We start from the raw sequence: 72,089 nt of genomic DNA on the forward strand, positions 1-72,089 counted from the left end.
GTCTGCTCCATTTATGGATCTAATCTTGATGAGGCAGCAGTCCTGGAGTATTTGAATGTTGAATTGGCAACCTGGCCCACTCCTGTAATTCTCTGTGGTGATTTGAATATTAATCTTCATCCTGGAACATTAGGTAGTGATCAATATAGTTATGTAGGCAGGAAACCAAAGGTATATAAGGCACTAAGCTCATTGGTGAAAGTACATGGACTAACCGATGCTTGGGCTCATCTCAGGAAGACTGAGCCCGGCTATACTTTTTTCTCGGCCCCTCACCAAAAATTATTTCGCCTTGACTACTTCCTAGTTACACATAAACTGCTTCATGACGCACAAATACAGGTTTATCCCCGAGCTGCGTCTGATCACGGGCCTGTAGTATTGTCCATCCGGGCTTTACTTCCACCCTGCAAACCCAGTGATTTCTCTTTTGATCGCAAGTTGCTGCTGGATGTTAAATTTCAAGAAAATATGAGCAAGTGGATTTGTGAGTTTTTCAATTTAAATAGTGCAGGAGTTGGGGTAGTCTGGGATACGTTTAAAGCAACTTTTAGGGGGGAGGTGTTTAGTTATGGATTATATGCTCAAAAACAGATCCGAAAAAAGCTGCAGGAGCTTTATCAGAACTTAGGTAAGGCTGAGGAGCTGTTGACTCAAGATATTGCTTATAATAGGGATACCTATTGTCAGGCGCTGATCCAGAGCGCCTACCGCACGTTCCGCCATGATAGAACTACGAGGCCCAGAATCCTCGGCGGCACATAGGCGGGGCGGGAACCAGTGAAATACGCGACTCAGGAGCCAATCGAGGCGCGTAATACTGTATCGAGAAGCACGCTGGTTATTGCGGACCGTTACCGAGCCAAGAAGACGCAAGAGCTCGCGTCTGCGGCTTCGGAGGAAAAGCGGGATCTGTTCGTGCTGCTAAGACCGCCAAAAGACTCCCGAGCAGGAGTGTTCGGTTCCGACTCTCGGAACTTCCCCGCGGGACGCTGCGTTAAGCGTCGCCGCGTTCTAAGACCACCGGACTCACCCAGGACGTGGTGAGAACTGCAAAATACCCCGAGCTGGGAGGACTGCGCTGAGAACACCATTGGAATCCCCAGGGGAGAGAGAGAGAGACTACTCGACTTCCGGCAAGTAGCGCGTTGTCCGAGTGCGAGGGCAAAGACTCCGTATCAGTACCGTAGTGGATGAGGATGCCACGAGCTGTATGAAATGCAATACGAGACTGTTTCGGTAAACTCACGGGGCTGATATATCCGGGACAACGGTGCAAGACATTTGTATTATAGTATCATCCCTAAGGGAAGGGATCTTCCAGGTTCACTGAGGGAGGTGGGTTTTGTGCTAAGGAAGGGCAACGGGAGCAGAAGGAAGTCAATAGAGGGGGTGGACTTGTAGGTGGCGTGTCATCTTAGAGTGTGTTTTTGCTGTGTTTGGAACAGTATGTTTGAGGTGCCACAGTACACTAGCGAGACCTAATGAGAGTAGGCTATTGTTGTGATTAATCTTCCTTTGTTTTTCTCTTTATTACTTTCTCTCTTACATTTCTCTCAGGACTTCATCTTCTATCCTTGTCCCTCGCCTGATTGTTCTGGCACTCTGTGTTACTATAACCAGAGCCGGAAACGTCGGGGGGTGGAACCCTTGAGCCTCACTCGAAGCCCCAGGAACGACGGCGGTCGTGACACCTATAATACATCAGCCGCGGTGACGCGATCCAAGGCCAAGGTTAATAATCATTGGAGTAAGGAAGCAGCAAAGACCTTCGAGGTTAAGAGACAGGTGCTGTATGAATATGGGGAGGCTAGTGGGAGGTGTCTTGCTCAGAGAATGAGGAACAGGGAAACCGCTCAACGAATTAAAAGTATGAAAAATGAGGCTGGGCAATATGAAGAAACTGAGAGTGGAATCTTAGAAGTCTTTAGAAGTTTCTATGCTCGTTTATATGCAGTAGATGAATATGATAGCAATAGAGCTTTATCCTTTCTTGGGCAAAATCTCGGGCCAAAACTGGATCAAGGACTGGCAGACATATTGGAGGCCCCTATAGAGATGTTTGAATTAGAAGCGGATATTAAAGCATTACCAGTAGGTAAGGCTGTGGGCCCTGATAAGCTCCCGCTTGAAGTCTATAAGACTTTTTTTCAAGTATTAAAACGGGATATGTTAGCTACATTCCGAATGGCCCAGCAAGGGGAGTATCCTATAACATGGGGCGAAGCGAGTATAGCAGTGTTTAGAAAAAAGGAAAAACCGGCGGATTTACCAGGCTCATATCGGCCTATTTCATTATTAAATGCAGACGGGAAAGTATACTCTAAGATTTTAGCTACCAGACTTTCAGAAGTGATAACCCCTCTGGTCTCTATTTATCAGCATGGGTTTATCCCAAAGCGTGGTACAACCGATCATGTTAACCGGGTGATCACTTTAATTGATCATGCAACTGTGTCAGGGAATCCACTGAGCCTTATATTATTGGATGCAGAGAAGGCCTTCGATCGTGTATCGTGGGCCTTCTTATGGGACTTGATGAAGTTACAGGGATTTGGGCCTAATTTTATTAAATCAGTACAGGTGCTTTATCAACAACCTAGTGCACGGATCAATGCAATGGGACTTCAATCCGCAGTGGTATTAATTCAACGAGGGACTAGGCAGGGATGTCCATGCTCCCCACTGTTGTTTGCTCTGTATATAGATCCCTTTTTAAAAATGATTGAGATGAGTAGCAGGGTACCTCCAGTTAGGATACAATCACAGCAGTACCGTGTATTGGCGTACGCTGATGATGTTGTAGTGCTCTCACCAAGACCGTCTATGGCTATGCCCGAAAATGAAAATCTTGCAAAGATATACGGAGCGGTATCGGGATATAAATTAAACACTGCTAAGACTCAAATACTTTGTATGAATATCAAGTCTTCTGTTGATCCACGAGTCTTAGATGAGGTTACTTTTTTGGGAGTACAGATATGTGCTGGTGCCTCCACTACGGTAGAGGCTAACTGGCAGATGCTGACGCACGGGGTTCGTAAACAGCTGGATCAGTTAGAATGTTTACATTTGACATTGGTTGGCAGATGCAATATCTTGAAAATGATGGTATTGCCTAAGGTGCTGTATCTTTATAGATGCCTACCATTAGAGATTACTAGTGCACGTATATCACAGCTGCAAGCAATATGTATGAGGTTTATTTGGTCTCAGGGGAAAGAAAGACGGGCTAAGAAATATATGATGCTGCCTAGGGCAGTGGGTGGTTGGGCAGTCCCAGATTTCCTTTTGTACTATTATGTATGTATGCTGCAGCGTATGAATGTTTTATTAACTGGTCAGGGACCTGTGGAGCCAGCACTACAACCTTCTATATATTCTCTGCTTTTAGGGACTGATGCCAGGAACCGCCTCTTTATTGACATAGATTGGAGCTATTACAAGCGTACTAGATTTAAGGTGATAGCCGCTGCATATAAGGTCTGGAAGGTTATAAGGAAACAATATAATATTCGAAAGGTGTCTACCTATACTCCTTTAATTGCACCGGTATTGCACCCCAATATATGCTGGGATTACATAGTTGTCAATTGGCGTTTAAGAGGTTTAACAACAGTGGGAGATTTATATACACCAGACGGGTTAAAATCTTTCTCCCAACTGAAGAAACAATATCTGTTACCCACTTCGCATTTTTTTAAGTATCTTCAGTTGCGTGAGTATTTTGTTAAAATAAATATTGTGAATAAATCTAACCCTCTTATTGAGGCAAATAAAAAGGGCTCTCGTATAGGAGTATTGTACAATATAATTCTTGAGACAATGTCCAACGATCTGGAAACTCATCGAAAGAGATGGAAAGAAAGATTGGGATGCTCTGAAATACCGTTGGAGCTCTCGATGGAATGGGCTAACCGTTTATTTATGTCAGCCAATCTTAAGGCACAACATTACAAGACTATGTTCTATCTTTATCGCACGCCTGATAAAATTGCAAAGTGGGGGGGGGGGGGATCCAGATGGAAAGTGTTTCAGATGTAATATTTTACACGCTGATGTAGCACATATCTTTGCCACCTGTGCTAAATTATCAGAATTGCTCGGACATATAAATAGGTTTTTGTCTGAGATTATTGGTGTTCCTATACAAGTGTCAATTAGTGAGATTCTATTGGGTATAGATGCAGGTGGGGCACGCACGGACTCTAGTAAGGAAGTTAGGTATTTGATATTTATGGCAGCAGCAGTGCTTAGGATGTGTATTGCCTCAGTGTGGCTACAAATTGATGCCCCCCATTTGAGATGTGGAGAACTCGTTTTTTGTTCACGTATAATATGGAATATAACCTATATATTGTTAAGGGGAGGCGGAAAATGGCATTGGGGCAGATGATATGGGGTGCTGTCCGTGCATATATGGATAAGTAGGATGGTCTTGAGTTATTTTTGGTGTACCTATTAAATACCTGGTCTTATTTTTTTTTATTTATTATCTTTGTACTGAATGATATTAGCTATACCGGCTGCTATACAGCCTGAAATTTCCTGAATATGAGAGCAATTTAAATTTTGTGAATTGATCCTGCATTGTATAACAAATTGAATCGTGTGTTATGTTTCTTTTTTTTTTTTTTTGTACCCGTCATCTCTATTCAATAAAGAAATTAAAAAAAAAAAAAAAGAATCTGGCTTTCACGACACACATTGAACTGGAGGCCATCACAACAAATAGGATCCATTAAAAACAATCACCCGTATCACTGTGGTGGAGTCCTTTGTACTGCAGAGTATGGAAGTTCCAAAAAAAACTAGCCTTGTATTTGCATGTCCCAGGGACTGGGCTGTCTTATTCAGAGTTGGACAAGGAGGACATACGATGGGGTAATATGGGGGAAATACCAAAATATGCTGAAAAAGGAAAATATCATACCCTAATTCAAATGAACCAGTCAGCTAGCCAAAAGATTACCCACATGGTAATTGAATTATCATCACAGTTCCAAATTAAGATTAAAAAGACTTTCAAGAACTGATATTTTTTACTTCAGAAAGTAGGTTCTGAGCTGTACAACAAAGCCATCTACTATTAATAAAAAAAAATTGAAGTACAACCATACTCAAATATTATTAAAAAACGTATTTGGCAACACAGTAGATGATGAAGGAGATAAGCATATTATAGTTACAACAGGTTAAAATTTACAAACAGGAGATTTAGAAATCTAAACGGAGTTTAAACACCTAACATCTTATTAAGTGCTTTGGAATCAATTTAATCCTCACCCAAGTAATTAAAAGTCAAGGATTCTATACAAAGATTCTCTATAAAGATGCAGCAATTGTCTTAGTTATATCCCCATCACACATCAGGCCCAGTTAGAGAAGTGGCACATGAGATAAGGAGAAAAATGGTACATGGACTCTGCACATGAGAGTACAGAATAAAAGGCTTTCTCATATTATTGTTGATCATGAACATTGGTATATTATTTTCTAGTGTGGATATTTATATAATGCTTACTACTCTTGAGCTTGCTACTCTGAGAGCCTCACATTAGCGTATAGTCATCATCATCAAGACAACTTTATTTTGGCTCATTTGAACCATAAAAGTGCACAGTGCAGCGCAATATATATAATTAGAACTTTGGAATGTTGGAAGCTCCATTGAAAACAATGGAGTATCTCCGAGCTTATAATGGCTGGTATAAGCCTGGTGCTCCAACATTCCAATGCTTCTTTGTTCACAGCTGTGGCTGCAATACTACAGAGTTTTATTGTACACCGGAATTTTGATTTAGAGAGAAAATAGTTGAGCATGTTTTTTTTGTCTAAGCATATTGTATTATGCTGTAATGTATTGTTGTGGTATTTATACAGCTCTTTTTACACTCATGGACATGCCTGCAGTGCTCTTATGGGTGGTGTGGGTGCATTAGTGTAGGAAAGTGTCTCTTTTGACATGGATAGCCCCTACATTTTGCATAATGTGAGGTGTAATTTCACTCTTTAAGTGCACAGGGTCCCTGCTAACCAGGTTTCCAGTGCCAGATCGCTTCTCCAAAAACTATACTATGAGTGGCACCACTTAAATTACACCTGTAGGTCCCTAATAACTGGTACCGGTGGGACCTATGGCATGGGTGCTGAAAAGGGTCATCTAGGGCTGCAGCTCTGCTTGTGGCACCCCAGGTATCCCTCGCCGAGGCTATGCATAGTCAACATGGTACACAGCGTCCAATACACTTTATGGGATATATGTGTCACTCCTATTGCAGGCCTTTTACTTTAAGGCCGGATGCACTATATCCTATGTGTGGACATATCAGCATGAGCATAAATGCCCCTGCAATGTCCAGTCTATTCTGAGGTGTGGTAAGTGCATCGGAAGCCATAAAGTGTACATGAGCTGGATATTTGTGAACACGAGTTTCCTAGCTCCATCATGGCTTCACCAATTTCTTAGATGTCCCTGTTAAAGGGTCCTCGGAAATCCTAACAAACACTGGTTCGATTAAAGAGTTGTTTTTGCCAGCCTGCCACTACCAGATACAATTCTGACCCCATGGGGTGAGAGCCAGCGCTCTCAGAGGACAGGATGGCCTTTTTGGGAAGGATGCTTCAAAGACAATGCCGCCTTTGATATCCAACCCAAGAACCTCCAGATAGTGTAGGAGGCCAGGGCCCTTTTCCTTCTGAACTTTTGATGAGAGGAAAGGCAGGACAATTAGTTAGATTGAGAGGAAGGTCTCCACTTGGCCTACATCACCCCTAGGCCAGGGCAGGTGAGTTTAACTCCTATCCTGAAATTTCTCCATCTTGGGATGATGAGAAAATCTCCTATCAGGGCTAAGGTAGTGCTCTTCCCGCATGGAATTCATCACTAGTGGGCGAAGACACCCTAAAGGTATGTATCCTATTGGCTTCTATCTGTCTCCTCTTGTAAAACCCCTACATTCAGTATTTAGGTGGTCTCTTGAGACCTGAGCATCAGATTCAATAGACAAGAGAAGACCAGGACAAAGGACACCCACTGCTCAAGAACTGAAGCTGTGCTGCAGAATAAAATGGCACAAAACCCTGCCTGCAACTCCTAGGACTCAACAATCACTGGTACTGCATCTCTAAGAACCCTGAAGCACCTCTAGCCTTTAAGAAATTGCTGTGAAGCTCCCTTGGAGTGAAGTTATAACTCCCTTGCACACCGCAGAAACCGATCATGTTATCTCTGGTTTGTCAAAGTACTGCTCCCTGATAACCTAAACACAGCACCAAAGTAACAAAAGGTATAACAGCTCAGGAGAGCCAGGTATCTTCCCCCAACTTTTGAGACACCAGGACTTACCAGAACCAGGACGTACCAATACCTGGGATGCCCGAACCCACATGGCAAACACCAAGAAGAAGAGTACACTTCGCACATGATAGCACCAGAAGCAAGAACCCATTGAGGAACTTTGAGGCACCCCAGACCCATTTCCTTAGTGGCCCAGCTGTCCTGAGATCATCTCTCTAAGTTTCCTGCTCTCGATAGTGAAGACCTGATGAAGCACGACGCCTGGCTGACCTGTTTGTCCTGCACCTGTGCCTACCGGCCCCAGCACCTACCAACCAGCCCTGTTCCCATGGTCCCTAGCCCCTTGCAACCTCCTCCGTTCAAAGAGACCCAATGGACTTACTTGTAAGTTCCAATGTGCAGTTCTTTGTCAAGTGGCCCCCCTTCGTCTTTGCGCACCTGCTTATAAGACCTCAGCACCTCTGCTCCTGGTCAATCCGAAATGCTCCTGATCTTCTCCTGCTGGAACTTTCGACCTGGTCCTGACATTGACCTAAAACATAAAGGTGATTTTCATGAAAACATTGCCTCAATTTCTATGCATGTTTATGCTTTTTCACCATCTTTTTCACCATTGTTTCTCATGGTGCGTAATTGCACATAGAAGTGATATATTTAACACACTTTGCAAATTCGTGTTACTGAAAGTACTCTCCTTAGAACTGTATCTAAAGTCTTAAATATAATATAAAAATCAACATTATTTTTCACAAATTGATCTTCACCATACACAGTGATTTCATCAAACAACAGCAGGGGAAAAAACAATCAATTAAATTGTGAAAATAAATACTAAATTACCGCCAATCATTATTTCCAATATGTGTCAATATGTTTGCCTATCTACATTTTCTAAATTATGTCCAACTTGTACAATAAATGTTTTATTACTCTCAAGTACATTTGCTAAAATGTACACTCTGATTTACATTTGGTACAATATAGACAACAAATATATAAACTATTGCTTTTAAACACAATTTTCCAGATGCAATATCAATTAGCAAATATAATAACCCAAACAGTAATTAGAAATAGTAATTGTTTCAATCCTGTCCACTTTCTGTTCACATATTCCCAATAGTTTGAATAATGTATGGAAAACCTTTGCTTCGTTAAATTCCAACATAAGTTTGTTAATTTGTGTTCACATCTTCCCAATAGGTCAAATAATGTTTTCCAAACATTTGCTTCGAAAGAATCCCCCAAAAATGTGTTAATTCATGTTCATATCTTCAATATATCCAATCGGCCAAATAATGTATTCAAAACTTTGGCTTAAAAAAAGTCAATTATGAATTTAGTAATTCGAAAGGCAACATACATTTGAATTGCAAGTGGGCATCATTGCAATGTGTCCATCTTTTATTAGACTTTAAATACACAGTATAGTGTCCAGATGTTGTAGTAGATCCATCATGGAAAATAATAGCCAATGCAATAAACGTTCTTCCTGAAATAGATATTTGACTTGCAACAAAAAAAATCTTTTTGTTTTCAATTTACTTTAATTTGCTCTACAAGGTTAAAACATTAAAATGAGATATTTTCCAAATCTTTCTATATGTAATGTAGGCAACATCTCTGATTTACAATGCGAACATTTCATATTGTGATTGACTCTTTTTACTAATTCATTAAAAGTTACCTATTTTGCAATCTGGTATTGTCAAGTATATGAATCGTTTTGTGTGTCATGGAAGTAAAGGAACACTCTTCACATTAATGATACTATCTGTAACTTACTCTAAATAAGTTTTCAATCGGTATTGCTTCAGGTTCTAGTACTCCAAGCATAAGCATTAAATTTCTTGTGCATCTTGTTGTACATTAAGAGTAAATGTCAAAGAGCCAGTACATATATCCAAAAGATGTCGCACACCAGAGGCAGTATGGATTTTACTTCTGTCACTTATCAACTGTCGAAATACATGACGCAATAAAGAACAGAATATTTTTTCAAGAGTTCCCATAATTTCAGCTCTTCTAGATAAAACACAACATTCAAAATCGCATTAGCATAGCAGTTGATACCTGAACTGTTTTGCAACTAGTATCCTACAATCTCATCAATAGTTTCCATTTTCATTTTCTCTACACTTTCATGATTCCCTTCATGTGTTTTCTTTTTTTGAACCTCAATTGAATGTTTGTCATATTTCTGTTTGGACACACTACACATTTCTCATGTATGGTATATTCACCTAAATGAGGAGTATAACATCTTCTTAAGCGATTGTACTTCCAATATTTACCAAAGCCCTGTCTATACATAAACCTTGAGATTTATGAATAATCACTGCATATGCTAAAGACAAAGGAAACAGTTTTCTGCGAACCTACAAGTCTTTTACAAACAAAAGACATACAACACAATGCAAAATCTGTCTTACCCCTGATCAAATTTTATCTAAAAAATTCTAATCCATCTTTGGAAAATTTACAAAATCAACAACTTTTTTCCATTTCTCCATTTACTAAACCTTCATCGACATTCAAATTACGCCATAAAATTACCAGTTTATATGTACATGTAAAGTCTTTTCTAAACCTTCAGTCTTTCAGATACAGACTTTTCCAAATAATCCAATTTTGACTGTAGTTTTCTGTGGATGTTCAATTTTATCAATAGCTTCAATTTCCGCTATTTTTTGTTTTTCCAGTATTGAAAGTTCTTGATTATATGTAGAATACTCTTGCAGTGTAGGCATTTGGCAAACTATCAACTTATTTTCTCCAAGCTTATTTTACATTATTTCAGCCACTGTGTTTCCAGTTGTAAACAAGTGCCTTAGTAGCCGACTTTCTAAATCGTGTTTACCATGTTTTGTTAAAACTCCAATTCTTATATCTTGAAGTCTATTTCCATAATGTTCATCACTTGCTTGTCGCATATTCTTAATAAGTTCTTTATATTCAAAATGAGACCAAATGTTCACATTTCAAATACTTCCCAAAGATTTTCTAGAATCTTCATGGAAAAGTGTTTTAAAACAGGTTGCCCTTTTACAGAAGTAAGTTGTAGAAGATCGCCAAATACAATTATATGTTTTCCTCCAAACATCGTAATCTGTTTTTAAATTATGTTGCATTCTCAAGTGTACAAAGGCAAGCATTAAGTTTGAGACCATGCTCACCTCATCAATGATTAGAAGTTTCATTTTATTCAGTACACTTGAGACTTCATAACAAGCTTCTCCAGATAGTGTGTGATATTTTAATTTATTTTCATGTTCAAATGGTAGCATAAGTAATCGATGTGAAGTAATCCATTTAATGGTATGTGCTGCTAATCCAGCAGGATCTGTTACAACACAAAATAAATATGATTCTGTAGTTTTGTACAGATAGCTAGTCAAAACTTTAATTAAGAAACATTTCCCTGTTCTAGTTTGGCCACTGCTGTACATTAGAATGGGTTTAAATGATGAGCATTGGCATTCTTGTTTCATGTTGCAAACCATATTGTATCTGTTCTGTCACTTGTAGATATATTTCCTTTTGTTCAATGTTTAGTTATTCTTCTAACTTTTCCAACCGAATGATATCCTGTTGTGCTTGTTACATTGTAGTTTCTGCTTCATTCATGGCTATTGCTGCTTAATTTCAAATAATTGGTTAACCTAGTGGATCTTGGCTTAGCTCAGCCGAACTTTGACTACCTTGAGAACTGTCTCTGGCTATTTCACCTGCAATAGTAGTTTGTTGTTCAATCTCATCATTTAGCATTACTAGATACATTGGGAAAATTGTGCATTGAATGCTGTCTTTACAGGCATTGAAAGTATCTTCATATCAGTCAAAATCTCCAAGTAATTCTGTTTCACTACGCCAAGACTTGAACAGTTGTGTAAGAGCTAAATAGAAAAATTCCCTCTTATCTGGACTTTCACAACAGAGTTTTCTGTGCTAACTAAGATTCCCTTTGGCATGTTTTACCTAACATCTGTGACATCAAATTGCTGCATAGTTTTCTTCATTTTATATGTTTTGTAACATTTCTTTTAAAGCTGTAACCTTGAAGTATTTCATAGACACATAGGTTTTCCAGATGTGGACTCCTTTTGGGATAGTACGTAACCAACATAATAGTTTTAACAATATCTGTACTTTCTTGTTCCTTCAATGCTAAGTATTTAATTACTTGTAGAAATTTCAATACTCTACTTCGTGTGGCAGAAAGACCTAGACTTACCCAAATGATTTTTGACTTTGAATATAAACTGGCAGAGCTCAACTAATCCGAACATTCATGGGATCCAATCTCTACCATCTTTATAGTTATAACACCTGTGACAATACATGTGCAAGCAGACACATACTTGAGTCATAAGACTACAAAGTCCCTTAACCTTGACAGACTGCACTTTCATTTAGAAGAGACACCTAAACTTATTCAGCGCAAATGAATTGTACATTTCCATAGACCAATACGAGCTAACCTAATCACTAATTCTTCTACCAACAAGACTTAAACCTCACTTGTGTGCTGCAGGTTCACTATTCAGCAACCAGTGAGAGTGCTGGGCCTAGCCAAGTGCAAAGCAGCAAGTTTTTCAAAGTGTCTGTTAAAAGTCTCACTATACTCCTAAAACCATGCATGCATGTGTCTTTACCTTTTCCTAGTGGCATCATATGTAAAAGAAACATACAAATACATGTATACCAGTGTTTTATACCTTTACCATCTTTCTAGGTATAACACTTTTGAGAATACATGTGCAGGCAGATACATACTTAAGTCATAGGACTACAAAGTCCCTTAACCTTGACAGACTGCACTTTCCATTTCCTAGAAACACCTAAAATTATGGGGCGTTTTTGAAGTGTACATTTCCATAGACCTATACAAGCTAACCTAATAACTAATCCTTCTACCAACAAGTCTTAAACCTCACTTGTGTGCTGCAGCTTCACTATTAAGCAACCAGTGAGAGTGCTGGGCCTACCCAAATGCAAAGCAGTACGTTTTCCAAAGTGTCTGGTAAAAGTCTCACTATACTCCTAAAGCATGCATGCATGAAAAGAAACATACAAAAACATGTATACCAGTGTTTTTAACCACTACCATCTTTCTAGCTATAACTCATATGAGATAACATGTACAAGCAGACACATACTTGAGTCATGCGACTACAATGTCCCTTAACCTTGACAGTCTGCACTTTCCATTTCAAAGAGACACCTAAAATTATGCGGCGTATTTGAAGTGTACATTTCCATAGACCATACGAGCTACACATGGGAAAATACAAGTGTGAGTACAAATATACCTCAGTCACTACACCATAATGCACTTTCAATAATTCAGTGTACTACATCTGCACCTTTCCACACCCTCATACAAAGTACCATAATCACTAATCAATCTGCCAATCTACACATGTTACTTTTCACAAACTATTTCAAATATCATTTCATTACAATAAAACAAACTACAATAGACATCAGTACATTTGATAACATACTTAAAAAAAAAACTACAAAGAGAGAAGCATTGTCTCATAATACATAACACACCTTATACATTTCTTACTCACCTGTGAAATCGTTTTGCAGAATATCAAGTATCACAAACTCATTAAAGATTTTCTTTTGCACACAATTAATGTCATGCATCCCTCTCAGCAAGGTGAAACCAGTAATTGCAAACTTTCCCTCTCTCTGCACACAAATAAATGTAAGTAGCAAATCATATTGCTTCCTACGTTATTTCAAATTGTAAAACACATGTCTATTGGTTTGACATATTAACCATTTTTAACTAACTTCAAATAGTGCTCAAACTGGTTCTGTGATTTTCTGAAGTCGCAACTCTACCGTGTTGCTGCAGTGTAGCTTCACGATGCAGCCGCGAACCGTTACATGAGTTTAAAAACCTATTCTTAATAATACTAGTATACTTTTTTAACAACACACTAGTTCTACACATACAAATGACTTAGAAAACCTTAATTTAGGAACATGTCACATATATTTAAAATTTTCTATTTCACATTTTAAATCCACTGTAAAGTTTCAACCCTTCCCCTATTGTGCTGAATCCCAGTGTCCATAGTAACACTTTCTGCAACATTCAACTGTACTGACAGGTCACAAGTTCACCACATTTTCAAGTTCAGTACACAAGCTTACAAATCCAAACAGCAGGTGTGGCTGGCTTTTGCAAAATATTACCTTATCCTATCCACTGTACCTATCAAACATTTTTTAATAACCAATCAGAAACAAGCTTCTTTAGCAAAGTAACATGCATACTTTTTTGAGTGTACAATGTTCATGAACAGCCAATCAGTTATCTGCTTTTTCAAAAACAGCATATTCTCCACCATTTTAGATACCTCTCATTCTACTAACTGACTACCTCAGCTACAGACATCTTTTCATTACTTCCTGACATCCCTTCAAGATGCTTACAGAATGGATTGTAGGGCACAGCTGTGTTGTCTGGTGCAAAAGGTATGCTGAACACAGAGGTATTAACAAACACCTAGGTTTGCAAAATGTGAATATTAAATGGATTCCACAGAGAGGATTAATGTGGCACCAATGGATGCCTTTGGTTAAAACCTTTTTGCATCTCCAACCCACTGACCTCATGATTGTGCACTGTGCTGGCATTGGCCTAGGCACATCGATTGGAGTAGGTCTGGAAATACTAATGAAGGATACATTTGTGCAATTTATGTTGCTTTTGCCTCAAACTGTCTTTGTATACTCTCATATATATGCCAAAGACAGAAATGGATGCGGTTAAATAGATTCTCTCCACAGTTTGAGAAAGCTAACCATAGGATGGGTTCCATCTATAACAACAATCTACGTTTTGATATGGATGACATCTACAGAAGTGATGGAGTATACTTCACAGATCAAGGGAACAATGTTTCTCAACAAACTTAAGCTGTGCATCCACACTTACATGTAGCTACAACAAACTCATAATGATAACAAGGGCTCTTTTTTAGAGCCACGCCATAACACAATAGTGAATCTTATTTGTTATTAAAACACATGCTCTTTGTTAATTATTTGTGGATTCGCGAACCCCCTGCGAATCTGCAAAAGCACAAATTCAATTTACTACAACACTATACACTTTTAAGGTTTAACCTTCAATTTTTAATTTGATATATTTTTACAAACTCTATCAAATGTAATCTTATCATTAACTTCAATGTCACTAACTCTATAACCCCTTCAGTGCGGCGCAGATTACCGCGCCGTGCTGAAGGTTCCATTGAGCGGGCGGGGCCATGACGGAGTGGTTCCATCATGCCCACAGCGTGACCGACGCGCATGACGGAACCACTCCATCTTAAGCAGCGATGAGGTTAAAGCAAGTTCACAAATGCAACACTACCTTCTAAATTATATACTATTAAATTATTTATTTGAGGTGGATCTGCAAATCCAATGCAACGTTACACAGGGGGCCGCGCTGAGAGCTCCTAACAGAAGAAAAAGAAAATACCCCCCGTTTTATTCCTTAAAGTCTGCCCCCTGGGACCCCATACCCCAAGGGACACCCATATACTTTTTTAGACATCCGCTTGCCTCCTTCCCCAAGCATTTTTTTACCTTGGGGACCCCATCCCCTGGGGCATGCCCTCACGTTTGAGACCGGGGGGAAGCCCAAATGCCCCCTCGGTACCTGCCGGCTCCCTACCTCCTGCATGAACGGCATTGCTTTTGGACATAGGGAGCTGCAAATTTGCAGCTCCCCTTGAAGGGGGTTGGGAGCATACTGCTTCACCTCCCAGCACAGTCCAGCCCTTAGCATTATGGTAAATGCAGTTCATGGTAAATGCTTACTTGAATATGTACTGGAGTATTTCACCAAAGTTAGTGCAGGTTATTGCTGTTAATCTCTATAGACACGTGTTTCTGGATATCATCTGGCATGCCGCCCCTTGTCCAAAAGCAATTTGCTCCACGTCATGGAAGTGAGAACAGGTTTTCTGCTCTCGCTTCCATGAGGTAAAGCAGTAGTTTGCAATGCTGCCGCCCTGCCATTGCAAACTGCAAGGGACAGGGGGTGGGCACCCTAGGATATTGTTGGAGACGGCCCTGGGGGAAACAAAAGTTTAGTATGGAAATTAACATGGAGAAAATGCATTTTGGGACTCCCCTTTTTACTCGGCCCCCGCTTGATGAATCACCCCGAAACCTTTAAGAAAGGAGCTGACTGAAGCGCCAAATTAGTTTTGAAAATTTCACAAATATTTGTCAACCGGCACCAAAGATATTGGCAAAAGAAAAAACACTTTTCCTATGGAAACTAGGTATTAACTATAACTACCTACTGGCAACCGCCAGTAGGTAATATATATATATTATCTACTGGCGGTTGCCAGTAGATAGTTATAGTTAGGACCTATTTTCCATAGGAAAATCGCAACATTTTATTCCCAATAACTTTGGCGCCGATTGACGATTCTTCACAAATTTTTCAAAACTCGTGGGGCGCTCTAGTCCGTTCCTATCTTGAAAGTTTCGGGGAGATTCGGCAAGGGGGGGCTGAGAAAAAGGGGGTTCCCAAAATGTGTTTTCCCCATGCAATTTCCCATAGGAAACTTTAGACACAGTTACAACCCGAACTGCTGAACGGAATTACACCAAATTTGGCAAAAAGGTAGCCCTTGGTTCAGAAATATCCCTTTTTGTTAAATGGTGTAAATCCGTTCAGTAGTTGCTGAGAAAATCCAAAATAGAAAAGTTTCGATATCTAGGGCCGCAGATCCTCCCGAGCACGAGCTTTATGCTAATTGGCTGTCAACACTTCAAACCAGGAAGTGTTGGCAGCCATCTTGTGCCTCGGTAACCGAGGCACAAGAAAACAGAAAAACAAAGGTGAAAAATAACAAAAGGGGGCAGGGTAGAAATACCCTGACCCCCTAGGCCTGCTCAGGGGGGTCCCACAGTGAGCCCCAAGGCCAAAAAAAGAATTTACAAGCACTTATGTAAATAAACATTTGGGACGCGTTCCTCGGTCTTACTTCTATGTGTATAGATGGTGGAACTGGAAATTGATCTGGGCATTTAGTCCCGTTGATGTTCACGGTGCCAGAATGGCATAATTGAGCAACTCGTTAGGGCATTGTGTCTATGGTATTCGAGACTGGTACAAGCATTTATTTCGTGTGACTCAAAATAATATTTTTATATATGTTTATGCTCCTGTTTTGGTTTGGACAAAATGTTGATGGTAATGTAGCACTGTGGACACGTTGCTTGGAAGGTGTGATGCATGTCTTAGCTGGCTTTCACTTCATTTTGAAGTCCACGCTCTAACGACCATTGGTCACGGGCATAGCTGGGCGTGTTTCAAGTGAACGCCCGGACGCTGATTAACGGTATGTGTTTGGATATTTATATTCCCCTTCCGAACGATATGGCGGTTCAGTTTGAAAATACGGGACGTGATGGAAGGTTGCACGCTCGCTGCAACTAGGTAAGATGAGATAGCGGTTGCTTTGTTGGTAGGCACCCATGTTGCACGTTTAGACTACTAATTGCCTGTCTGGAGGCCCCCCGACATTCGGCTATGGTGCTCAAGGGTTTTTTGCTGTAGTCGTTGCAACTGTGACTGGTATTCACACAAAAGTAGTACCTTTGACCCCTTTTAACTCAAGAAACAATCACTCTATATATGAAGTAATGCTATTTGTAAAATGAGGACCTAGTGGCACGGGCACCAGTGTGCTTCTGCAACTAGGCTGGCTACACTAGCTGCGCTCTAGAACAACCCATTGTTTATGTATAAAATTACTCCTGTATGTTACAAGGATTACAAGTCACTCAGGAGTTTCAAATCGAGGAACAAATCCAAAAGTCGAGTTTCCCTTCTCTGTTCAAAGATCACCAAGCCGCCCTGCAACATTTCTTATCACATGACAAGGACTGCTGGGACTTGCGCAACTGGTGTTCCAAGGTCTGCAGGGCTGTGGGGCTTTGTACGACTGCTGATTTCTGCACAGCTCCTTGTGTCTACACGGCTGCTGGACTCGTTATGCGTGCTGGCTTTGTACATCTGCCGGTCTGCACAGCTCCTGTGATCTGCCGGGCTCTAAGGTCTCTATGGCTGGTGGGTGCTGTAAGGCTGCTGGTTTCTTCACAGCTGCTGGGGTGTGCACGTCTCCTGTGATCTGCAGGCTGTGGGGTCTGCAGGGCTGCCTGTCACTGGAAGAGCTCTCTCGTTGGAGAGTAAGTGGACGCAGGTCTGTCTGTGCTGTGGTCCTGGTGATGGGGATGAAAGGCCCAACAAAGAATTTACAAGCACCTATGTAAATAAACCATTTGGGATGCGTTCCTCGGTCTTACTTCTATGTGTATAGATGGTGGAACTGGAAATTGATCTTGGCATTTAGTCCCGTTGATGTTCATGGTGCTGGAATGGCGTAATTGCTTAAAGCACCTCGTTAGGGCATTGTGTCTATGGTATTCGAGACTGGCACAAGCATTTATTTAGTGTGACTCAAAATAATATTTTTATATTTGTTTATGCTCCTGTTTTGGTTTTTGGAGGAATAAAATAGCAAACGATTTGGAAAAAATGTTGATGGTAATGTAACACTGTGGACACGTTCCTTGGAATGTGTGATGCACGTCTTAGCTCGCTTCCACTTAATTTTGAAGTTCACGCACTAGCGACCATTGGTCACGGGCATAGTTGGGCATGTTTCAAGTGAACGCCCGAACGCTGATTAACGTTATGTGTTTGGATATTTATATTCCCCTTCCGTACGATATGGCGGTTCACTTTGAAAATACGGGACGCGATGGAAGGTTGCACGCTCGCTGCAACTAGGTAAGATGAGATAGCGGTTGCTTTGTTCGTAGGCACCCATGTTGCACGTTTAGACTACTAATTGCCTGTCTGGAGATACCCCGACATTCGGCTATGGTGCTCAAGGGTTTTTTGCTGTAGTCGTTGCAACTGTGACTGGTATTCACACAAAAGTAGTACCTTTGACCCCTTTTAACTCAAGAAACAATCACTCTATATATGAAGTTATGCTATTTGTAAAATGAGGACCTAGTGGCATGGGCACCAGTGTGCTTGTGCAACTATGCTGGCTACACTGGCTGCGCTCTAGAACAATCCGTCGTTTAAGGATAAAATTACTCCTGTACGTTACAAGGATTACAAGTCACTCAGGAGTTTCAAATCGAGGAACAAATCCAAAGGTCGAGTTTCCCTTCTCTGTTCAAAGATTACCAAGCCGCCCTGCAACATTTCTTATTTGAAAAAACAAGGGAACCCAAACAAGGTAATCAAGGACCTTGGGTAATAGTATTTTTAAAGAAACAATGGTCCTTAGAACAATGAGGATACTGAAAGAGTAAATATAGTCCAGAATCGATACTATATTAGGGGGATGTCCAGCCGGACAAACCCTTTTAATTCTTCAATGTAATATTCACAAATACGAAAACATACTTTTTGTGGGACACAGTACTGTATCCTTCAGGGAGAACTGACATCACATAAAGATCAATTACATACAAGTGAACAAAAAGGCATTTCAGGCAAAAAGGGCAGAGCTTATGTACATTATCCAATGTTAGAAGCTTTTTATACAACAACAGATGCACTTGTTTACACAATGGATTAATGTGCACGTTGTTTGCTTAGGTCGATGACGTTTCGATCCTGTCGTGAAATACTAGGATCATCATCAGGACAAAATAATTTGCTGGCCTGAGCATAAGAAATTGCCCAATGAATTCAGTTAAACTTTTAGTCCGGAAGGAGGAAGTACGGTGAGACCGTAATAAAAAGTATACGCTCGAGGGATGCTTAATTGAACCTGTACGGGGACAGGCCGGGGATTCAGGTCCGAGGAGTGAATATCCAACGGATTGAGGCAGGGTGGCAATGCACTCAATGCTGCCTGGGTCCTTCAAAATAGGGATCCCGAGTGACATTTCTTATCACATGACAAGGACTGCTGGGATTTGCGCAACTGGTGTTCCAAGGTCTGCAGGGCTGCGGGGCTCTGTATGGCTGCTGATTTCTGCACAGCTCCTTGTATCTGCACGGCTCCTTGTGTCTGCACGGCTGCTGGACTCGTTATGCGTGCTGGCTTTGTAGAGCTGCCGGTCTGCACAGCTTCTGTGATCTGCCGGGCTCTATGGTCTCAATGGCTGGTGGGTGCTGTAAGGCTGCTGGTTCCTGCACAGCTGCTGGGGTGTGCACATCTCCTGTGATCTGCAGAACTGCCTGTCACTGGCAGAGCTCTCTCGTTGAAGAGTGGACGCAGGTCTGTCTGTGCTGTGGTCTCGGTGGTGGAGGTGAATCTCTGGTGGTTTGTTGCCTTTGCACTGTTCTTTGAGTGACCACTGTCCCCGAAACATTCAAACATTGCCTCTGTGTGCAAAGGCAGCACTCACTACACCCTCGGCCTTGGTGTGCAACCCCACGCACGACGATCCCCCTCTCTCTGCACAGGCAGTGCTGCACTGCCTGCATACCCATTCATGAATCAGCACAGCCCACACCAGCAGAGCTCTGTGCTGTCTGCAGCCTCCTGAGATTTAGAACTGGCCCCACTATACACAGTGTCTGCATAGTCATCCTCGTTCACACAGTGCTAAACTCACTGCACAGATTCTCTCTCTCTGCACGGCTCCCTCTCGGCCGGGCAAGCACTAGTTTGTGGACAGCCCTCTGCCCTGGGAGCTCTCTCTCTTTACACTCTCTACCATCTCGCACAGTGCCCCCCTTTCTACATTGCCATTGCCATGCTGTGTGCACATCTCTACTCGACTCTCTCAGAACAGCTGTGCAGGTTATGCCCCCTGCGCCCACCCACAGCACAGCCACTCACACACAGGGCACCAGCAGCACACGCGTCCACTCTCAGGTTAGCCTGGAGCTTTACAATCATTCTCTGCGCAGTTCCCCGGTGCCTGTGCACTCCCTGCCCAGCACTACCATCTCCCCACTCTCTGTACAGTAACACGCTCCCAGAACAGCCTCCTTCTCTGCACAGATGCCACTCTGCACATACCACCGATCCACTCACCCACCCCAGCTTCACCTAGTCACTCTCTGCGCACACTCTCCGCAGCTCAACGAAGCACTCCACCTGCAGCACAACGCGTCACCCTCTTCACAGCTCAGAAGTCCGCCACCTGCAGCACAACCCTCCACACTCTTCACAGCTCCACAAAGTCCTCCACCTGCAGCACAACACACCACTCTGCATAGCCATCTACCACCTGCACAGCTCACATTGATGCACAGCACTGAACAAGTCAGATGCCAAATTTCTGTGCTCAGCCCTCTGCATTCCACCCATCTTTGAACTATCTGCCCAAACCCTGCTCTCTATCCGATGATGGATGATTGAATACGTGAAAAGATGGATGTAAGGATGGATGAGTGAATGAATGCATTAATGCATGAATGAAAGGGAGGGTGGATTGGTGGATAAGTGAAACAATGGCTGGATGAATGAGAGGGTAGGTGGATGGATGACAGGGTGAATGGATAGATGAGTGAAACTGTGGATGACTGCAAACCTGAGAAGTAAATTTGCATTAATAAAATAACTAGTTTGCAATGTGGTCATGGATTGGGCAGTAGTTCATGTTACATTCATAACCTGACAGCACTACATAACTACATTTTCAGAATTGCTTTATTTACCTTCTAACTTTTCTCAAATTTGCTTGAAAATGCACCATTTGTCAAGTCATTTTTGCGAGGGGAGAACCCCGCTTATGACAGTTAGACTCTCTTGCCACGCTCGCTCTCCACTGGGCATTCATCCAGAACTTTTACGCCTCACCATTTTCAAATGTCACCAGTCACCACTGCTTTGGTATGTTAATTCAACAACATAGGGGAGACTTGTCATAAGACAGTGATGTTTGGCATTATTTGATTACAACTTTGTCCTTGGATAACGTATTTTTAGAAAAACAGATTTGATGGGTGTAAACTACTTCAACCTTATTAGGACTAATATCTAGTGACGTGATGCTTTGCTGGAGATCACTCTTTTTGGTTGGTATTACGTATTTGCTTTTTGATTTATTTGGGAATATAAATGTATTCACACTATAGAATTTGGTGGTCTGAAGTAAAAATCTGGGAAATTTGTTCTGCTACCTTAAGTAACTAGAAAAGGTAGGATCTGATGTGACTGGTCACCATGACCTGGCTTGCGGCTGGCTGCAACACCTGGGAGTTGTGGTATCCTTTACCTTGAAATATAGGGATGCCTATATGTGGGAAGGTTAATAGGTCTCCCTTTGACGTGTTTTCTAAATGAGACTTCTTTGTAAATGTTTCCGGATTTATTGATTGATTCCTTCCTGGTTTTTAACTTTAAGTTCCTTCTCTTTTTACTCTTCCCTTTCTGTATTTTGTCTCTCTGCTGCTTTTCCATTTCTGGTCTTTAGAACTGAGGGAGGTTCATGTCATCTAAGCTTTAGTTTTTTTTAGATGTTTAACCTTTTCCTTGCTGACCATTGAATGATTCTGGGAGATGGATTGGCTAATAATGTTATTGTTTTTCTTGGGTTTGACAATTTGTGTGTGTTATCCACAAACATAACATATGTAGTTATGCCTAAACATATTTTGGGATTAGAGATCTATGTTATTAAATGTAATAGGTATGTGTTTGTCACATGCTTATTTGTTATAAATTTGTATCAATGTACATATTGTTGTATTATGTGGACTTATGTTTAGTTTTGTGTTTTTAACTTTTATATATACACACACACACACACACACACATATATATATATATATTCACTGAAAAAAACACAGGTTTCAGAGACGTTATAGTTGGAAATTAGCATTTAAAAAACCTTTGAAATTCTCTGAGAAAACCATAGGTTTCAGGGACGTTATAGATTGAAATTAGCATTTACAAAACCATAGAAATTCACTGAAAAAAACACAGGTTTCAGGGAAGATATAGTTAGTTGGACATTTTACTCGTACAAAACCAGAGAAATTCAGCCGTTATAGTTAGTTCAGCTAACTATAACTCGCGCCCCCGCAATGCACTGCTGATGACGTCACATATTACATAATTCATGACATGGTCAGTGACATCACTGATGACATCACTGATGACATCATCCCGTGAATGAGTGTTTCTGTAAATTTTAAATATGTGTATATATATATATTATCTACTGGCGGTCGCCAGTAGATAGTTATAGTTAGGACCACGTTTCCATAGGAAATCCGCAACATTCTATTTTGAATAACTTTGGCGCCGGTTGACGAATCCTCGCGAATTTTTCAAAATAGGTGGGGCGCTACGCTCCGCTCCTACCCTGAAAGTCTCGGGGGGATTCGTCAAGCGGGGGCTGAGATAAAAGGGGGGTCCCAAAATGCGTTTTTCCCATGCATTTTTCCATAGGACCTTTAGACACAGCTACAGCCCGAACGGCTGAACAGAATTACTTGAAATTTGGCAGAGAGGTAGTCCTCAGGTCAAGGAAGTGCCTTTTGTAGGTTTGGTAGCAATCTGTTCAGTAGATCCTGAGAAAATAGCCTTTAAATCAATATATATATCTGTGGCAGCTTACGGTGCGCTTACCGTGCATGGCGTATAAGAGCTAAATCAAACATATATTTTACCTGTCACAACGATGCTCATCATATGTCCTCCATGTGCGCACGGTGCGCGAAGCGCATCGTGCGTTCATGGCCCATGTAGCGTAACGTGGGCACGCGGTGCGCAACTATAACTCACGCGACCGTAATCCTCTGCTGATGACATATGTGTCTTTATGAAAAAAAAATATTTGTATTATATGTATAGCTAAAATTTAATGGAAGAAGACATGGGCAAATAAGTGTCTAAATACAGTATTAGCATCAGCAGAGGATTACGGTCGCGTGAGTTATAGTTGCCTACAGTAACTATAACGGGGGAATTTCATTGGTTTTTTATCAGTAAAATGTCCAGCTAACTATAACATGTGTGAAACCTATGGTTTTTTCAGTGAATTTGCAAGGTTTTTTAAATGCTAATTCCTAACTATAACGTGTGTGAAACCTATGGTTTTTTCAGTGAATATATATATATATATCACGTTTTTCCGTTACTGGCAGAATTTTCTTCAAAAGACGGACACAGACCCAATGTTGGTGCTTACGATGAAATTTTAATGCTTCTCACCAGTCGCCATTATATATATATATATATATATATATATATATTATCTACTGGCGGTCGCCAGTAGATAGTTATAGTTAGGACCTATTTTCCATAGGAAATCCGCAACATTCTATTCCCAATAAGTCTGGCGCCGGTTGACGAATCTTGCGAAATTTTCCAAACATTTGGCCATCTCCGGTCCGCTCCTATCCTGAAATTTTCGTGGTGATTCGTAAAGCGGGGGCTGAGAAAAAAGGGGGGTCCCAAAACACGTTTTCCCCATGCAATTTCCCTTAGGACCTGTTGACGCAGCTACAGCCCGAACTGCTGAACGGAATTACACCAAATTTGGCAAAGAGGTAACCCTTGGTTCACACTTGTGCATTTTGGTTAAATGGTGTAAATCCGTACAGTAGTTCCTGAAATATTCAAAAGTAAAAAGATAGATATATCTAGGGCGCGAATGCTCCCGAGCATGAGCTGTGTGCTAATTGGCTGCCAACACTGAATCAGGCAGCGTTGGCAGCCATCTTGTGCCTCGGTAGAACCGAGGCACAAGAAAGCACAAAAGGCGGCAGGGTAGAAACACCCTGACCCCCTAGGCCTATTCAGGGGGTCCCACAAGGTCCCCCAAGGCCAAAAAAAATTATTATTATTTTTTTTTTAAATCGCGGGATGCGCTTAGGATCCTCGCATCCCGCTCCCGGAAATAAAACCGAAGCGCGGGCTCCCTTTGCAAAAAATGGGTGGGGGAGCTCAAAGGCCCCCCCAAGCCCCGGGGACCGCCACCCCCGGGGCTTGTTTAATAAATAAAATACCTGTGGAAGGGCTCGAGCCCCCCCACATGCCCCGGGGACCACCACCGCCCCGGGGCCCTAAATATTTAAAATAGGGGGTCCATTACAGACCCCCAAGCCCCGGGGCTTTAAATTAAGTGGGAGGGGGGCCACGCGGCCCCCCCTGGAGCCAATGATGGCCCTGGAGACCGCCACCCCCCAGGGCCAGCTCCAGCAGTGTCCCGGGGTGCCCACCCCCAGGACACTGAGCCTCGCGGCTCCCGCCCTGTCATTGCAATCTGCTTTGCTTCATTGAAGCGAGAGCAGGGAAACCTGCTCTCGCTTCAATGAAGCAAGGCAGATTGCTTTTCCACATTGGGAGCAGCATGTTAGCTGCTCCCCATGTGGAAAGGCAATGCCGGCTCCCACAGGAAGCGGGAGCCGGCTGGGACCGTGGGGGCATTGGGACCCCCCCACGGTGCCCAACAAGGTGGCCAGGCCCCGGGAGATGGGGTCCCCGGGGCTATTAGTGGCCCGGGAGGGGGGCCACGTGGCCCCCCTCCACAAAATGTTTTTTTTTTTTATTAAAAAAAGGGCTGGCCCCGGGGGATGGGGTCCCCGGGGCCATAAGTGGCCATAGGAGGGGGGCAAGGCAGCCCCCCTCCAAATAAAAATTATTTTAAAAAAAGGCCCATGCCCCGGGGGATTGGGTCCCCGGGGCAGATTAAGGCCTTGGGAGGGGGGCCGCGCGGCCCCCCTCCACAGTTTTAAAATTTAAAAAATAATTTGGGGGCAGGCCCAGGGGGATGGGGTTCCCAGGGCCAAAAATAGGAAAAAGAAGGGGAGCTACACAGCCCCCCTCATTAAAAATATATATATTTTTTTAAACGGGGCCACCCCCCCTCCTTTCATCACTCTGCAAACGCGCCCCCTATATATATATATATTCACTGAAAAAAACCATAGGTTTCAGGGCTGTTATAGTTAGCTGGACATTTCACTTGTACAAAACCATTCCTCCGTTATAGTTAGTTCTACTAACCATAACTCACGCGCCCGCAATCCACTGCTGATGATGTTACATATTACATCATTAATGACATGATCGGTGACATCACTGATGACATCTCAAATGACATCATTGATGACATCATCCAGTGAATGTGGTTTGGTTCGATATTTAATTATGTATTATATATATATAGCAATCTGCATTGAAGAATGAGTGGATAAATAAATATGTAGATGGAGGATTTAGAAGCAGTGTGATTGACTGGTTAAGTGATTTATAGTGTCTTACTAAATATATTAGATAGTGACTAAACTGTGTGAATATCTGTATCACTCTGTCAGTTGTTGTGTAAACTGCTACATCAGTTGATTACTAGCTACATAAAGTATACATTAGATATTGATAAGTTAGTTAAGTATTTGTATGGGACAGTGAATGTGTGTGTGGTTGGGTGGGGATTGTGTGACTGTGCAAAGATGTATGAATAGTTGATTCACTAGGTATATGAGGTTAAGAGAGCATGTGGAAACAGTTGTTTGGGTGAGTGAGTATGTTTATGACTGTGTTGATGAGCAAATATATCTCTTATCGATACTTGTGCAACGAAGTAGTAAAAATAAAAGGCAGTGTATGTGACAGTTGTTGTATATAAAAAACTATACATAAGAGTCAGTGATTGTGTAAATGACTGTATACTTGCAGTAGTGATTTTATAAGACACTTAGGTGCCGATTCCGATTCGGGTCGGAAAGCACTCTGACCGAGCCGGATCCGGAGTGTTTTCTGACTGAGCCGGAAGCCTGCAGTCCGACCGAGTGAGTACGATGCGGCCGTATGCTGCCGGACTCGGTTCGGTCGGACTCCCATAGAAGTCAATGGGAGCCGGTAGTACGACGCGTACATGGGCTCCCATTGACTGAATGGGAATGTCGCGGAAAAGTGCACCCCCTACGGTGGGTACACATCGGTGCCATCCGCACGTACATGCCTGTGTTGGGGAGACCCTTGGGTCTTCCCCTGTGTCCGAGTCGTAGGGCTGCAGGTGTCAGGTGGTCCGACGCGGACCCTCAAAGGCAACCACCCGGACATTTTGCGAGCCGGGCACTCCGGCTCACACAGGCTGTCCAATGCGTGCATCATACTGGCTCGGTCGTAAATCACATCCATTGCACGCCATGGTTGGCTTCCGACCGAGACGTACGGGGCGGTTCAGAACCAGAAACGACTTGGTTGGTGCATTTCACGTAGCTCGCATCGTACTTGCTCGCTCGTACAGCTGTACGAGTCGGCCGGAAAACAAGCGTACAGCTCGTAGTTTTACTGGCCGGCTCGCATTCGGTGCCCTTCCGACCCAGATCAGAATCGGCCCCTAAGTACAAGTTACTATCTGTATAAATAAATGATGTAGTGTTAGTATAAGTGTGTAGCTGAGTAAATGTAAGTGTGATCAGTAGTTTACATAAGTGAGTAAGATGACTGTATAAGTGAGTAGGATGTGTGCTGGTGTGTCAATGTCGATATAGGTGTATAAGTGCATTTGATAGTGTTCTACTGATTTGTAAGATCGTGTATGAGTCAATTTATAGATAAGTGTTTAGATGTGTGTGTAGACCTAGGAATCACTGAGTGGGTTTTTAGAAACTTGTATTGATTTGTCAATGGTTTCAAAAATGGTACTTTGTATTTTATACTGAGTGATTAAAGGTTATACTACTGTGTGATAAGGTGGATCAGATTGTCACGTGGATGATGTCATCAGTGATGTCATCAGTGATGTCATTTGAGATGACCATGTCATGAATGATGTAACATGTGGCATCATCAGCAGTTGATTGCGGGCGCGTGAGTTATAGTTAGTAGAACTAACTATAACGGAGGAATTTAAATGGTTTTGTACGAGTGAAATGTCCAGCTAACTATAACAGCCCTGAAACCTATGGATTTTTCGGTGAATTTCTAAGGTTTTTTAAATGCTAATTCCCAACTATAACTTGTCTGAACCCTATGATTTTTTCAGTGAATTTCAAAGGTTTTTTAAATGACAATTTTTAAATGTAATAATAGTTACATTTATTTTTTATACTGATTTTGTACATTTTTTTAACTATTTATTTTTACATATTTTATTTTAATTTTAATATATTTATATTATTTTCTTTATTCTTTTTTTTTCTCAAATTTTTTTGGTAATCGCGCACCCAAAGCGTACATTTCTCGATCCCTGCGTGGAACCTAGCCGCCATTGTAGGATTGTTGAGAAGGATCCACGTAGGGTGTGCGACGGGTGCGTATTTTTGTGCACGATCGCTATGTGACCTGTACGCGACTCCAGGTGCATACGCAACACATGCGCATTACTTTACGCGACGCTTGCATGCTTCCGCGTGACGTCATATACGTGTTCGATACGGTGGGAGCACGACTCCCGCAAAAAATGTTAATGTCTAAACTGATATATATATATGTATTTAATATACATATTAGGGCAAGACATTATCTAAGCTAATCATAAAAATAATATATTATTACTTTTAATAAACTTATATTACTTTTAAATGCAATTTCGCGAAGTCACGTTGGGTGTGTGCTGCCTGTGCGCATGGTGCACTGATCCCATGTGACCTAAAAAAAAAGATTTGATTTGTTCTTAACATTTCCCATTGTAACTATTGAAGGACCCCATCCATTTCAATCATTCTTCTTAGAGCTTCTTTGGAGACACATCTGTCAGCTGAGTAGAACTTTTTTGGGATCATTTGTTTTGTGCTTTTTTCCAAATTTTTGGTCACAATGGCTTCAGGACAGCAGCCTGCACAAGAATCTGACCATTCTTCAGAGGAAGAATTTGTTCCTGAACCTCCACGTCCTCCGAGGCCTACATCAGTGGTGTGGAAGTTTTTTACATTCCCTGAAGGGCAAAAAAAGGAGAATGCCACAAAAGTCACCTGTAAAATTTGTGAAAGAGCTCTTTCGAAAGGCAGTGCCGATAAGAAGTATTATTGTGGTACTGCTAGTATGTACAAGCATCTCTAGACTCTGCACCCCGTGAATCTGGCCCGGGAGGAGTGCAGGAGACTTCAAGAAAATCCTCCACCTGCAGTAGCTAGTACTTCTGGCACTTTTTCATCACCACCATGTCCAGAGTACATACGTCCAGAATTTGCGCAACTCAAGATGCACTGCATCAAGTGCAACCAACTTCTTGCAATCTCAACATTATCTTGATTTTTTTCCTTCTCTATAACTTCACTACAGATATTCTCATATCTTCTTTTTTGACCTACTACATGCTTTTCAAACACAGGATATTCACCTATATTAGGAGCATACGCTCTTCTTAACCGATTATACTCTTTTACACAGTTTGCATCTGCACTAATCTTTCCCTCATCAAAATCAATCAAATACAATCCAGATAAAGTTCTGACTCGGGACAAAGCAACATATGCCATACCCTCTTTAAATACCGTACTTCCAATGTTCACCAAAGCACTGTCTACACTTAATCCTTGAGATTTATGAATAGTCACTGCATATGCCAAAGAAAAAGGAAACTGTTTTCTACGTACATACAAATCTTTAACAAGCAAAAAACTAGCATAATAACGAGAAATTTGTTTCACTTCTTCAATCTGATCAAATTTGATTTTTAAACATTCAATTCCATCTTTTTTTTGATAATTCACAAAATCAACAACTTTTCCCATTGCTCCATTTACTAAACCTTTTTCCACATCCAAATTACGCAGCAAAATAACCCGACAGTTTACACATACATAAAAATTATTTTCTAAACCTGCAGTTTTAGATATAGATTTTTCTAAAGAATCCAATTTTGTTTTCAATTTTTCCATCAAAATAATAGTGACTCCTTCATGTTCTATTTTATCAATGGCTTCCATTTTTATTATTTGTTTATTTTCTAGCTCAAAAGTTCTTCATTGAAAATAGAACACTCGCGCACTGTTGGCATTAAGCAGATTATAAATGTATTTTCTGCAATTTGTTAATATATTTTTTCAGGAACTATATTTTCATTTGGAAACAAGTTTTTAAGTAGTCGACTTTGCAAAGCTTGTTTGCCATGTTCTGTCAGTACTCCAATTCTTATATCTTGAGGAATACTTCCATATTCAGCATCATTTGCTTGTCGCATATTTTTTGTGTGTTCTTTGTATTCAAAATATGACCAAATGTTAACATTTTCAACACTTCCCAAGGACTTTCTGGTGTCTTCATGCACAAGTGTTTTAAATACTGGTTGTCCCTTTCCGGGAGTAAGTTGCAGTAGATCTCCAAAAACTATTACATGTTTTCCTCAAAATAACACATCGTACTCTGTTTTCAGAATTTGCTGCATTCTTAAATGCACAAAAGCAAGCATTACGTTTGAGACCCTGCTTACTTCATCAATAATCAGAATTTTCATTTTCTTCAGCACTCTTGAAACTTCATATCAAGCTTCTCCAGATAGCTTGTGATATTCCAATTTGTTTTATTTATTTATTTATTTTTTACAATTTATAAAGCGCGAACAAATGCCCGTAGGCGTCTCGGCGCTAGCGACAGTGCGTGAAGTTCCCACAGAAGCTAAATCGGCAGCTGTTATTGACCAAACAGCCAGGTCTTTGTTTTTCTGCGAAATTGCATCAAGGACGAGCTTTCTCTGATGGCTACTGGCAGAGAATTCCACAGTCTAGGAGCAGCCACCAAGAAGCGCCTATCGCCCCAAGTGACTGTTTTGGTTCGCGGAACCAACAGAAGCTTGAGATTGTTGGATCGAAGCGATCTTGTGGATGAGTGAGGCCTGAGATGGGCTTTAAGGAAGTGAGGGCCGTGATTATGCAGTGCTTTGTATACTATACAAAGGGTTTTGAATTTTATCCTATTCCGCATCTTGAGCCAGTGAAGATCTTTTATGGTCTCCGAGATTGGCATGAAATTCGGGGTTCCCGACAGGAGACGGGCTGCCGCATTCTGGATTGTCTGTAGTTTATTAGTCACTCTGGCCTGGGCATTGATAAATAAGCCATTGCAGTAGTCGAGGGAAGACAACACCAGGGAGCTTATCAGAGTCTTTCCTGCTGCAGCTGGCAAGAACGGCATGATTTTCTTAATCAGCCTTAGTTTATGGTGGGCAGTAGCTGCTGTTTTGTTTGCGTGGGCCATAAAATTCAGGTTCTTGTCAAAAATCACTCCCAGATTTCTGACAGCAGGGACCGGTTTAGGTGGGGTCCCATACGTGGACGGCCACCAAGTAGTAGACCAACTGGGTGAGAGATGTCCGAAGATGACCACCTCCGTTTTTTCGGAATTTAGTTTTAGGCAATTGGAGGCCATCCACTCTCCAATTGCCCGCATGCCCCCTTGAAAGTTTTCTGCTACCCTCTCTCCATCACCTTTAATGGCCAGCACAAGCTGCGTGTCATCTGCGTAGGAGGTGAGGCTCATCCCATGGGCCTTGATAACAAATGCCAAGTCCGCCACATAGATATTAAATAGTGTTGGACTTAGGGATGAGCCTTGAGGTACCCCGCACAGTAGTGACAGCTTTTCTGATTGGAAATGCCCCAATGTGACCACCTGCGTTCTCCCAGCCAAAAAGGAGGAAAGCAAGTTCTTTGCCAGATGGCTAATGCCCATCTTTCCGACATGGTCCACCAGGATTTTATGGTCGACCGTGTCGAAGGCAGTGGATAAATCGAGTAATACCAGTACCGCTGTTCCTCCCTGGTCCCGGATTACTCGTATATCCTCAGTCGCTTTGATTAGGGCAGTCTCCGTACCATGGTACTTGCGAAAGCCAAATTGGGTATTGTCCAGTAATTGGTGCTTCTCTACAAACTCCGAAAGTTGTATATTCATAGCTTTCTCAACTACTTTGGCTAAGAAAGGTAGGCTAGCTATGGGGCGGTAGTTTTTTAATTGCTCCTTGTCCAGATTGGCTTTCTTCAGAAGTGGCTTAACCAGTGTGTTCTTCAATGAGTCCGGGTATATCCCAGTTCTGAACATTGCATTACAGACTAAGGTGATATCAGGAGCCAAACAATCCATCACCGGACGGATGACCTTGAGAGGACAGGGATCTAATGCAGATCCAGATTTAATAGTAGCTATGATGTCCTTAATTTGTGTCTCTACGAGGTCTGTGAACTGAAGCAGTTCGATTTCCTGAGTCGAGCTGTCTAACATGGGCGAGTGAATTACCGTTTTAATGGTGAATGCTTGATATATATCATTCACCTTGGTAAAGAAGAAATTGGCCAGTGAATCGCAGAAAGATTGGGATGGTGGCGGAACTAAGTCCGGAGTGTTTCCCGCTAAGATCTTAGTGATCTCATACAGTTTTTTACTGGAGATTTTAGCGTTATCGATTTTCATGCTCTACAGGTAGCATTAGTAAACGATGTAGTGTGATTCCTTTAATGTTGTGTGCTGCCAATCCTGTTGGAGCAGTTACAACACAAGACAAATGTGAATCCGTTTTTTTCTGTAGATAACTGGTCAAAACTTTAATTAAGAAACTTTTTCCTGTTCCTGCTTGACAACTGACATACATTCGGATAGGTTGAAATGATGAGAATATGCATTGTTTCTTTTCATGAAGAAATCCATGGTCAATCTGTTGTCTCACTTGCTGATATATTTCTTTCTGTTCAATATTTAGTTGTTTTTCCAACCTTCCTAAGTCCATAATATCTTCTTGAGCTTGATGCATTACTGTTTCCACTTCATTCATCACAATTGCTGCCTCATTTTCAAGAATTGGTTGTCCTAGTGGATCTTGACTCCGTGGAGCTGAACTTTGACTGTCCTGAGAACTGTCTCTAGCAACCTCAGCTGCAATAGTAGCTTCTTGATCAATTTCATTGTTCAACATTTTCAGATAATTTGCAAAAACTGTACATTGTATGGTATCTTTACAAGCATTGAAAGAATCTTCATAGCTCTGAAAATCTCCAAGTAATTCCAATTCTATACGCCATGGTTTGAACAGTTGCAAAAGTGCTAAATAGTAAAATTCCCTTTTATCAGGAGTATCACAACTCAGTTTTCTGTGATTAATCAAATTTCCTTTCCTTTCTTTCATCAAACATCCTTCGGAACCAATCACTGCATATTTTCCATCATTTATGTTTTCTGTAGTATTCCGTTTAAAAGTGTAGTTTTGCAGTACTTCATAGAGACATATGTTCTCAAGATGAGGACTTCTATTTGGATAGTATGTATCCAACATGTTTGTTTTTACTATACCTGTGTTTTCCGGTTCATTCAAAGCTAAATATTCAATTTCCTTGATAGGTTTAAGTACTCGATTTTGCATTGCAGCAAGAACTAGACTCACCAAATTACTCTTCTAGATTTTGAGTATAAACTTGCAGATGATAAACAATCTGAGCATTCATACCCTCCAATTTCTCGATGGGATAACATCTTCAAACTGAAACTGTATAATTTCTTAGTAAGACTCTTCTCATGTGAAATTTCTTCCCACATTTCTTTTAATTCTGTCTTTTCAGATTTTGTAATGTAGGATGTGACATATCGGGCAACAGCAATGGAATTATCCACAACATACTGAATATCCATATTAGCATTCCACATTGAGAGAATAACTGGATTATAATCATTGATATATTTTAACTCTTCACTTCTTCTCAAGTTGTACGTATTTTGGGGAGATTTTCTAGTGATGGAATGTCTCATAGCTGACATAAAACTGTTTACTCTTCCTTTGGATATTACAGGACGTGGAAATCCAAAATGAGATTTGGTATAAAAAATTTCCTTAGACTTGTACTTTCGTCGACAGTATTTTTCACATCAATGACTTTGAAATCATAAGACTTGTTGCCTTAAGGTGTTTCCTTCTGTTCTTTTTGGTATAGCACATGTGGCATATTCTTCAATAAAAGACAAAACAGTGTCATCCATATCAGTTCCGAATTTGGGTGCATCCTTAATCCATAACAGCATATGTATATGAGGAGCACCTCTAACTTGATACTCCTTTCTCCAAAAGAAATCCACAACTTCTCCAAGAGGAGGATTTTTTTTATTGCAGATAAAAGACATCATAGCTTCAAACCTATGATTGAAATATCTGCATACATTAACAGGATCCAAAGAGCACAATTCTCCAGGTGTCTTGTATTCAATATTTGTTATATTAGAATTTGCCTCTCGAAGAAATTCAAGTAAATCATCCCAAGGGTATTCAGCACAGCTTAGGGTAAGAAACCACGTAGGAGTTCCTAAGTTCCTTAGCATACATTTATGTTCTCCATGACAACGGTACCAATACTCATTAGTACCACGCTGACATGCCATCAAATTAATCAGCTGAGATTTCTAAATGATCATCTCTCTGATGTACTTTATCCATAAATTCCTTTGCAGAAACATTTTGACTGCATATAAAAGTCCAGACAAATCACTCTCAAACAAAAGATGAAATATATATGGGATACATTGTCGAAATATTGGATCTTCTACATACAATCTTGTTGTCTGATATTCAGATGCAGGAATCTGCACAGGTGGTTGATCATATCGTTCACCTTTTCCTGTTGTGAACAGCTGCAGAAAACAACTGCTTCCAAACTTTTTTCCCATACACTCATGGGACTTCTCTTTGATTCTTTCATTTGGAATAATTCAATATTATTCCCCATCACTTCTTTTGAATGAAGTGGATGTGCACTATTATGTTCATAGATTTCTTCACTTTTGGACATGTCCACTTGTACAATTTGTCCACTTGACGTTTCAGTTTCATCTCCTAAAAGTATTTATTCTTCTTCCACATACACTTTTTCGTAGTACTCATTGTTTTTTATGAGATATAATGTTTCCTTTTGCACATTTTTCTAACATCCACTAATTCTTGTCAGATTTTCTTACTCTTAGTAGGAACACCATTAACTAAAATAACTAGTGGTTCACTTTCTACAGTCTCTACACCAATAGTTTCAATTTTGTTTTTTAAATCTAGGGGTAAATATACAACTCTTCCTTTTAATCCTCTTTGTAAATCTGAAGGAGGCAATTTACCTGTTTTAGGCTCCATACGAACAATAGCTTGAAATGGGTGCACACATTGAATCAGAATAGACTCATATGCATATAAATCTATCAGTTCTGGAGGAATAGTTGCCAACTCTATATTATTATGGACAGCTCTAGCGGGCATTTTATTCTCATCTAATTTGTTATAACAATATTTGCAAATACACTGATCAGAACCCAAATCAAAACAATTCTCTACCAACAAATAAGTTGCAAATTCCTTCCACTTATCATTATTTTCTCTTTCACTTTTTCAATACAGATCAACAGTCCTAGTCTGATTTTTATAGTGAGTTCGCCGGCAACAAATACAAGAATAATTTAGCCTTTCACCTTCAAAAAATGTTGTAGTAGTATGTTGCACATTCTCCTCAACATTTTCCTCCATTAATGTGTCAGTTTCTGCACTCTCTTGTCCAGGAGCAAAGTAACAAAACTCAATTTCATAACAAACCTTCTTCACATCTGATACTGACCCATACAAAAGAGCACTGTTCAACTCATTTAACATTAATGCTGGACTTTGTGCGTAATACAATCTTCTGACTAACTTCCGCATTTGTGAATGATGTACTGCTAACATCCTGAAATGATCAAAAACACTTTGACATACTTTTCTAGAAAGACAAGCCAGAGAATTACCTTGCAAACCAGTAGTTTTTTCTCACTCTGCAAGGATCTAGTCCTTGCAACATCTAAATCTTTTGTTAAACCCTTTTTTTTTACTATACTCTCATAAGAAGTTGCATAAAATATCAATAGATTACTGTTGTATACTACAAATACTACTGCAATTCCAAGTGTACACTGGGGCTTTAGGACGTCTCCCTAGAACTTCATCAGCTATCACTTGTTCTGCATTTCTGGGAACCATCTTCTTTTTGTCAATTGGACCACCATTTCTAACCTCATAAGCTCGATCACTGGTATCAACTGCATGCAATAAATTATTGGGCTGAAAATAACTCTCATCATTAAAGAAAGGCTCTGAACTTAAATTGTGTTTCCATTCACCCAAAAAAAATCACCAAAATTAGTTCTGTTAATTACTCTTTTCTTCTTTCTTTTGGCCTTCATAAAATGGATTGGTTTATCTAGTGATCGAATTCTGTTTAAAATTAAAATAAATACTTTCCTTTTTAATTTAAAAACCTTTTGAACAATGGATTCAATATGCTTCTTCTTTTTATAAAATAGTGTTTTTTTTTATAGTTTTCATATCGTTTAGCAAGTTAAAAACAACTCTATCATAAAAAATCTTTTTTCTAATTTCTTTAAATTGATTTTGCCTTCTTTTACCATACATTGTGTCTTTTGAATATCATTTTCCATTTTTTCCTTTGTTTCTATTCATATTCTTTTCTCTTGTCGAAGCATTCTTTCTACTTTGCACAATCTTCACATTGTTTCTAGGCTTTGAAAGTTTGTTATTGAATTCTTTTGTTGTCTTACCAGAAGACTTTTTGTTTTTTTATCCACATGATGTTGGTCATCCGAATGCATGCACTGTGAACTATCACTATCCTGCCAGTGGCTTTAGCCCGGAATCTGGTCTTCGCTCGGTGGCATGCCGAAGGGGAGGGGGGAGAGGGAGGAGAGGTTAGTTGGGGCAAGGGGGGGTGGGGGGACGGGTGAGTTCCAGGCTGCAGCAGTTGATCGGAGGGATACCTATTAATAGATTTCGTTAACTCCTACTGCCAGACGGCGAAAGAGGCGCCGGGGATTCCCCCCAATTTGATTACATTTCCCTATGGTAGGCGGGAGTGCCTTTCTTTGTTGCTTGCAGTTGATTGGTGCTGCCTTGTGGTGCTGTAATATCCTATTCAACACTAAGTTTGTACTTAATCTGTCTATATGCAGCTTTCTTTGAGTATGTGTATGTGCCTCTGTCCTTGGATAACTCAATAAAATTTGTTTAAAAAAAAAGAAAAAAATGATTTTGGTCATCCAATACTTGTTGAATTTTCGTCAAATAATTGTCCTTTTTCTCTCCTTTTCTCTTTCTTGATTTTTCAGGCATGAGAAGTTTATTTTAATGATGATAAACAATATCTGTAAAAAAATATAACTACATTTATTGCAATACATTTATAAATTATACTTTTCTATTACTATACAAACACATTATATATAAAAACCATCTAAACACTTTCTTTTGTAATCAGTAATTGAAATTGTAATTGAAGGTGCAAAGATAAGTGTATAAGTGGTTAGAGGTCTGCATGTGTAATGGACAAGTGTTTGTACCAGTGTTTCTGTTAAGCCCTGGAACATTGTATGAGTACTTAGGTACTGACTGAATGATTAGAGTACTGCAAGGAGAGTGCCTGGGTGAATGTATAAGTGTTAGGGTTTTGGTGCAGTGTTTGGATTAGTACATGGTGCTGGATGCCTGACTGGAGGAGTGCATAGGAAGTGACAGGGTGTTTGCTGCAGTGTATAGGTACTGCTTGAGTAATTGAAGATGTGAAACACAAGTGTGTAGGTGGTTAGACGACTACATGTGTAGTGGACAGGAGTTTGTACAAGTGCATGTGTTAAGGCCTAGCTCACTGTATGAGTAGTAGGGTATCAAAACAATGATTATAGTACTACAAGGAGAGTGCCCGGGTGAATTTATAAGCAGTTGGGTTTTGGCGCAGTGAATGGATTAGTACATGGTGCTGAACCGGTCACTCGAGGAATGCAAGGGGAGTGACAGGGTATTTGTTGGAGTGCATGGACACGGACTTTGGGAATTGAAGGAGTGAAAGACAAATGTGTAGGTGGTTAGAGGACTGCTTGCATAGTGGATAGGCGTTTGAAGCAGTCCATGTGCTAAGGCCTGGCTCAGTGCATGAGTACTTAGGTACTGACTGAAAGATTAGAGTACTGCAAGGAGAGTGCCTGGTTGAATTTATAAGTGTTTGGGTTTTGGCGCAGTGAATGGATTAATACATGGTACTGAATTGGTCACTAGAGGAGTGCAAGGGGAGTGACAGAGTGTTTGTTGGAGTGTAAGAACACTGACTAGGGAATTTATGGTGTGAAAGATAAGTGGGTAGGTGGTTAGAGGACTTCATGCATAGTGGATAGGCGTTTGAAGCAGTCCATGTGCTAAGGCCTGGCTCAGTGCATGAGTACTTGGATACTGACTGAATGATTAGAGTACTGCAAGGAGAGTGCCTGGGTGAATTTATAAGTGGTTGGGTTTTGGCGCAGTGAATGGATTAGTACATGGTGCTGAATGGGTCACTGGAGGTGTGCAAGGGGAATGACATGGTGTTTGTTGGAATGTATGTATACTGAGTGAGGAATTAAAGGTGTGAAAGACAAGTGTGTAGGTGGTTAGAGGACTGCATGCATAGTGGATAGGCGTTTTAAGCAATCCCTGTGCTAAGGCCTGGCTCAGTGCATGAGTACTTGGGTACTGACTGAATGAATAGAGTACTGCAAGGAGAGTGCCTGGGTGAATTTATAAGTGGTTTGCTTTTTGCGCATTGAATGGATTAGTACATGGTGCTGAATGGGTCACTGGAGGAGTGCAAGGGGAGTGACAGGGTGTTTGCTAGAGTGCATGTATTCTAACTGGGGAATTGAAGGTGTGAAAGACAAGTGTGTAGGTGGTTCGAGGACTGCATGCATAGTGGATAGGCATTTGAAGCAGTCCATGTGCTAAGGACTTGCTCAGTGCTTGAGTACTTGGGTACTGACTGAATGATTAGAGAACTGCAAGCAGAGTGCCTGGGTGAATTTATACGTGGTTGGGTTTTGGCGCAGTGAATGGATTAGTGCATGGTGCTGATTGGGTCACTGGAGGTGTGCAAGGGGAGTGACAGGGTGTTTGGTGGAGTGTATGCATACCGACAGGGCAATTGAATGTGTGAAAGACAAGTGTGTAGGTGGTTAGAGGACTGCATGCATAGTGGATAGGCATTTGAAGCAGTCCATGTGCTAAGGCCTGGCTCAGTGCATGAGTACTTGGGTACTGACTGAATGATTAGAGTACTGCAAGGAGATTGCCTGGGTGAATTTATAAGTGGCTGAGTTTTGGCACAGTGAAGGGATTAGTACATGGTGCTGAATGGGTCACTAGACAAATGCAAGGGGTATAATAGATTTTTAAACAGTTATGTGTCAGCAAAGACATGAAGTAACCAAATGCTTCTCTCACAATGGTTGCCCAAATGCACACAGACCCACAGTGTGATTCTAGAGAAGCAACACTATTCCTTGGACTTTAGCAAAACAGACTCACTAGTCTGGAAGGGGTAAGGTGACTGCTAGGCCTGGGCGAAAATTTTGTTCCGTTCGCGGAAATTGCGATAATTTGACATTTTTGCGTTCCGCGGAGAGCGCGAAAATGTCAAAATTTCCGGTTTCCGCAGCTTGGCGATAATTTGTTTCTTGCTCGCGCTGTAAAATAAGACATTCTCGCGGGCGCGCGATCGCCTTACCTGAATCCCTGCGTTCGCTGACAAGTTTTCTTGATCCGGTCGCGTTCTCCATGAGATGTTGTATTGTTTTTAGCCATTTGCGCTGTATCGCGACAGTTCGCGCCCGCAGTGACGTCCTGCGTCGCGTGATCACGTCTTTCTCCTCGCGATCATGCACCGCGAGACAACTCAAAACAAGATGGCCGCGCCCGCAAGCAACCACATGGGTAAGTTGGCGACCCGCAACCATGCATAAAATCTCGCGAACAGGCGGGAAAAAAACTTCCGCATCTTCATGATATTTCCGCTTGTTTGCGATAATTTTAAACATTTTCGAGATAATTTGCGAAAGTTAATTTCGCAAATTCCGCCCACCCCTAGTGACTGCACACATTCTACATATTTCACTACTACACTCTAGTGTGTATGCCTGACTCATTCTGCGAATGCATAAACAATGACTGGCTTCTAATACTACTAAAACTTGAAAACATAATAGATTTTTAAACAGTTATGTGTCACCAAAGACATGAAGTAACCAAATGCTTCTCTCACAATGGTTGCCCAAATTCACACAGACTCACAGTGTGATTCTAGACAACAAACATTAATCCTTGTACTTTAGCAAAACAGACTCACTAGTCTGGAGGTGGTAAGATTACTGCACACATTCTACATATTTCACTACTGCACTCTAGTGTGAATGCCTGACTCATTCTGCAAATGCATAAGCAATGACTGGCTTCTAATTCTACTAAAACTTGACAACAGGATAGGTTTTTCAGCAGTTATGTGAAAGACAAGTGTGTAGGTGATTAGAGGACTGCATGCATAGTGGATAGGCGTTTGAAGAAGTCCATGTGATAAGGCCTTGCTCAGTGCATGAGTACTTGGATACTGACTGAATGATTAGAGTATTGCAAGGAGAGTGTCTGGGTGAATTTATAAATGGTTTGCTTTTTGCGAAGTGAATGGATTAGTATATGGTGCTGAATGGGTCACTGGAGGAGTGCAAGGCGAGTGACAGGGTGTTTGCTGGAGTGTATGTATAGTGACTAAGGAATTGAAGATGTGAAAGACAAGTGTGTTGGTGGTTAGAGGACTGCATGCATAGTGGATAGGCGTTTGAAGCAGTCCATGTGCTAAGGCCTGGCTCATGGCATCAGTACTTGGGTACTGACTGAATGAGTAGAGTACTGCAAGGAGAGTGCCTGGGTGAATTTATAAGTGGTTGGGTTTTGGCGCAGTGAATGGATTTGTATATGGTGCTGAATAGGTCACTGGAGGAGTGCAAGGCGGGTGACAGGGTGTTTGCTGGAGTGTATGTATACTGACTGGGGAATTGAAAGTGTGAAAGACAAGTGTGTAGGTAGTTAGAGGACTGCATGCACAGTGGATAGGCGTTTGAAGCAGTCCGTGTGCTAAGGCCTGGCTCAGTGCATGAGTAGTTGGGTACTGACTGAATGATTAGTGTACTGCAAGGAGAGTGCCTGGGTGGATTTATAAGTGGTTGGGTTTTGGCGCAGTGAATGGATTAGTACATGGTGATGAATGGGTCACTGGAGGTGTGCAAGGGGAATGACAGGGTGTTTGCTGGAGTGTATGTATACTGACTGAGGAATTGAAGGTGTGAAATACAAGTGTGTAGGTGGTTAGAGGACTGCATGCATAGAGGATAGGCGTTTGAAGCAGTCTATGTGCTAAGGCCTGGCTCAGTGCATGAGTACTTGGGTACTGACTGAATGATTAGAGTACTGCACGGAGAGTGCCTGTGTGAATTTATAAGTGGTTTGCTTTTTGCGCAGTGAATGGATTAGTACATGGTGCTGAATGGGTCACTAGAAGAGTACAAGAGGAGTGGCAGGGTGTTTTCTGGAAGTGTATGGGTACTGATTGGGGAATTGAAGGTGGGAAAGAGAAGTATGTAGGTGGTTAGAGGACTGCATGCATAGTGGATAGGCGTTTGAAGCAGTCTATGTGCTAAGGCCTGTGTTAGTGCAAGAGTACTTGGAAACTGACTTAATGATTAGAGTACTGCAAGGAGAGTGCCAGGGTGAATTTATAAGTGGTTGGGTTTTTGTGCAGTGAATGGATTAGTTCATGGTGCTGAATGGGTCATTGGAGGAGTGCATGGGTGTTGTAAATTGAAGCAACGATGTGATTAAGCATTTACTAAAGACATGACTTCTCTACTTTAGAGTATGTTTCTTCTGTTACGTTGACTGAAGTTCGGACTCCATTTTGTATCATCATGTCTCCACGTGCTCAACATGAGAAGAGTCCAACCTCTGTGTTAGTTGCTCTTGTAATCTGCCTAGTAACAGTCTATAAATAGCTCCTTTGTCCATCTGGCGCATGCCCAGACTTGACCACATCTGTTATCAGTTAGCCTTGCTTGACCATGTCTTCGCGGGCTCAAGGAGTGTGTTAGCTCCGCCCATATATTGATTCGGTATCGAAAATGACCATAAAAGGAAATGTTCTTCGGCCTCATGTTGTATCCACCCACTTATGAGCCCCTCTATTATGTATAAAAGGGGACCATGTACGCAAGTTCTTTGTGCTACTCTATGCAATACTGAAGAGTGTTGTATGGATTGTAGGACCACCCTTAAGGGTTAATAAACCTTGTCTTTGTACTTTGCAGTTTCCGTGCCAACTTCCTTATAGATTGCATTACAGGAGAGCGAACCCTTGTGTCCTGCGGGCCTAGCTGGGGCCTGTATTCATCAATTGGCGCCCGTCACGTGGGGCTCATCGGCGACTCGGATGCTCGAAGGACTGGTCGCGACGAAGGTGAGGAATCTGGCCGGGGATGTGATCACTGCCAGTGGCGGTTTAGCCCTGGCATCCCGAGGTTTTTCTTCCTTCCCTTCCGAGCTGACCGTCTGGGTGGCGCCGGTCCTCGACTGAGACCTCTTCTGTCGGTCCTGCCGTGAAAGCCGTTTGGGCGATTTTGGAGCTTGGCAGTTGGAATCTAGACTCCTGATTGGTAAGAACCGTTGTACGGTACTTGCTCCGAGTTTTGAAGCCTGGTTTGGTTATTTGAGTTTGAATTGTGATGACTGGTCATATTTTGTATTGGTTATTGTGAAAATATATGCGTTGCAACACATATAGGCAGGTAATGTGGAGAGATTTCTCCGGAGCTGTGTAACTTTGAATGGCGCAACGATTAAGTGCCATTTTCTTTATAATATTGCATATTTTGCATTATTTTTGAGCATGCCTGCTTTTAGCGCACTCCGTAAGTGGTGCTGCTGCTTTGGAAACCGGTTGAACCTCGAGGAATCTGCTCCGGCTCCCCCAGAGGGGACTCCTAATAGGGATATGTATGTGAAGCATGGTCTTTCTTCCATAATGTACAGCACAGTATGGAGGAAATATACTAAGAAGGATCCTGAGTTATGATGGCCTTTGTATGGATCGTTTGATATACGTAAGATTGAGTATGTGGAACAGTGTATGTGTAAACGGCGTGCTCGTCAGGATATGTTTGAGTGTGTGCGGTTGTGGGTGAAGGAAGTGCGTGAGCGAGAGAAGCGTGAGAAAGCGCTGTTTGATAAAGAACAACGGAAGAATGATCATGTGCGAGCACAGGAAGCGAGGCGTCGGGAGGACAGAGAACAGACGGAGAAACAAGAGAAGGAGCGTAGGCTGCAAGTCTCGGGTCAATATGTTGTTCGGCAGCCACTTTATCCTGTCCTTAATAATCTTGATGATGATTTTTATTTACTAGATCGCTCTCCGCCCCCTTATGTTGGCGCGTCTGCCCCGAGGCCACAAGATTCTGACCCGGCTCCGGGTAAGGTAGATACGCGGTCCATGCTATCGGCTGAACGAATGGGTGAGCTTCGGCACGTTTCTTTCCGTGCACTCAAGGGCAAGGTGTCCCTGGATGAATTGTTCTATACTTGGGGGCTGTGGCAGGATAGGGAGAAATTGTATTTTTTGGGCCATTTCGCTGATGAAGTGATTGCTGCTTTCCGGAAATATTCCAGTGTCTTTGAGCCTGACGATGTGGTGTCGGATGCTAAAGCATTACGTAACGGTGTTTTCTCTTCCTCCAAGGCCCCTGATACGGCTCGGCGGCTGTTCGCATTACGGGACGCGGTGCTGAGCCTTAAAGAAAAAGCGCGCCAACAAACGGGGGAGGAGCAGCAGTCGGATTCGTGTACAGCAGAGGGCCACTCATCCACCTCCCAGTCAGATAAGAATGTCATAGTGCATGCTAAACCAATGCGAGAGGCGGCGCCTTTGTATGTTCCTCCTAAAGGAGCGGGGACTAGCTCGGACATCACCTCCGCTGATGCTAAGGGATATTTTGTGTATAATTGGGTTTATACTCCTTGGCATAGAGCTGATGTTATGGCATTGAAGAATGCATTGCCTGACCCCCGCAAGAATCCAGCGGCCTTTTACGAAGAAGTCGAGGGGGCCTTGAATTCTTGCGTTATGACCTTAGCGGATATAGACCTGTTCTTTGGTCTTATTCTACCACCGGATATGTGGCGATCTGTCCGAAAAGTGGATGATATAGCTGCTTTTAAGGCTCGGTGGTCTGACCTTGAGGATGAGGATAGGGAACGGAAGCCTGCGCAGAAACCACCCCAGAGTATCTTAGATCTCCCCGCCGCTATTCTGACTAAGCTGAAGACAATTATCCCCCCTAAAAAGATTGACTGGAATATGTTAGCTTCATGTAAGCAGAAAGTTGACGAGTCAGTTGCAGACTTCTTTACGCGCTTTGAGGAGACGTTTCATGACTTTAGTGGCCAGTCGCTTACGGATGATACGGGTCGACACCTTTTCGCTGATAAATATGTGGCTAATCTGCTGCCGGCAGTTGCGGCCCGTCTAAAAGCGAGTGAGAGTTCTTGGTCCTCCGCGACCCCGACGGCCCTCCTGACTATAGCTCAGTATTATGAGCGTCAGGAGCAAGAAGCAAAAGGCCAGGAGGAAAAGAAATCGAAAGATCTAAAAACGAAGGTGATGTTGGCACAGGTATATGGCCCGCCCCGACGAGGTGTTAATAGAGGTAGGGGTGGATTTTATGGTCCTCCCTCGGGCCGATCTGATTTGAATAGGAATCAATGTGCGTATTGTAAGCAATCGGGACATTGGGCTAGAGATTGCCCGGCGTTGCACGCTTCGCGGCAGGGGCATAGTCAGGGTGGCCCGAGAGGTAGAGGGGGTTTCTCGAACTTTAGAGGGAATTGTAACGATCACGCTCGTTTTGACTCTGCTGGGCAGCAACGAGATAGATCAAATGTTTTCGATCGCCAGCATCAGTATCAAGTATCGGGGATTGACCGTTCGGGGTACCATGATTCTCAGCATGCATAGGAATGCGTTGGATGGGGGTTAGAATCAGTTGAGGTGCCGGTTGATCAGAAGGGTCCTTATGTATTGGCTGAGGTTTTGGGCTCTACTGATCAGTTCCTAGTGGATACAGGAGCGACACGTAGTGCGCTGTCTAAGCAATTGGTTCCGAGGGCTCCCCCATCTGGCTTAATGGTTACATCGGTAGGGTTTGATGGTACACTCTCCCGAAGCCCTCTTTCGCAGCCCCTCACATTTCAGGTTGATTCTTTTTCTGCACCCTGCCCGTTTCTGCTTGCCCCGTACACACCGGACAACATTATGGGCCTTGATATGTTAAAGCATTTTAGGGCTACGATCCGCTGCTCCCCTGCTGGTGTGCGGGTAATATTGAATGACAATTACCCCCGGTCTGAACGGATGTGTGTGGTCTCAGAGGATGCTCTGTTAGCTACTCTCCCTCGTGCTTTGTGGGCCACTTCGGATACTGATGTGGGACAAATGGTGATTCCGCCGGTCCACATTAGTGTCCAGGAGGGGACGGTGTTACCGCGCCTCCCACAGTATCGTATTTCCCAGGAGGGCGAGGAGGCTCTCATACAGATAGTGCAGGATTTGATTAAGGTGGGGGTAGTGGAGGAAGTTCCCTACAACATCTGTAACAGCCCGATTCTCCCCATTTTGAAAAAGGACACGGATGCCAGAGTTTATCGGTTTATAATTGATTTAAGGGAAGTAAACAAGATCGTGATACCTCAGTACCCAGTGGTTTCTGATATCACGACGTTGCTTACTTTGGTCCCGCCTACGGCGACCATGTTCTCAGTTATCGATTTGAAAAATGCCTTCTTTTCCATTCCCATTCACCCCGATAGCCGATATCTTTTTGGGTTTACTTTAAATAATAGATCTTACCGTTTTTGTAGGATCCCTCAGGGCTACACAGAAAGCCCTAGCATTTACAGTAAGGCTTTGAAAAGACAATTGGATTCCTTTGTTCTGCTCGAGGGGGTCGCCCTCATTCAATATGTCGATGACATCTTGCTGGCGGCTGACACCTTGGAGTTGTGTGAGAAGAGTACGTTATCCTTACTTTCCTTTTTGGCATCCCACAATCATAAGGTATCTAGGAAGAAATTGCAGTTCTGTAGACCAAAGGTGACTTATCTGGGTCACCTTTTGTCTAAGGAGGGACGTGCACTCACACCGGATCGTATCCAAGTAATTTTGGACACACCGACACCGTCCACGCAGAAGGATGTGCGTGCATTTTTGGGTCTTGTTTCCTTCTGTAGGCAGTGGATATTGGGGTTTTCACATATAGCTAAGCCATTGTTAGCCCTTTTGACAAAAGACACGCCTATCCCGATCCCTTGGTCAGATGAGTGTGACGCTGCTTTTCAGCAATTACGACAGGCCCTCTGTTCAGCACCAGTGTTAGGGACCCCTGATTATGCAAAACCTTTTTCGTTGTATGTGCATGAGAAAGATGGATGTGCATTATCAGTTTTAGTGCAGATGCATGGCGATAAGCAGCGCCCTTGTGCATATTTTTCGGCTGTACTTGATCCTGTCGCCCGAGCATTGCCAGGGTGTTTTCGCTCGGTTGCGGCGACAGCTGTGTCAATACGCCAAAGCGAGGGAATTGTGTTATCTCATAAGTTGTTGGTATTAGTCCCCCATGATGTTGATGCCCTGCTTAATCAAACAAAGACGCAGCATTTGACCAGTGCCCGTTTAACGGGATATGAGTTGACGCTCTTGGCTCCTCATATTACGTTGAAAAGGTGCGTAACGTTAAACCCGGCCACATTGTTGCCATACCCTGAGACCCAGTCTGAAGCGCGAAAAGCACATGACTGAGGAACAAACAAAGGGTCGTATTGATCTCCAGGATACGCCCTTTCCAGATGTAGATGGAGAACTGTGGGTGGACGGATCATGCCTGAAGCTACCAGATGGTACGACTTCAGCGGCGTATGCAATTACCACATTACAAACGAAAGTGGAGACAGCACGCATACCACAGAAATCAGCTCAAGCAGCGGAACTGATAGCATTAACACGAGCATGTGAGCTCAGTACAGGATTGTGTGTGAATGTTTATACAGATAGCCGCTATGCCTTCGGAGTAGCGCATGACTTTGGCCTGCTCTGGAAGGAGAGAGGGTTTTTAACGTCACATGGAGTGCAGATAATGCATGGAGAGTTAGATCATAACCTTTTAACTGCATTGACGTATCCGAAGAAATGCATGCATAGTGCATAGGCATTTGAAGCAGTCCATGTGCTAAGGCCTGGCTCACTGCATGAGTACTTGGGTACTGACTGAATGATTAGAGTACTGCAAGGAGAGTGCCTGGGTGAATTTATACGTAGTTGGGTTTTGGTGCAGTGAATGTATTAGTTCATGGTGCTGAATGGGTCACCGGAGGAGTGCAAGGTGACTGACAGGGTGTTTGCTGCATCTGTATGAATACTGAGTGGGGAATTGAAGGTGTGAAATTCAAGTGTATAGGTGGTTCGATGTCTGCATGCATAGTGGATAGGGGTTTGTACCAGTCCATGTGCTAGGGCCTTCCTCACTGCATGAGTACATGGCTACCGACTGAATGATTAGAGTACTGCAAGGAGAGTGCCTGGGTAAATTTATAAGTGGTTGGGTTTTGGTGCAGTGAATGGATTAGTTCATGGTGCTGAATGGGACATTGGAGGAGTGCATGGGGAGTGACAGGGTGTTTCCTGGAAGTGTAGGAATACTGACTGTGGAATTGAATGTGTGAAATACAAGTGTGTAGGTGGTTCGACATCTGCATGCAAGTAGATTAGTACATGGTGCTGAATGAGTCACTAGAGGAGTGCAAGGGGAGTGACAGGGTGTTTGCTGGAAGTGTATAAGTTCTGACTGGGGAATTGAAGGTGTGAAAGACAAGTGTGTAGGTGGTTAGAGAACTGCATGCATAGTGGATAGGCATTTGAAGCAGTCCATGTGCTAAGGCCTGGCTCACTGCATCAGTACTTGGGTACTGACTGAATGATTAGAGTACTGCAAGGAGAGTGCCTGGGTGAATTTATAATAGTTGGTTTTGGTTGCAGTGAATGGATTAGTTCATGGTGGTGAATGGGTCACCGGAGGAGTGCAAGGTGAGTGACAGGGTGTTTGCTGCATCTGTATGAATACTGACTGGGGAATTGAAGGTGTGAAATACAAGTGTATAGGCGGTTCGATGTCTGCATGCATAGTGGATAGGGGTTTGTACCAGTCCATGTGCTAGGGCCTGCCTCACTGCATGAGTACATGGCTACCGACTGAATGATTAGAGTACTGCAAGGAGAGTGCCTGGGTAAATTTATAAGTGGTTGGGTTTTGGTGCAGTGAATGGATTAGTTCATGGTGCTGAATGGCTCACTGGAGGAGTGCTGGAAGTGTAGGAATACTGACTAGGGAATTGAAGGTGTGAAATACAAGTGTGTAGGTGCTTAGAGGACTGCATGCATAGTAGATAGGCGTTTGAAGCAGTCTATGTGCTAAGGCCTGGGTTAGTGCATGAGTACTTGGATACTGACTGAATCATTAGAGTACTGCAAGGAGAGTGCCTGGGTGAATTTATAAGTGGTTTGGATTGTGTGCAGTCAATGGATTAGTTCATGGTGCTGAATGGGTCATTGGAGGAGTGCATGGGGAGTGACAGGGTGTTTCCTGGAAGTGTAGGAATACTGACTGGGGAATTGAAGGTGTGAAATACAAGTGTGTAGGTGGTTCAACGTCTGCATTCATAGTGGATAGGGGTTTGTAGCAGTCCATGTGCTAGGGCCTGGGTACTGACTGAATGATTAGAGTACTGCAAGGAGAGTGCCTGGGTGAATTTATAAGTAGTTGGGTTTTGGTGCAGTGAATGGATTAGTTCATGGTGCTGAATGGGTCACTGAAGGTGTGCACGGGAAGTTGGTTTTTAAGCAGTTATGTGTCAGGAAAGAGATGAAGTAACCACATGGCTCTGTTAGAATTCTTGCACAAGTGCACAGAGACTCACAGTGTGATTCTAGACAAGCAAGACTATTCCCTGGATTTTAGCAGGAAAAAATCACTAGACTGGAAGGGGTAAGATGACTGCATACATTCGACACATTTTACTACTGCACTCTAGTGTGAATGCCTGACTCATTCTGTGAATGCATAAGCAATGACTGGGTTCTAATACTACTGAAACTTGACAACAGGATAGGTTTTTCAGCAGTTATGTCTCAGCAAAGACATGAAGTAACCACATGCTTCTGTCACAATGGTATCACAAGTGGACACAGACTCACAGTGTGATTCTGAACAAGCAACAGTATTCCCTGCACTTTAGCAGGAGAAACTCACTAGAGTGGAAGGGGTAAGGTAACTGCACAAATTCTACATATTTCACTACTGCACTCTAGTGTGAATGCCTCGCTCATTCTGCGAATGCATAAGCAATGACCAGCTTCTAATACTACTAAAACTTGAGAACCGGAAATGTTTTAAGCAGTTATGTTTTTGCAAAGCCATGAAGTACCCAAATACTTCTCTCACAATGGTTGCCCAAATGCACCCAGACTCACAGTGTGATTCTAGACAACCAACACTATCCCTTGTACCTTACCAAAACACATTCACTAGTCTGCAAGGGATAAGGTAACCGCACACATTCTACATATTTGAGTACTGCACTTTAGTGTCAAAGAATGACTCATTTTCCAAATGCATAAGCAATGATTGGCTTCTAATTCTACCAAAAGTTGAGAACAGGAAAGGTTTTTAAGCAGTTATGTCTATGCAAAGACATGAAGTACCCAAATGCTTCTCTCTCAGTGTTTTCCAAATGCACACAGACTCACAGTGTTATTCTAGACAAGCAACACTATCCCTTGTACTTTATCAAGACAAATTTAGTAGTCTGGATGGGGTAAGGTAACTGCACACATTCTACATATTTTAATACTGCACACTACTGTAAAAGGCTGATTCATTTTGTGAATGCATAAGCAATGACTGGCTTCTGATGCTACAAAAACTTGACATTATGACAGGTTTTAAAGCAGTTATCTCTCAGCAAATACATGATGTTACCAAATGCTTCTCTCACAATGGTTGCCCAAATGCACACAGACTCACAGTGTGATTCTAGACAAGCAACACTATCCCTTGGACTTTACCAAAACACATTCACTACTCTGGAAGGGGTAAGGTAACTGCACACATTCTACATATTTCAGTACTGCACTCTAGTGTCAAAGCCTGACTCATTTTCTGAATGCATAAGCAATGACTGGCTTCTAATTCTACCAAAACTTGAGAACAGGATAGGTTTTTAAGCAGTTATGTGTTTACAAAGACATGAAGTACCCAAATGCTTCCGTCACAATGGTTCCCAAATGCACACAGACTCCCAATGTGATACTACACAAGCAAAACTACTCCCTGGACTTTTAGCAGGAGAAACACATTACCTTTATTAAAAAACAAAGGCTCCACATACAACCCCTCACAAATTAATAACTCTCCTTTCAAATTGATTTGTATATTAAGAAGTATGTCAGTCACACACTAGATTTTCTTATACATAATGTCTGTATTGCAATGCTCTTAGCAAAACCAAAAAATGGCAAACTTTCCCTCTCATTCTGCACACATATACATGTAAATATCAAATCACATTGCTTCCCACATTAATTCGAAAGCTAACACACATTTCTATTGGTTACACATTTCAACCCTTTCCAATTGACATAAGTTTGAACCCAACCTGCTTACTGCCTGTTACCATGGTAACAGTTCATGGAGCAGTCAACTGAGCACAAAGGTCACATGTTCAGCACACAATGTTGCTACTCCAAACAGCAAGTGTGCTTGACTTTTCAAAATATCAGCTTATCCTATGCAATGTTCCTTTCAAATAGTTTTTGTTAACCAATAAGAAACATGATTTTAACAAATACAAACATGCACCCTACTTTTCAGTCTAGAATGTTCTCAAACAGCCAATCATTTCTTTTCTTTTTTCAAAACTGCATCTAATCCACCATTTTAGAAAATCTTACTTTTCAAACTGCCATTTCACATACAGACACTTTCTGAGTGCATCCAGACCTCCTTCCAAGATGCTTAGAGTGTGGATTGTGGGACACAGTTATATTTTCTGGAGCCAAAGGTATGCAGAAACACAGGTATTGACAAAGACCTAGCTTTGCCGAATGTTGACATTAAATGGATTGGTCAGAGAGGATTAAAGTGGCACCAATTGATGCCATTGGTTAAATCCTTTTTGCATCTCCAACACCCTGACCTCATAATTGTGCATTGTGGTGGCAATGACCTAGGCACTTTGACTGGGGTAGGTCTGGAAATGCTTATGAAGGACACCTTTTGCGAATTGATTTCACTTTCCCCCCACAACTGCCTTTGTGTATTCTAACATATGCCAAAGACAGAAATGGAACTGGTCCAATCATTTTTGTCCACAGATTGAGAAAGCTAGGAAACATGTCAATAAAGCTGTTTCTTCTTATCTCAGGGATTATAGGATGGGGTCCATTTACAACAACAATCTGCGTTTTAATATGTAAGGCATCTATAGGAAAGATGGTGTACATTTTACAGATGAGGGTAACAGAGTCTTCCTCAACAACTTTAGACTCTGTATAGGTACTTACTTCTAGGTACCAAAATCTCTCAATAAACACAACGGCTCTTTTTAGAGCCACTCAAGATCTAAACACATAAGTTTGATGTTTATCTCAAAGATATTTCATATTTTTTGCTTGGAGTCACGCACCCGATGCGTTAGGAATCGCGCACCCAATGCGGGAGGAATCGTGCCCCCAACGCGTGCACACCAGGGGCTGCGAACAGAATCGTGCACCCCACGCGATAGGAGTCATGCACCCAACACGTGCATACCAGGGTGCGCGACTTCTAATTTGCCCCTAAAAAAAAAAATAGCATCTATCACTAATTTCTATTCTCCCCAGGGACCCCATCCCCCGGGGCCTATATACATCATTGGGGACTGTGGGGGGAGCCCCAATGCCCTCACGGTCCCAGCCGGCTCACCAAGTCCTTCAGGAGCCGGCATTACGTTTCCACAAGGGAATCTGCTAACATGCAGCTCCCCGTGTGGAAAAGCAATATGGTTTGCATTTTGAAAGAGAGAGCAGGTTTCCTGCTCTCTCTTTCAAAATCCAAACCAAGTTTGCTATGACAGGGCGGAAGCCTCAGCTCACGCCCTGCCATAGAAAACAGCAGTGTCCCGGGGGTGGGCACCCTGAGACACTGCAGGAGCCGGCCCAGGGGGCTGGCGCTTCCCAGGGCCATTGACGACTCCAGGGGGGGGCCACACGGCCCCCCTCCCACAATATAAAAGCCCCAGGGGGTGGTGGTCCCCAGGGCTTGGGCGGGACTTTGAGCCCCCCCACCCATTTATTTTTGAAGCCCCGGGGGTTGGCGGTCCCCGGGGCTGGGTGGCCCCTCTGGGCCCCCCATCAAATTGTATGTGTTTTGCCTCTGGAATTTGGCCCCCCCAGGGGCTAATTATTAAAGCAGCGCGCTTCGTTTTTTTTGTTTTTACAGAAGGATCCGCGCACCCAGCGCGCGTTTTGCCATTTTTTTTAAAATGTGGGCCCTGGGGGTCCTTGTGGGACCCCCTAAGCAGGTCTAGAGGGTCAGGGTATTTCTACCCTGCCACCTTTATACGTTGTGCGCACTTCATCCACTGATTTCTTAAGCCTCGCTTCTACCGAGGCACAAAATGGCTGCCAACACTTCCTGGTTTGGAGTGTTTACAGCCAGTTGACAGCCAATTAGCATGCAGCTCGTGATCGGGAGGGTGCGCACTGGGTGTGCATAGGGTGCGCGGATCCTCCGATGCCATAGTGATATCTATGATTTTACTTTTGATTTTCTCAGCAACTACTGAACAGATTTACAGCATTTAACCAAAAGGCACTAGTGTGAACCAAGGGCTACCTCTTTGCCAAATTTGGTGTAATTCCGTTGAGCAGTTCGGGCTGCAGCTGCGATTAACGGTTCCTATGGAAAATTGCATGGGGAAAACACGTTTTGAGACCCCCCTTTTTCTCAGCTACCGCTTGACGAATCACCATTTCCGAAATCCACATAAAGATTGGACCGACACCGACACAGGGGTAGCGTTGCCATTCAGTCTTGTTGTTTATTCAGTAACTTTGCTATGACGCCTTTTGGCACACCTGCCTTGTTATATATATCCAACCGCAAAGCGCAGTCGCCTTACCCCGCCCATAAGTCACGGTGTTCCACGGCGGGATTTCGAGTCCCTTAATATCAACCAACACTGACTCCTCATACACCAAGCAGCAGGCTATGGACACAATTTTGCAAGGTAGAATTTTATTCAGGCTGAGACACAAAACACCCTACACGTTTCGGAGCTAGAGCTCCTTCCTCACAAGTAACTGTGTTTCTGCAAGACACTGATTTAAATAAAGTGACATGTGATCGAACCCAGTTCAACAACATATTGAAAAGACTCTATCTTTACAAGTTACAGCACTTGAAAGTTGATACACAATGTATCTTTGTAATTTCATAATTTTCCTTAGATGCATGCAATAAATTATAATAATCATCTCACAGAGGGATTTGAACATTTTTTTTCCCTTATTGCAGTGAGAAGGTAAATTAATTGCAGTCGTGTGTCCGGCTATTTATCCATGTGCTAAATCAAACCTAAAAAACTTTATTGATGTTTTTTAATGTTTGTGTGAAAAAATATAGAGCCCGTTAGTCTCAAGGTTCTATTTACGTTTATTACCGATAGAGACCCAAAACATTATGCAACCAGTGCAGATGCGCGAACCCAATTGTCCTCAGATATAGAGCAGCGTACAATCTGTAACAGAAAATCTAGCCCCAGTGGGCACACCATCAAGATAAAACACGGGGGCGCCTTGAAACATACATAAAGGGATTGGCTACGGTTCAAATTAGGTCACTCGCCCAGGTGGGCAATATCGAAGGGTATCCAGAGTCTGACCCTAATTCTATATCCAGTCCCAGTGGGCAAAAAACATATTAAAGGTGAAAAACAGGCATCTTAAAACAACATATATTAGATGAATACAAATACTCGCCCAAATGGGCCAATTCGTTCACTGAATGGAGAAACCACTTTCCATGTTCGGACACACACGTTGATAATTTAGCTCCAATGCCTTCTTCTCATTGCTGCAATTTACATGCCATCTGTAAATAAGCAAAGAATATATTACTATAAATCAATGTAAACACACAGTATAAAGAACACACAGTGAATATTAAATACATGGCTGCGTGGTAAAAACAAGTTTTCCATAACTTATTTTTCATGAAACTGGAGATACATGATTCCAATACAATACTTTAACGTAGTCACATTTACAACTGCAGAAAATGTAACAAACAAGATTTCATATCTAAAAACAGTTTCAAAGAGTGACGATTAATCCAAATGCACTGATAGTTCTTCATCACAGTTGTGTCCTGTCGGTGCCAACGTCTTTTATTGAATTATAAGTCTAGACTCAAGCCGCCTGGGTTCTTGGACCCTATTTCCTCCCCTTTCCGATATTCCAACCGTATCCAATACACAAAAGCTGAGTAAATTACCATTTTGATTATGGTGTGTTCGAAATTGTATTGCCACAGAGTATTGTCTATCTCCGTTCTTAATAGAGCGCAAATGCTCAAGGATGCGCTTCTTAGCTTTGTGTATTGTGCTGCCAATATATTATTTTTTACAGGGCCAGCACAATGCATATACAACATGGTCTGTGTTTTATGTGAGATGTTTCACAATTTTGTACGGTTTACAATTGGGAGAAAGCTTACAGTCCTTACAATTTTTACTAAATTTGCACGCTTTACAGTTTTTACATGTGAAGAAACCTTGAATTATCAGTGATTTTGTTACTGGTGTTATTACTGCTCGACATAGTGTGTCTTTGAAGGATTTGCCCTTTCTGAAGGTTATCTGCGGGGATGCTTCGATACTACTCGCAATGTCTTTATCCATTTTCAGAACCTGCCAACATTTCTCTAAACCCTGTCTCACCTGTTTAGTTTGTCTATGGAAGGTGGTGATGAACCTAATTTTCTTTCAGGCTCGTCACTCGCTTGGTCCTTAGGTATTAACAATGAACATCTAGATCTCTTCTCAGCCTCTACACTTGCTTTCCTCACTGTAGAACGGGTGTACCCTCTCTGTAAGAAACTCTCGGGCATCAAAGATTCTTCTATCCTGAAACTCTCCTCCGTGCTACAATTATGTTTTGCACATAATAATTCTCTTAGAGTGATACTTTGGATAAGACTCATGGGATGACAAGTCCGGGCGTGTAAAGACTGGTGCCCACCGTTTATTTATCGTAAAACATACTTTCAAGTATATCGCCCTTCACCATCAATAACATATCCAAAAACTCAATTTTTTCTTTAGAGAAGTTGCTTTTGAACTTAAGATTCAGCTCATTGTTGTTTAATATGTCAACAAGCAATTTAGCTTCAATTTCATTGCCACTCCATACACAAAAAATATTGTCAATATACCTGACCCACATCACTGCCTTCTTCTTGATGAGGTCAAGTATACTGACAACCTTCTCTTCCCAGTACCCTAGATAGAGACCCACAAAGCTAGAAGCAAAGTAGGTCCCCTTCGCTGTTCCGAGGGTCTGTCTGAAGATCTTTTTGTCAAATAAGAAATAGTTTTGGGTGAAGCAAATCTGCATCATCTCAAGTAACATCTCCGTATGGAAGAGATAAGATAGTGACCTGTTTTTTAGAAAGTGATGACAAGCTTGTACTCCTATGTCGTGTGGGATGCATGTGTAAAGGCTTGTAACATCTAGGCATAACAGTGCGTATTCATTTCTCCATTCAATATTACTGAGCTTTCTAAGAAAATCACCAGTGTCTTTTACAAACAACGGGAGACTCTGCACAAGGGGTTGAAGGAAGTAATCTACATATCTTGATGTACTCTCGAGGTAGCTGCCTCTTGAAGATACAATTGGACTTCCTGGGGTGTTGTGGCTATCTTTGTGTATTTTAGGGAGTGAGTACAGGGCTGGCAGTTTGGGGAATTTGCAGGTCAGAAAGTCATATTCTTCTCTTTCTAATAAACCCTCCTCATTCCACTCATTCAATTGAATCTGATAGCTTTTAATAGATGTTTCAGATTCAAGCCTGTTACTTCGTTCATATTTTTCCATGTCATTTAACTGTTTCATCCCTTCCTCTCTGTACAACTTCCTAGACAACACCACAACATTTCCCCCTTTGTCCAATTTTTTTTATAACAATTGATGAATCCTTCTTCAAATTTTCAATCGCTTCTATTTGTGCCTTTCGATACATTCATTTTACCATACCATCTTTTATTCGAGAGGTTTGAAAATTCTTGTGTTACCCCTCTTTCAAACATGTCAATGGCATTGTTTTTATATATTTATATACATGTGTGTGTGTATCCGATTTTTCTGCTTTCTTCTGCCATCCCTTGGCAAAACAGACACAGGCCACACAATAGGTGCAGTATGGCTAGTTTATTTTAGTCTGCCATCACATATACACAATCACGTTTCTTCAATCAACCTTCTTGGTGCTTTAATTACTTGTATTGTCTATTTACTGGAAGCTGGGAACAGTCATATACACTGAAGATGGTTAAAAAGTAACAGCAGTAGCTGGGTTCGCAGGTTCAGTCTTTCAGGTTCAGATGACCGATGAATAAAATACCGATGTTAGAAGAGTTTCTGGTAACAGACTTCCCAGAACCCTGTGCGGTCCCCATCATGCCCACCATCTTTGAGAGACACCATGTGGAAAGATGAAGCATCATATGGAGAATAAGATTTTCTCCTTCACAGTTGGCCAGCGATCACAATATCTCCTCACCTAAATTCAATGTTTTTTGCCTGTTGCCTCTTGTCAGCATAGGGTTTTCAACTTTTCTTTATAAACCAAGTCCGTCATTCAAGTTGTATTATCATCTGCTTCTCTTTTGATTGTCCGTTGATGTAACTTGGCTGCCATTGCTCTGCCTAACATTAAAGTCCCAGCTGCTCGTGAGTGAGTGAGGTGTTGAATGGTAGGCTCTTAGGGTGGGATTCAACACAATTTGCTTTCTTTAGCATGCTCATAAAGACCATTGGCATGCGGCCACAGAGGTTGAGAGGTGTGTCATTAAGAGCCTTCCTAATGGCCAGGATGCCTCATGTTGCAAAAATGCAGTCACGTCTACCAATGCCTCACTCATGTATTGTAAATGATAGATCCTCTATTAATGGAAATCAAGAGTAGTCATCCACAATTACCATGACATGATGTCCATTTTCGAGTGGAGCAAAGAAATCAATGGCTATTCTCTCCTAGGCATGATTAGGGAGTTCTGAAATGGTAAGAGTATATTGAATAATGTTTGTAGAGAGGCAGTTATATAGATGAAAGGCCTTGAGTTCCTTTTCAACCCTCTCATCTGAATATGGAATCTAGACTCAATCCCAGAAAGTTCTTTTTTTTGCAACAATACCATGATGTCCTTTGTGAGTCCCTTCAATCCCATCAGAATTCTTGACCCTCGCAGTAGGACACCTTCCTGAGTTATAGACAGTTCATCTTTAACGTTTTGTACTTTTGGTATTCACCATCACTGGTGAGAGGTCCAGTATGTTGGTTCCATGACTGATGTGTAAATATATCTTTCAGCTTCAGCATGGCACTATTATGGCTCATGGCAGTGATGATCTGGGCAATGATATGCCAGCCGGCAAATTGACTTTACAATTAAATTAATGGAGGCTTCAGCCATCTTGGATAGAGTACTTTGACCTTGCACAGGCACTTTGGAAAAGTAGTCTACAGGGTGGTTATTCTTCCCTGGATGATGTACAATGGTTCTCTTGTATTCAGAGTCCTCACCTTCAATGCAAGGAGGCATCTTGGTTTTTGGATTACCAAAGATGTTCAATAAAGCTTGATAATCAGTCACCAGCCTAAAAGGCTTTCAATACAGGAATACGTGGAAATGTTCACAGTACCACACCACAACCAATGATTCCCTTTTAGGTTGAGATTAAGCACTTTCTGTTTGGGCCAAATTTCTACTGGCATATGCCACAACATGCCATAAAGCATGGGGCTGTTTGCTGTGCTGTGCCAGGATAGTGCCTAAACCAACAGGGCTAGCATCAACAACATCCTCTGTGTGAAGGTTTGGATTGAAAAAGGCTATTTCAGTAGTAGTTTCAATGGCTTGTTCAAGTATCTTGCAACTTTACTCACATTATGTGACCACTTGAATGAAACATTTATTATTGCTAACTCTTGTAAGGGAAAGCTTATGGTAGTAAAGTCTCATATGTTTCTTGAACAGTAACTGGCCATGCGAAGAAATGAACGTATCATAGAAACATCGTATAGGGGATCAGTATTAGACAGCATTTGTACTTTACAATGTTGGGTGTAAAAGAGAGAGTGGGAGAGAGAAATGAAAAAAAGGGAATACAGAAATAAAAAGGGAAAGATAAAACAAGACAAAAAAAGAAGTAATGAAAAGAAGAGAGAGAGTAAAGAAAGAGAAGATTAGAGAATGAGAGGAAGAGGGAGGAAGTAGAGAAAAAAGAAAGTCAAAATAAAGAGAGGGAGTGGATGAGAAACACATTAAAAATTACATGTAAAAAAACACACGTATGTCTCTTGACAAATAGTCTTGGTATATTAATAACTCTTGAATATTCAAATGGCAGTTCTTTGAGGAATGTTTGCCTTTTATCATTTATGAGAAAATGGCATAAAAATGTGTCTAAAGTCAGTTGAAAAATTATGGCATGCACAGTCAGTCTAAGGAATTGTTGCCAAAAAGGCAGGAAATTTATAACCAAAATTAAAAATCAGTAGTGACTAAAAACATTGAGCATTACGTTATAAGGGCTGATTACAATGTTGCTCAGAAACTATTCCAAACAAATCTTTCTCGGAATGATTTCTGAATGAATCTGTTTCCGCAAGTACAAACAACCGATTACAATGATTCCCAACATCGTTTGGTCAGTCTCGCATTGACTTCAATGGGAGCCTGTGTTCCGAACAATAACACAGGCTCCCATTGAAAAAAGGGGTGGTTGGGGAAAACCTTGCAACCTGTGGCAGGCACCCAATGCTGCCTGGCACATTGTAAATGGTTGGGAAGAGGGGTCCCTTTTGTATCCCAACGGGCCCCAACCAGATGCATCTGGGTGAAGGGGTGCCGGCAATGGGCCAGATTCTGACAGCCATTTTTTGTCGGTCAGACCGAATCAGAATGGCTGCCCGAATCGGTCATCGTAATTGCTCGTTCAGAAACCATGTCCATAGAGCTCTATGATTTTGCTCTGAAAGACTCCGGCTGTGTTAATGCCTTTCAGAAGCAATTCGGACTGCCCAAACGGTTTCTGAGAACGTAATCGGTTATTGGGAAATGTGTTCGCTTCAGTCGGAAAGAAGGCTTCCGAATCGGAGTCTGCAATTCCGAATCCTATTCGGAGCCTTTCCAAACAACATCGTAATCCACCTCTAAATTGGAAATCTGTCACAGATGTGTCGGACATGTGTTGCACATTGCCCAAACCTTATCTGCCTGGTGCATGACTGTGGAGCATTTCCTGAACTTTACTCCAGCACTATTGGTAGATGTTACTGATATGTGACTGTATCTGCCCTATCCCTAGGAGCATATCAAAGTTACTTATGACTTTATTTTCAGTCATCATGACTTCTCCAATTCTCACAGAGGCCAGTCTTCCTTCTATCACTATGTTATGTTATGTTATGTGTATTTATAAAGCGCACTACCACCCACAAGGGTATAATGGCACTAATTTGTCTCCTTTCTCATATTTCCATTGTAACCAATTCTTATTGATTTTCATTAGAGCATCGCATAAGCAAGTTACAGACATGTGGATCAATGCTACCTATTGACCTTTAGTGAGCCCACCTTGCTCTTTGCTAATGTATGAGAATATATCTTGTCCAACAGAAGTACTTGGTCCTACACTTTAAACAGTAGTAATTTAGGTCACAATTGTCTCCTGTCTTCAAATTTTGCATTTGGAATAACGTATTAACAGACAATTTAGCACAACATTTTTGATATTCTCCAGCAGTGGTGGTGTGAAACCAAAATATTTTGGATGTGGGGTTGCAGTGTGGTATTGAATTTCCAGCACGATTGCTCTAAGAAATTGACCAAAATACTGTTAGTTTTTTTTCTTCTTTTTTTCAAAAGGTTTTTATTGTGTTTTCTAGAACACTGTAAAAAGAGAGTGTGACAAGGCCATCTATAATTTCATACATAAGAAAGAAACAAAATGTGAGACCAACATACATATCACTGCAATAGTGATACAAAATAGAAATACAAAATAGAAACACAAAAAAGAAAGAGGAAGGAAATTATGGAGTGGTTTACTGAAGGACCTCTTGCTGATGATTGTGTATGGTTCTAACAGTGGAGTATAGGAAGATTAGGGTCAGATAATAGCACATTTACAAGTGACGAATATGTATAGATGTTTGAGTAATCTATATTTGGTAATAATAGTGATACAGAGTGGTTCCACAGAATATAGGGGTGTGATGATAGAAAGATAACTGGGACCGGGAGATGACACCCGCCCAGCACACCAAGAGGAAAGCAGACCATGATCCATGAAGGATCAGGGAGGTTTTGTCATAGAGAAGTAGATGTCCATGGATGTCCATACCTGTTGTTTTGGGGTCTCCAAGAAGAATTCTGAGAGATATTATATGCACCTTCTAAGAAGGAGATCCAGTTGAGCCAGGCCTTAAAGAAGGAGGCGGACCTATTTTTCAAGTTGGCCAATATCGACTTACACGCCAACATCAGTAAAGTGTCAGCTAGTAGTCTATCATTCTGGGAATTATTTTGGGGTGCCTGAAAACCTTGAACAAGTGATGGAAATTCCTTACTAAGACGGGCCCCACAGATAGTGTGGATAAGGTCAAACACACTGTCCCAAAAAGAGGAGACCTCTCTGCAGTAAAATAGAACATGACAGAGGTCCCCGATAGCTGCATTACAGTTGCAAAATAAGGGGTTGTCTTTAAGAGACATTTTGTGGAGACAAGACGGAGTCCAAAAGCATCTGAGCCTGTACTTTGTTTGCAAACGTGGGGGAGATATCCTGTGGTATACGACTGATTTCCAAATAAGTTCCTAATTATGCAAGGGATAATAACATTGCTAATTCACTTTTCTAAGACAGTTTTCATGGAGGTTATAGATTTAGGTGATAAAAGGGGCTAGAACTTAGAGGCTTGGTGGCCTGACTTGTTACAATTCATTATTGCCCTGAAGATGGAGGGATCTTTATCCGGGAGGTTTAACTTGGACAGACCTCCTATGAGTTTTGAGTAAGTTATAAAAATGAGCCCAGTTGGATGGCTTTCGATGCCCACAATTTCCAGAATATGGTTTTCAATTTAATTTTAATCTTTGAGTTGTTCCATAAAGACATCATATTACAATGGGTTACAGGGGTCATTAGGAGTTCATCAATTTCTGTGAGTGCTCTTTTGGTATTGGAAAAGAAGTATTTTCTGGAGGTAAGAGGTCATGCCTTACTGGATAAAAGGGTGAAATACACTGAGTAATTCTTTTTCGACTAATACTCAGGTGGGAGTATAGTCAAAGGGTTGGGAAAGAGTGCCTTGTCTGGCAAGGAAGGCGGTTTAGTACTTTTTGAAGTCTGTCTAAGTGGACTGCTAAGCGTAATTTATTAAGAGATATTCTCGCCCGCTTGTTTTGCCAGACAAATTTAGCTAATAATTTGTCCAACTTGTGATGAAATTCCTCCATTAGGACAAGGGGTAACATACTAATCAGATAGTTTACTATCGGTGTGATCATAATTTTTATGGTCTCGATGTAGACCCACCAAGGGATAAATTTGGGATTCCAACCCTGCAGCAGCGCTTCAACTTTTTTTAGTGTTAGCTTTTCCGCATTTAATTCTAGGCAATTTAATTCTAGGCCAAGGTATTTAATGTAATTGGGTTGCCCAGATAGACCCGTGGATTTGAACGGATCACTGGTGCAGAGGTTGTTCAAACCCCTGATTTCAGACTTGTCTTTATTAAGTTTGTATCCAGACACACAGGCATAATCCTCTATTGATTTTAGCAAAGTATGCATTGATTGAGATGCTCTTCGTTCAAAATCACTATATTGTTGCCTATGCGGCCACTTTTATTTTTGTGTTATTGAAAGAAACTCCAGCTATATATGGATTTGCCATGATCCTGGGAAGTAAAGGTTCTAGTGTCATGATGAAGTGTCTACATTGAAGGCTAAGGATAAGAGACCATCCGAACATACTCTAGTGGAGGGGGCACTATATAAGGCCATGATCATTTTTGCGAACGTGTCACAGAGGTTATATTTCAACAGGGTCTCTCGGAGAATGGACCAAGAGACCCTGTCAAAAGCCTTCTCAGCATCAAGGGTGATGGCTACAGTTTCTGATATTGCAAGCTTTGCTTTCTCAATAGTGTGGCAGAGAAGATGGGTATTTTCACTTTAGAGTCTGCTTTTCATGAAGCCCACCTGAGAGTGATTATTTGAAGACAGCAACAATGGCTCAATTTTACGCAGTGTTTTGGAATAGATTTTTGCATCTAAGTTTATTAATGAGATTGGAATATAGTTCTTTACCAGCTGAGGATCCTTACCCTCTTTTGGGATTACCACAATGGTGGCCTCCCTGGTTGAGCAGGTAATGGAGCCTGAGTCTTTGAAATGCCAGAATAAGGCAAAAAAGTGGGAAAAAGTGAGGGCTGAATGTTTTATTGAACTTAGAATTGAAACCGTCTGGACCTGGAGCTTTGTTAAGTTTAAGTTAATCAATAGCTCTATTCACCTCCTCCAACGATATTGGTGAGCTAAGCAGTAGTTTGTCCTGGTCTGAGATAGACTGGAGGGCTCACTCCTCAAGGTAAGATCTACATTTTTCTGCAGGGAAGACAGGGCCTTCCTTAGAGGGAGATGTGTAGAAATCCTTAATGATCTCAATTATTTTATCGGGATTGGAGTGTAGGATATGATTCTTGTCTTTGAGAGCGCTAATACCCTTATGATTCTGTTTGTGTTCCAAGTATGTGGCCAGAATTGTTCCAGCCTTGTTAATTTCACATAGTTTTAAAGAATTGTGGGGCATATTATCAAGGTCCGGCGATAAATATCGCAAAGCGTGCTTAGCGCTTGCATATTTATCGTCGACTATCTCTGGAATGTATCGCCCGGTTAGCGCGTTATCAACAACGCACATTGCTGAGGCAATAAGAATTCCAGAGATAGTGTTGATATCGCCGTTTTCCATGTTGGAAAACGGCGATATCCTAGATGATAGGGCCTGTGGTCTTGGCCACACAATCCACCTCCCATGTTAGGTATGCCTTAGTCAGGAATTTAACATACTTTAAATTCCTGCGTTAAGGCATACTTAACGTGATTTTAAATATCGCTAACCCTCATTGTCAATATGATGAAGCTGGGTTAGCGATATTTTCCCAAGGGAGTCTTGTCAGGCATCCCTCCTTTGCATCTCATTAGCTATGCTATGGGAGGCATGCTGACAAGGGGCACTATTGCCAGTAAACTGTCGCTAACAGCTGTTAGCGACAGCTTGCTGATAGGGCGATAAAAATATCGCCGCTTTAGCGGCAAACAGTGCTGCTCAAGCGGTGATATTGCCCTTGATGATATGCTCCTGTATTTGTTGATCCAGACCCCCATTCTCTTTTGCTCAGTAATCTATTGTATTCGTAATTCTTGTTCGTGAGAGTGGAAAACATATGTGCATTGCGAGAGATGAATACGATTTCTGGAGCTATTAGCTTGGATTTCAATTAAGGAGCCTCTAACCATGGATTGAGCGCATCTCAGTGTATAGTAGAGGAGGTCTCCGACACCAAGTTTTCATTCAGGTAGCTCTATATCATTGTTTTAATAGTGGCTCCATTAGCTGCGTCTTTAACTGATTCATCGTTGAATCTCCACAATTTTTAGAAGCTCTTGGCTTTGTGCCCGAAAGGGACAATGTGATAGTCAAGTGATCTGAGATCAGCCTGGGTAAGATGTCTGTCTGATCTAGTAGGTGTATGTGGGATTTAGAAATCAGCAGGTAGTCAATCCTAGAGTAGGATTTATAGGGATTGGAGAATAAAGTTTGAAAAATGCTTCATGTGACCTAGGAGAATGTAGTACTGACATGGATTGCCGATCTAACGTTAGGTCCATTGGAAGATTGAGGTCACCACCTAAGATGATGATAGAGTTAGATGGGACTTGGTTGAGCTGCGGGGTAGGGTACCCCAGAAATCTGGGTTGTCATGGGTTAAAACGTACACATTAAGAATGTCATTATTCCTGGATAGTTATGTAAGGACCTATCTACCTTCATCATCTGTGACGTGCAAGTCAACTGAAAGGCCAGATTTTTTTACAATTAGTGTGAGAACCCCACCCTTTTTATTGATGGCTGGTGAGCAAAGGGCGTCTGAAAGCAAGCTACTGCCAAATGTGGACACTTTTGTTTCCTGAAGGAGGAACACATCTGCATTGAGTTTGTACAGGTAATTTTCAATTTACTTCCACTTAAATGGATGATTTTAGACTGTTAACATTAAGGGAAGCAATTTTCAGGCTCATATCAGTGTGTGTGGATACTCATAGTGAAAGTGTCTATCCATGAAGATATATTGCTGGAGTAAATCATCATATATGTGAATAGGAGAAGACCCCACAAGGAGTCTATGTGTAATGGAGGCCAGCCAGAAACTCAGAGCACAATTGTTAATGCAGTACAACTGACCAGAGAAACTATGGTCTGTCTATGTTTATATTTATATGTTTAGTAGAGCGCATAGTGGTAATGCTTGTCTGAAAAGATAGACGTGAACCACGGATAAACATATAAGGAAAAAGCAATAAGTATCTGAGGACATCAAGAAGAAACAAAGACAAAGGCAAATCAGAACGAAAATTACCCCCCTGATCCCACTCCTCCTCTCCCTCTACCTCCCCCCTCTCCCTCCCCTCACCCCAAACGTTGTTTGTGAAGATGGCAACCGCGTTAAAGAGCAAGCCTGGGGGTACACAGCAGAGCATCTATAAATCTGGTAGGGAGAAGGATCCAACATTAGGAACTTTTTTACAGGCTCCTAAAGGCTCCAGATATGGGCCTTGTTGAAAAACCTAGGTGGAGAAAAGCACCGGGCATAGACTGTGGGTCGGGATTGTGGTGGTTGACACCCACCCCAGGGGGAGGTCGCCCAGTGTTTGCTGTTGAAATGTATATTAAACCAGTACAGCAATTTAACACCCATGTTTGCCTGAGACCGATAAGAACGACTCTTGAGCCTAATGGTAGTAGAGTGATTAACATGGATTAGTGGAACAGAGCGCTATATAGCGCGCAACCAGGAACAGTAATTACTTTGTATTGACTAGCGAGACCACTAGGAATACATGGAAGACAGAAAATCAGAGAACAGTGGTTAACAACATTGGTGAAACATAGCGCCATAGAGAGCAAGACAAAGAACAGCAGTTGTTACATGTTGACTTACACGCCCAAAAATAGTACAATGGGAGACAGCACATCAGTAGAACAAAGTGCGAGCATAACCCTATAGCGCACCAAACAAGAACCAAGAGTCAAGTGGATGACCCCACAAAAACAAAAGGATATGGATAAAGTCAGCGAGAGCTACTTGCTTCAACACTTAGGCGCTCATTATGATGGCGGAATGACCGCCACCACCGGCCGGCGGTGGCGGTCCTTCCACCATCACATATCGATTTACCCACCGCCAAATTAGGATGGCAGTGGGTGACACGGCAGATGCAAAGTCCATCAGCGGATTCACTGACAAAGGCAATCGCACCGATTGCCTGGCATATAGAGCAGGGCCACTAATACTGTGGCAATGCCTAGCAGGCTCCGTCCACCACATTAGGGTGTGGGTCCAAAAAGGCTTTTCGGATTGTGTTTGGGTTCCCGTTGCATGCCTCCCTTGGGGGAGGGGGTGTCGCTGCACTGGGGGGTCATTTCCATCTACCAAGTGGCAGGCACTGCGTGGTGCCAGCCACGTAGTGCAGGGAAATGCTGTGCATGCACTTTTGACATTGCGTGCAGTGCTGCAGCCAGCAGCACCCCCCGCAATGTCAGAAGCCCAGGATGCGCCAGCCAGTATGTCGGGTGCATCTTAATCGCAGTGGTGGGACCACCGCATGTCTGGTCCCAAACACCGCTACGACTTGGTCTGCCCACCATCATAATCACCCCCTTAGAGCGGTCAAAGGAGCAGGTTGCATGGCCATTGAAGAACTCTCACATTCATTTAGGAAGATTTGAAGGTCGCTGTGGTCATTGAAGATAGTAAATCTTCCATCCACCAGGATTTTGAATTTTGCCGTCTCAATCACATGTTTGGAGCAATCTTCCGAGATGAAGATTTTTTGGTCAGTCCATAAAATATGGTTTTTTTTGTGAACATAGCTGAGGAATAGTTCCGTATGTTGGTATCTTAGTGGAATGCAGACAATCTGATGATTTTGATTTCTGTTTGCAGACTTGAAGGTGGGAACACTCTGTGTTCCTTCTAGCTTAAACTCCTTTAAAAAAAATAAAAGGCCTGTCATTTGTGGGATCCACTTCTCCAGAAAGCTAACACAAGAGTCTGCTGAATCCTCTGAACCTTATGGAAAGTTAAATATGCGCAGATTCCTTCTGGATTTTAAAGGGATTTAGAGGTGGACAGAAGGTTGTTTATAATTCTGGCTGAACCAGTAGAGTTGTCTTTGAGGGTACTGATACAGGATGATGCCTCCTAAGCTCTGGCATTGATGCTGGTAATGTCAGATATAATAGCGGATAACTCGAGTTGTATCATGTCAGTGTTGATTTTGGTAGATATGGCAAGGTTGTGTACCTCTGCTAACATTGTAAGGATCATGTCCATGGTATTATTGATTGTCCCTTCATCCCGTGAGTCAGGCAATGGTGGTTCACGTTTGGTGCGCTTGTTAATCGGTTTAGGCTCTTTGCCTGGCATGGTTTTTGAAGTAGGAAGGCTGTTAAGGCAGCGCTAAGTAGATGCCCATTTTGAAGAGAGTCTGTGATAGAAATAGGGTTGGGATTAAAAGTCTTGCGCACCCTCTAGTACAAAGCAGCACACAGCAGACCGCATATCATGTGCTAGATAGATTGTTATACATGTATAATCAACCTTAGCCCAAATCACAACAGTTCCCCCTTTATCAGAGCATCTAATGACAATTGAAGGGTCATTTTTGGCTCGAGTTGACATTGAAACATTACATACAGTGGCACAACTGAATGACAGCACAATACATCATTAGGCCACATTCATAAATTTGGAAATATTGAAAGTATCTGTGGATGCATCGGACTTGAGTAACTTTCAACCTAAATCCACATTCACACCGAATATACACTATGATGCACTCGAAGTGTTTGAAAAAGTGTTATTTTGGATTTGAAAAAAATGAGATCCTAAACGGATGGCATGGCGAGGAGAAACCTAACTAATGATCAGCTCAAAGCAAATTAAAATGTAAAAATGACCCCCTCAATGGTCATTAGATGCTCTGATAAAGGGAGAAATGTTGTGATTGGGGCTAAGGTTGATTATTTAAATGAAGGAATACGACAACTAAGTGATCCTTTGTGTTATAGATTGAGTAGCAAACCAGAGGTATTGTCATCTTACTCACGGTACAACAAGATGTTAGTGAATTGGAAAGATCAAGGTTTGCTAGAGTGGGAGGAGTTTTGCAGCATATACTGCCCAGCATCCGAAACTTCCTATTGTGTACATACTTCCTAAACTGCATAAAGATGCCGAAAGGCCACCTGGCAGGCCTTTAGTCTCCTCGATGGGGTCACAGTTAGAAATGACTTCAAAATTCTTTGATTACTACTTGCGACCCTTTGATTTTGCTTGTCCAGCATATCTAAAAGACACTACACATTTTCTAACACTAATTGAGGGTATTGCATGGGAGGAAAACTATTTACTGGTCGCACTTGATGTAACCAGTCTTTATACCTGCATTAGACACGACATGGGGATCCAGGCCATAAGACATTTTTTAAGAGCAAGATCAATTTCCTTAATATTACACACAGAAATGTTGGTAGAAATGGTAATTTACTGTAAAAGCAACAACTAATTTCTCTTTGACCAGAGTATCTATATACAGATGCAGGGACCAGCAATGGGCACCTGCTTCGCCCCCAGCTATGCTAATCTATTCATGGGCTGGTGGGAAATTTATGGTGATAATATCATCATGTGGACACGGTTCATAGACGACATCTTCTTAATCTGGAAAGGAGATGAACTGTCTGCTAATCAATTTGTGACCTTTCTTAATGACAATGACATTAATTTACAATTTACTTCAAATATTAGCAAAGAGAAAAGTGTATTTTTAGATGCAGAGATTCAGGTACAAGGAAGCACATTGGTTACCAAACTACATAGATAGAAAACTACAGGTAATAGCTTATTGAAGGCTAATAGTGCCCACCCTTCAAGCCTAATCTAAAATATTCCCTATGGGGAGCTGATTAGGGCTAAATGAAATTGCAGTACACAGCAGGAGAAGAATAAAGAAAAAATGGTAATGAGTTAGAGATTTGAGAAACTGGGCTATAGCAACAAAAAACAATCAGACGGGCTACAGTAAAAGTTGATGCATTATTGAGACCTGATCTACTGCATCCTAAACCCATGGCATTGGAAAAAGGTGGACCAGTTTAGATTTATAACAACTTTTTCTAATACTGCATATAACATCTGAAAAATGTTCAATCAGATTTGGCACATTTTGAGAACTAACATCATTTTGCAAAAATATGTCCATGAAACACCGCAGATTACTTTTAGAAGGAGTGGATCGCTTAAAGACGAGCTTAGTCATAATGCAGTATCTACTGTGGATTCTGGGGAACATAGGAACATAGGCAATGGATTTAAAATTGAAAATCCCCAACACTAGAAGAGAATTTATGATCAAAGGGAATTTTAAATGTGAAACTGATTTGAATTCTAGTGGGGAGATGGCGGTGCATATGTAAACATTACAAATAATAATAAAACAACTTTCTAAGCATATTTTGTTTTTAATTTAGGAAACAATTGTCCGTTTAATACTACGAGTATTGATGGAGCAGTTTTAAGATGATGGATTTAGGAGGTAATGTGACTTTATTTTTCTGTCTTTTTACATATGTAGGAAGATCATGCGCCAAGGCAGGAACTATTAGCATCGCTAAGAATGATGATTTATCTGACATCAAGATGTTGGTTGATTATTGAGAAGAGTGGGAAAACAATCTATTTGAATATGCCCACTTGGGCTAAACTGGGGCCATAATGGCGTGATATTGTGAAAATTGAGACACCATTATTGTTGCCCACTAGGGAAGGATTGAGTTTATTATACTATTATATAATTATTCTGCTGACATGTGGAAGGTGTCTAGATCAATTAGACACTGGAGATATTCTCATATATATTTGTTCAATTAATTACATATTACAATGCATTTGTATATTATTTGCTGTCCTCGACAGTCTCGCAATGGAACTGAAATATATCACGTTTTTTCATATAATCATGATGGAGGTTAAAAAATACTTTATTTAAAGAAATATGGCATAAGCCAATGTATGTAGTGTAAAAACAGCTTGAAATATAAGTGTTTTGGCATATGTAAAGTGGTAATTGACACTGAGCGAGACATTTAAATATGGCCCTGGCGTAAGAAGGGAATAATGTGGATTACATGTTATCTTTCCTCCATATCGCTGATCATGTATGGAAATTAGGCAGCATGGAGGCTATGGCCGCCCCCTGAAAAAGCTGTAAGGTGAAACGCGTCGGTGAGGCGCTACTTTGCCTGAATTAATGAATTAAGCATTCCTGGGTGTCCTGGAAGTCCTTTTCTTCAAACAGAAAGAGTTGTCTTGGATGTAAGGGTTACCAGAACCCTACTGGGACTGCCGCGATTGAAGCTCCCGACTTCCGGGATTTGTACAAGTGATACACATATGTATATATATATATATATATATATATATATATATATATATATATATGATTAAACAAATGCCCAGGGAGCTCAGGGAATCACTCGAGCATAAAAATTACATCTGGCGCATGAAATCAGTCAGGAAATTATTGAATTTGCCTCTAGGACTACATGTCCCATCGCACTTAGCGGATTTCATTTGAACCAATAAAAATATGGCATGCGTTTGAAAATATCAGAAGCATTGTCGGCGCCATTTCTTTGCCAACTGCCTTTGAGAAAGCGGCGAGATGCCGTGAAACGCGTCAGGCATTATGAAAATTACTGGGACACACATGCAAGCTGAAATTCTAGCACCGGATGGTGAGGCGAGCTGTCGAGTGATTCCCTGAGCTCCCTCGGCATTTGTTTAATCACATTCTACACGGCGCCCTGGCTGTGGGGGAACGCACCATCTCTGATACATAGAGAGGCCAAGGTCTGGAACGAATCCACGCCGACCGGCACAGTGAGCCTAATTGAAAAGGGTCTTGCCTAAGTGACTCCCGGGACCTACTAAAGGACATTATCTGAGCATAAAAATTACATCTGGCGCATGAAATCAGTCAGGAAATTATTGAATTTGCCTCTAGGACTACATGTCCCATCGCACTTAGCGGATTTCATTTGAACCAATAAAAATATGGCATGCATTTGAAAATATCAGAAGCATTGTCCGCGCCATTTCTTTGCCAACTGCCTTTGAGAAAGCGGCGAGATGCCGTTAAACGCGTCAGGCATTATGAAAATTACTGGGACACACATGCAAGCTGAAATTCTAGCACCAGATGGTGAGGCGAGCTGTCGAGTGATTCCCTGAGCTCCCTGGGCATTTGTTTAATCATATATATAACATTCTATTTGGAATAGCGTTGGGGCTGGTTGACAAATCATCGCGAAATTTTCCATACTTTTGGCCAGCTCCGGTCCGCTCCTATCCTCAAAATTTCACGGTGATTAGTCAAGCGGGGGCCGAGAAAAAAGGGGGTCCCAAAACGTGTTTTCCCCATGCATTTTCCCAAAGGACCTGTTGACGCAGCTACAGCCCGAACTACTGAATGGAATTACACCAAATTTGGCAAATAGGTAGTCCTCAGTTCAGACTCGTGCCTTTTGCTTAAATGGTGTAAATCCGTTCAGTAGTTTCTGAGAAAATTAGAGTTAAAAGTACATATATATCTATGGCCTCGGAGGATCCGTGCACCCTCCCCGCACCCTAAGCGCACCCTCTGCGAACCGGGCGCACACCCTCCCGATCACGCGCTGAATGCTAATTGGCTGTCGAGTGTCTGTCTACATTCGAAACCAGGAACTGTTGGCAGTTATTTTGTGCCTTGGTAAAAGCGAGGCTGATGAAGTAAGGGGAATAAGTGTTTAAAACATATAAAGGGGGCAGGGTAGAAATACTCTGTCCCTCTAGTGTTGCTCAGGGGGTCCCAGAAGGGCCCCCTGGGACCTCCTTTTTTTAAAAAAAAAAAAAAGAAATTTGTGAAATGCTCTTGTTAATATTTAGCCCCTGGGTGGGCCAAATCCAGGGGGCAAAATAGTTATATATTAAGAGGGGTAGGGGGGCTGTGTGGCCCCCCTCCTGGAACCCTCGAGGGCCCTCGAGGGCCCTGGTGACCGCCACCCCCCAGGGCCAGCTCCTACAGTGTCCTGGGGTGCCCACCCCCAGGACACTGTTGTTTGCTATGAGAGGGCGGGAGTCTCCCGCCCTCCCATAGCAAACTTCATTAGGATTTTGAAAGAGAGAGCAGGGAAACCTGCTCTCTCTTTCAAAATCCAAACGATATTGCTTTTCCACACGGGGAGCTGCATGTCAGCAGCTCCCCATGTGGAAAAGCAATGCCGGCTCCCGAAGGATGCGGGGAGCCGGCTGGTACCGTGGGGACGTTGGGGGTCCCCGGGGATAATAAAAATTTGTGATAGGGGCTATCTTTTTTTTTACGGTAAAATTAGGAGTCGTGCATCCTAATGCGTTGGGTGCATGGTTTCTCTCGCGTTGGGTGCGCGGTTCCTAACGCATTGGGTGCGCGGATCCGAGGGAAAAAAAGTGACATTTTTGGGAGATAAACATCTAGCTTAAGTGTTTTGTTCATGAGTGGCTCTAAAAAGGGCCGTTGTGTTCATTGTGAGTTTTTGGTACTTATAAGTAAGTACCTATACAGAGTCTAAAGTTGTTGAGGAAGACTCTGTTTCCTTCATCAGTAAAGTGTACTCTATTTCTCCTATACATCTCTTGCATATGAAAGCGCAGATTGTTATTGTAAATGGACCCCATTCTATAGTCTCGGAGAAAAGCAGAAACAGATGTATTCACATGTTTCCTAGCTTTCTCAATCTGTGGACAAAAATGATTGGACCAGTTCCACTTCTGCCTTTGGCATATGTTAGAATACACAAAGGCAGTTTTGGGAAAAAGTGAAAACAATTCTGCAAAGGTGTCCTTCATAAGCATTTCCAGACCTACCCCAGTCAAAATGCCTAGGTCATTGCCACCACAGTGCACTATTATAAGGTCAGGGTGTTGGATATGCATAAAGGTTTTTACCAATGGCATCAATTGGTGGCACTTTAACCCTCTCTGTCCAATCCATTTAATGTCTACATTTGACAAATCTAGGTCTTTGTGAATGCCTTTGTTTTCTGCATACCTTTGGCTCCAGAAAATATAGCTGTGTCCCACAATCCACACTCTAAGCATCTTAAAGGGAGGTCTGGATGCACTCAGATGGTCTCTGTAAATGAAATGGCAGTTTTAAAAGTAAGATTTTTCTAAAATGGTGTCTAAGATGCAGTTTTGAAAAAAGA

This window comes from Triturus cristatus, chromosome 4_1 (assembly GCF_964204655.1).
Source record: "Triturus cristatus chromosome 4_1, aTriCri1.1, whole genome shotgun sequence".
In the NCBI taxonomy this organism is placed as follows: domain Eukaryota; kingdom Metazoa; phylum Chordata; class Amphibia; order Caudata; family Salamandridae; genus Triturus; species Triturus cristatus.